Below are 72,089 nucleotides of genomic sequence, written 5' to 3'. Positions count from 1 at the left end.
GTTCGCTACAAGGCCAAGCTCATTGGGGTAGACCATGTCCCCGAGCCCCAGGGAGATAAAATGTGTCTGGATTCCATGATAAAATTCAAGGTAATTGTGTCGGGAAGATAACGTTGACCAGGCCCTCTAAACTAGGACTGGCAATAAACCTCTCTCTCTCTCTCTCTCTCTCTCTCTCTCTCTCTCTCTCTCTCTCTCTCTCTCTCTCTCTCTCTCTCTCTCTCTCTCTCTCTCTCTCTCTCTCTCTCTCTCTCTCTCTCTCTCTCTCTCTCTCTCTCTCTCTCTCTCTCTCTCTCTCTCTCTCTCTCTCTCTCTCTCTACCAGCCAGAGTATGTGCTCACCCTCTGCAAATGTAATCATTCATCAGACAGATTATTTTAAAAAAGCGGTATCTGTCTGTTATCAAATGATGCACAAGTTTTAACCCCTGTCATCAGTCGTCAGTATTATTGTCAGGGGCAGAGAGCTGGGACAAGGAACTCTGGGTGATGATTTTCCATGTTCAGCATTAAGAGTTTAAGCCACTTTGCTGTGCAAACCCAAACTGCTGTGTGGCTACATCCTCCAGAGACATCTGTCAAAGAATCAAACAGTCAATCAAGATTTGTTTTTTCAGCATATTTTGTGAATCAAAATGTGATGCAATACACATCATGTGTGAGTGATTCATTGCGTTCTATTTCAATTGAATTGTTTTATTGATACACAGCCGCCAAGAGAGAAATGTTCACGTCACTCAGGATCACTGTTAACAACCCCAATTAGTCCATGGGCCAGACGATATTTCGGTACACTCAAGGTGGCAAAACTTACTTATAATTTTTGAAAGGATCCATGTCTGTAGATGATATTTTGGTATGATAACCATTCCTGAGTGGCAGCTGTATCACAGTTATCAGCTCATGAAGTTAACCACCCACTAAACTAGATTGCATTTTAGACGCTGGTGCATATCCTGGTTTAGCCTCATGGTCAGGACATTTTTCAATGTTCTATAATATTGTCTTTGGTATCATTTTAAAGGGGACCTTCTTAGCTTTCATTCAAGCCCTGTTGTGGATATTTCTCACAAATATAGAGGTCACTTGAGCTCTTCAACCCGTCAATAACACACATCTTTCTGCAATTTTCGCCTAAACTATATACTTTCTTTTAGCCCTGTGGCATCTAGGAATATCAGGGACACAAAACACAAAAACTGGAATACTCACAGGACTGTAAAGATTCAGGAAATGTATAATATACCCATACTATTTCATTGTGTGAGGTGATTGTGAGCCTTAAATGAGAACTAGACCAAAGCCAGTTAGGTCACAAACTGGTCTCTATACATTTGTTTAAATACACAATCAAAATACATGATAAAAAGGAATACCATAGTGAGGTAATGAACTATTTTAATATTTTAAACAACATTGACATTTACATATACTTAGTCAATGATACATGTAATCCCATATCATTAGTGGGTATATGTAATGGTAATGGGTAGGGTAATGGGTATATGTGAATATGGTTACATTATTGTTATCAAGCTCTGGGTAACCAAGTCCAGAATCAACATCCTGTGCATCAATAGACTACTACCACAGTAATACCATCAGAATCATCACACTGTCATTCATCAAACTGCTCGTTTCTCTCATCATCTGACTCCCCAAGTTCAAAGTCCAGTTCTGGACCATCCTGCTGTTTTTGGTTACTGCAGGTCTGTAACCTGCACATGTCTGTGCATGGAAGTCCATTTGACAGGCACATGCAGCTTGGCATTTTGCATGAATGCACACACTTGCATGTTAGCATTTCCAAGACCACATCTGGTGCAGGTGGGGAGCGCATCCAGTAAATGGCCAGCTTGCCTTCATCGTCTGTCCATCCATACTCAGTAGGGCTTGGCACCACAGGGTTAGCCTGCAGACAGCACTTCCATATTGCGACCTGATAGTTGGCTCGTTGAACATGCATAAAGAGACAGTCTCTACATGGTGGCAGCTGGCTGGACTCAACCTCTCCCCTTTTGGTGCAGAAGAGCTGGTAACGCAGTTTGTTCACCTCAGCAGTGCTGCTATTAGCAACATACATCCGACAGGTGAACTGCTCAATTTTCTGGAACAGCTCATCACTCACATTCCATGTCTGTCCCAGTTGACTAAAAGTCTCTTGGCAGGAAGTGTGCTTTCTCACTATCTTCAGGGAATTCAGCTTCCCTCGACCAGCGAATGCACTGACAGTGTCGCAGCCTGTGAAGGCATGTAAGCCAATTAGGCTGTCACAGATGCTGTCTCCAAGTGAACTTGCCAGTTTGGTGATGTCGACAAACCGTGTGCGGTTCTGAGTCCCACACTTCTGGTAGATGGGACAGGTGATGTCCTTCTGGAAGCCAAGACAAAGCACCATGACATCAGTGTCCTCAGCTGTGATGATAACTGACTTTGAGCCCGCATTTGCTGCATGCAATGCATGCAGGAGCAGACGGGTGTCAGCTTCTTCATGTGTGGAGTGCAGTTCTGCTGCTTCCTCATACCCATCTTCTGTCAACTTGTAGCAGGTTTCCTCACAGGTCATGTACAACACCTTGCCATGCAGCATAGCTCTGTATCTCGGGAGTTTCTACTCTTCCACCAGAAACTTGATGAGACTGGTCTTGTTGGAGGAACTGCACAGACGTTTTCTCCACTGCTGGACGTGGTGTCCCCCTGCAAGATTCTTGTACTGGAGAGTGATGTCTCCACCCCGGTTCAGTCGTTCAGCATCTTTGATCGAAGTCTGGTGATAGACCTCAAAAACAACATCAATCCTCCCACTCTGTGCTCCCTCATGGAGGACCTGGGTCAAGGCTGACTCTGCCACCTGTGCAAAGGTTTTGTTGTTGCCATTCATTTTTTGGACCAGGCTCATCCCATCAATGATGGAAGTAGATGGGATTGGGATGTCTTCTGCAGGAGATACATTCTTTTCAAGCTCTCTGGCAAGTGCAGCCTTGTTTGTTTTTCGTAAGGACCCATCAGCATTTGCCAGTGCCCATGGTAGTGGGCCCAATGGGTAGGCAAGGACATCCTTCAGATTCACCTTCCTGCTTTCAGCCACCAGGATCATGTGACTGAAAAGGTTTCTATCTGCCTTCAGAACCACATCCTGTGCTTTCTTTCCATGAGCTTGTTTTGTGCTGACATTGGAGAATGTTTTCAGACTTTGCTTGGTCATCTTGTCGTGGAATTTCACAGGTGGTGGGTCTGCATCTAACCTTGTTTGCTGGAATGCTTGGTAGGCCTCTTCTCCTTTCTCAAGAGCTCTCAAGAGATCTATGGTCACATCAGGTGGAGCCATGTTGCCAGTGGAGAGGCTAACCAAATCAATCTCATCAGGGGACATAGGATTGAGCCAGTTATTCTCCATAAGGTCCATGAGAGACTGGACATCTGCTTCATCTCTCTTGATCCTTGGACTCTGTAGATCTGGATGAGACCATTTGCACCTGCCTTGACCTGTCAGGTCTCTCAGCTGTCTGAGGTACATGCTTCTATACTCAGCTGTGAGATAATATTTGGTCACAGCTCCTGGCTTCAAGCTGAATCCCTTTGTCCCTCCAGCTGTTTGGGTGTCTTTGTTCACCGTTTCTTCTATAGCTTGGTCAACAGGGATTCGGCCAAAGGGATTGGTGGAGCCCAGTTGGACTGAGAAGCCTCCTTCCATGAATTCTGTGTACACATCTGGGTGTGTGATGGGCAGCTCAGACATCTGGGCGTAGTAGTAGGGGAGGTAGCGTGCATAATTCATCCTGTCATAAGCAAAGCACCATGGGATCATTGCTCGAATGCTAGCCAAGTGTAGCATCCAGTCTCCCTCTCTGGATGCTCGGATGAGCCCCAACAAGATTTCAACCATGTCCAAATAGGACATCCAGAAGTTCGAGAGGCTGCCGTTTCCACCTCTAAGGAACTCACGGTAGACTTCAAATAGATCCATGATGCGTGTACAAGAGCTGTTCTCGAGGACCTCCTTCAAAGCATGTTGTGAGACTTCTTTCCCAAGGCTGTCAATGGTCTTCAGTGTCTCATTCAGGTGAACCATGTCATTCCTGTGAGTTTCTTCCAACCAGGACAGGAAACCATTCAAGGTCAGTCGCATGAGAGCCTCATACAGGAGCTTGTGTAGTCGCACTGCCCTGTTGTACTTGTGGCCATCCATAACACCAGCAATTGAGCCTTCTGCAATCATGCCAGACTCAATGCAGAGGTCTTTGAGTCCAGCATCTTGGAAACGCTTTCCTATTATTGCCAGCAGTGTGCAGATGGTGTGGAATACCCCAAGCCTAACGATGATATCATGGAACTTGTCATGGTGTTTCCATGTGATCTCGACAGCCTTCGCATACAGGGCTTGGTCAAAGACACAGACAATCTTCCTCAGGCCTAAGCACTGCATGATGCTCAGTGACTGGTTAAGCACCTCGTTGACAGTAGACATTTGTGTCGCTGGAGCATTGATGGTAGGCAGATAGCCTATATTGTCGGGGATGACCGTCATCTCTCCTCGAGTCAGGATGTTGAAGCCTGTCCAGCTGCTGACTGACTGTTCTTCTTGTTGTGACATGCGTGCTAGGACCCAAAGAAGGTTTTTCTCTCTGGCAAGCTTAGTATTGGCTGCAGTATCGGCATCTGACTTTTTGCTTTGTGGTGGCCCTACCCGTTGTCCAGCATTGTAAGTTGGTAACATTGGTGGGGGTCCATCAATGCTTCTCTTCTTTGTTTTGGGAACAGTGGGCATGGGTTGGACAGGAAGTGGGTTGACTGGCTTTGCTTGCACAGCAATCCCATTGACTCTGTGAGATGTTCCCTCACCACTGACAGTTTCTTCAAGACGGTCGATATTGTCCCAGGCTAAAGTTGTGAATATGCCAGGATGGATGTTAGCTGGAAGGGCAATGCCACTCCCTGATGATGAGAGTTTCTGGAGACACAGGGCAGTGTTGATCTCTTCCATCTGTGAATAGGACACACTGTGACCAAGTCGGTTGAGGATGTTTATCAACTCTACATTTCCTGTCAACGATTTGACACTGAATGGCAGAACAATGTGCTTGGAAGGCTTGGTATTTCCACATGTCACTGCATATACTATGTCATGGCCAAATGACTGCAGAAGGCACTGCACTCTCTGGGATGCATGATCAGGATCATTTGAGCCTGTGAGTAGAGAGTACAGGAAGATAATGAGCGACTCTGGAATGGTAGGACATTCTGCTTCTGGTTTGACTTCAGGCGGCCAGGTTTGAGGAACATCTTGACTTTTAATGTCTGCTCTCAATTTGATGGCTGCTTTGGCTATAACATCTTGTGCACTGACACTTTTCAGGATCTGCAGCTCCCTTTTGAGAGACTGATTTTCTTTGGCAAGTTCCCTCATGGACAAGTTATCGGGATAGAGGAGGAATTTTCCTTTCTCATCAGGGAATATCTGCAAGGCTCCAGCAAACTCACTCTCCAGGTTTCGCCTTATGTGCTTCTTGGTTGATTCCTTGACTTGGGCAGAGGTGGAAAGTAACGAAATACATTTACTCACGTTACTGTATTGAATACTTTTTTTGTGTATTTTGTATTTTTTAAGTACAATTTAAAATCGGTATTTTGTATTTTACTTGAGTACGTTTTGACTCAAGTATTGTACTTAGTTACTTTATAAATCCTATCCGTTACTGAGTAAAAATAACAATTCAACCTACAGGGGAAAAATACGCGCCAGAACCATAGACAGTAAACCAATGGCCAGAACCAACAGTGACAAATGATGATGTGATTAGCACTGGCGCGTGAACATAGAGGGCGCGCGCGGACAAGCTAGGTTAGTGGGGCGCGAAGTTTTTAGTTTCTAGTGCTAGAATGGAGGTCGACAAAGCAGGCACGGCCAGCGGTCGCGGTCCAGAAGACCCGGACCTAGAAATAATAGATGAAGCTCAAGCTGAAACATCGAAGTCTGTAGAACTAGATGCAGAAAAAATCCTTGGCCACATTTGGAAGATTTCTTTTTGTTCAAGCGTAGGAAAGGCAACAGCATCATCATGCAGTGCAAGATGTGCCTCCCAGCAGTGAAGTACCTGTCTGCTTTCAACAACTCCACTTCAAATCTGCAGAAGCATGTGTTGGTAAGTATTTCTGCTGTCTCATTAGTAGTTTTATTTAATATAGCCAACCCAGGCTCACCCCATTTCGTGGGCATTTTTATGCTAGCACCTGCAACCATTGACAGTAGAAGAAACCCACAGCTAGCCAGCACATTCTAATTAGCTGCTATGCTAACATAATCAAACGTGACACATCATTAAGTACCAAATGAACTCGCTCCAGCCGACAATCCGCATGTTTATTGTACTTCAAACAGATACAAAACGCGTAATGTATATTTGCAGTCTGTTTAAGTCTTTAGGACATTGGCTAAATTTGCATAACAGCTAGCCCCTGGTACTTGAATGTGTAAAGGCTAGCTGTTAGTTGCCAGTAGTCTTGAGTGGACTCGGGGAAATTAGCCTTGGTTAAATTTAGCTGCTATGAATAGTCGGTGTTACCCCGTCGAAATTGCCACGGGTTTCAATGTGATTGTGTCTTTGAATTTACAGTCAAATCAAATGTATCAACTGTGTTAACAGAGAGGGTTGTAGTGTGAGGCACTTTGCCTAACCAACATTACAGGGCACTCAGCGCTCCTCCACAATAGGCGGGGAGCTAAGGGGCCTTACCGTCTGACCATGCTGAACATGTTAACAAATGTTAACATTTAAAATTTTGGGTTGCTTTTCATGTTTCAGGTACTCAATGCATTTCAATGTAATTCCCTCCACTGGAAATGCGTTACAATTACAGGAACATGACTCTCCATGAGCAAGGGGAAAGTGTGACATCTGTCTTTGCAAGTTTAATCACATCTAGTGATAAATGTATGGTTTCAGTGGTATTATTGGCTTTCTCTTAATAATAAAGGCCAAAATGTAAAGTCTCTACTCGATTTACAAGGCAAATCAAGTAGAAAGACTTTAAATTTTGGTCTCTACTATTATGGAAAGCCAATAATACCACTGAAACCATACATTTTCCAAAAGCTTGTGTCCTCTAGATGTGATTAAACATGCAGAGACAGATGTCACACCTTCCCCTTGCTCGTGGAGAGCCAATGGAGGGAAATACATTGAAATGCATTGAGTACCTGAAACATGACGTGCAACCCAAAATTTTCAATGTTAACATTTATTAACATGTTCAGCATGGTCAGACCTTTCAAAAAAAGTTGGTTTCGTTCGATTGTAAGGAGGGTGCACGACTGCACGGTAAGGCCTCGTAGCTCCCCGCCTACTAGGCAGACCCAGAAAAGATTGTTTTGACTCCTTCATATCGACGACAAGGGATTAGATCACTAGTAGGCGATTGTTGCTCTGTGTGCATGCAAGCAGCTATGATGATTACACATGCATTGATATGTCTCCTTCCTCTGTATCATAATACTGGTAGGCTATAGAAACACATTGGCTTTTGATGTTGATTTGAAATCTCAATTTTAGCATTCAAATCCAAATCATTGATTTTGTTGGGAAGGGTGCAGCATTGTAATGCCCTCTGGATTGTGGCATATTGTGCTTAATACAATGTAATAGACAAAATGTGATGACTAAAGAAATAGAAAACTTTTATTTATCAAAGTTTTAATTTCAGTGTGTTTAATAAGCACCACATTGATTCCTCTACTGATAATACCCTTTTCTGTTTTTTCACAGAGGAAACATCCATCGAAACAGTTGGCTTTTAGCCGAGCAAAGCCAGGGAAGCGAACCCACCAAGCAAATCCACCAAGTCCAAGCAAGCAAACAAATATAAAAGATGCCATGACAGTGGGAGGCAACCGCCGTGTGCCACAAGGCAAGATCGACAAGATCATCATTAGGCTAATATGTGAGGGTCTTCATACATTTAGTTTGGTTGAACAACCTGCGTTCAAAGAACTTTTGACAACGCTAAATCCACAATGCAAGGTCATTTCCAGGCCCACTGTCCGGACAAGATTAGAGGCATCTGCCATTCAGATGAAGAAGAATGTCATGTCCCATCTCAGTAAAGTGAGCTACATTGCCACCACTACAGATTGTTGGACTGCACACCAGCAAAGTTTTATTGGGGTGACGGGTCATTGGGTGGATGAAGAAACCTTTGAGAGGAGATCAGCTGCGCTTGCATGTAAGAGGTTAAGTATAGAATTAGGGGCAAAGTGGTGAGAACCACAACAGATAGTGGCTCAAACTTCGTTAAAGCTTTTAGTGTCTTCGGAGAACAGAGCCAGTCTGAGGATGCAGAATCAGATGCTGAGTCGGACAGAGATTCAATTGATGATGAGCCCACAGCCAACTACCTGGACACATTCAGCATCCTGGAGCAAGATAATGGCCTGGAGTACCAACTTCCTACACACCAAAGGTGTGCATGCCATCTTCTCAACTTAGTTACCACAACAGATGCTGAGATAGCAGAAAAGAAGATGGACACATACAAGAGACTATCACGTGCAGCCTTTGGGAAATGTCAAGCCATGTGGAACAATACGGGTCGTTCATACATGGCAGCAGAAGTTGTGGAAGATCATTGCCGACTCCAGCTCATCCGACCAAATCAAACGCGGTGGAATTCAACATTCTTGGCTGTGGAGAGAATCATACGGATCATACAAGAGAAAGGGGAGGAGGCAATCAGGAATATTTGTGAAGAATTCAAATTGAAAACGTAAGTTTTAATTTGCATTTCAACAGTATGAAAGTGTGAATGTGTGTTTACATACTTGAAACTTAACTTTTCCTGCTTGATTTCCTGTCAATTCTTTGTATTCTATTTATGCCAGGCTGACTCAAGCAGAAATTGCTTTCCTGACTGATTACTGCTCGGTGATGAAACCTCTTGTAAAGGCCTTGAACATACTTCAGTCAGAGACCAACACACACTTAGGGTGGCTTCTTCCAGTGATATGTCAGCTACAAGCAAAACTCAAAAGGCAGGAGACCTCATCCAAGATGTGTCTACCACTCATCAAAGCCATTCAGGATGGTGTCCAAAAGCGTTTTGGTGAGATGATGATGGACCCAGAACTGATTGCGGCAGCAATACTTCTACCGAAGTTCAAGACCACCTGGACAGAGAGGCCGGATGTCATAGAAACAGGTATGATTGCATCTTACAATAAACTGCTTTTCAACAGTGTATTGGAGATCTACTTTGTTTTATACTCAATACAATGTGGTCAGTGCTATAAGGCATTATGCATTATGGTGCACTCTTGGTAAATTAATCAAGTCTTAATTGTCAGAAATGTGTTGTTTGTCACTCGACAGGTCTGGCTTATGTCAGACGAACACCTTGACCAGATGGCAGAGGTGGAAGTGGAGCAAGTTGGACAACATTCCTCAGATGAAGATGATTTCTTCTCCTCAATGAAGTCCAGAAGGTCAGAAGGTACAGGGGAGATGGAAGGGTACCTAGCCTGTATCCCAAACGATATGGATCTGCTAAACTCCTTTCCAAATTTAAAAAAACTCTCTCTGAAACTCAACACTGGCCTGCCTGCTTCAGCTGCCTGCGAACGGCTTTTCAGTTGTGCTGGATTACTGTTCACTGCAAAGCGAGCAAGGATGAGCTCAACTAACTTTGAAAATCAGCTGCTGCTTAAACTGAACAAGAAGTTTGTAGACTAGGTTATAGATGATTTAGGGTGTCACAAAACTAGTGGCCTTGATTTGCAATATTCCCCCCGATATTGCTGCTCTTTTATGTTAGTTCCTTTAATTTTGTAACACTTGTGAGCGTCATCATGTGGACATTACTTTGTAGTTTGTACCTCTCTGAGAGAGAGAGACAGAGAGAGAAAGTAGGCGTGCACAAGCCTGTTTAATGTTTTTTACCACTAAATGGATGAGCTCAATTAACTTTGAAAATCAGCAGCTGCTTAAACTGAACAAGAAGTTTGTAGACTAGGTTACAGGTGATTCAGGGTGTCACAAAACTAGCGGCCTTGATTTGCAGTATAACAGCTGTTGCTGTTGGTGTTGACATGTATGTTGTTGTAATTACACTTACATTTGTGTAGGTATTCTTTGTTGTTATCGCACTTACACACACATGCCCTCTATAGCGCTCTTGCAGCTGTGGAGATGGCATTAACACATTCTCATTCTCTGACGGTTAACAAACACACACACACACACACACACACACACACACACACACACACACACAAGCATGTCTCCTCTGGAATATTGCTGCTCCTTTATGTCAGTTTGACTTTGTAGCAACACTTATGAGCGTCATCATGTGGGCATTACTTTGTACTTTTTACCTGTGTGTGTGAGAGAGAGAGAGGGTGAGAGGGAGAGAGAGGGAGAGTGTGTGCGTGTGAGAGAGAGAGTGAGACAGAGAAAACGTGAGAGTAAGCATGTTTAATGTTGTACCACTAAATGGATGAGCTCAACTAACTTTAAGATGCTACTTAAACTGAACAAGAAGTTCAGTTGTTGTGAAGTTGTTGTTATTGCGCTTACATTTGTTACACTTGTTCTTTAATTAAAAACAAAATAGTTATGGATTTCTGACCCCTTGTCCTATTTTTACTACCCTCACACCCCACACAAAGAAAGTAACTAAGTAACTTTTACTTAAAGTACATTTCAAATGAACTACTTTTTACTTTTACTTGAGTACATTTTCAGATGAGTACTTTTACTTCTACTTGAGTAATATTTCATCAAAGTATTGGTACTTTTACTTGAGTACAATATTTTTGTACTTTTTCCACCTCTGGACTTGGGCAATGCCTTGGGAGTTCATTGAAGCTACCAGTCTAGAAGAGAGATCAGTCATTGTCATCACTTGAGGATTGCCAAAAAGCTCCATCCTGATGAAGAGGAACAGCTCATTGTATGCCTTATTCACAGCAGCTTCATACTGGGCTGCAGCATCATCATCTTCATTGCTGGCAACCTCTCCTTTGGAAACCTCTTCTTTGGTGTAAAGTCTATAGCATGACCTGTGGTAGTGCCCTTCAGCTGCTACAAGGTCTCTACTCACAATGGCAAGGATTCTGCTGTCCCTTTTCTTTGTGGCTGCACTCCTGATCTTTGCATCAGCTCGCAGTTCTCGACACTGCACCAGTACTTCTCTCGTATTCTGTCTCTTGGAATATTTGCTGTTTTTCTGACAAAATATGCATTCTGCATCATAAGTCCTAGATGTACTTGGAGCATGTCGAGCTACTCTCTTAGATTGTTTCTCTTCAGCAGAGACACAACTTTTCTTTTCTTTTGCAAGGAGGCCATCAAGAATTTGCTTCATAGTGAAGATACTGCGACACTTTCTGTGGTAGTAGATTGCTGGAATCTGTCCCTCAGGAATGTCTTTTGCCAGTTTCAAAACTGGTGCATGATTTCGTATCTGAGCTGCCCTGAGCAGAGTTCTCCATGAGTCGACACTTTGTAGTGAAACCAGCTTATCTGTATCATCAGAACAGTGGATAATGCACTCCACCCGTGGGCGCTTTGGTATTGGGTAAAAACTTGCTTGTTCACCAGTGGCCATATTCAGTCAGTTTTCACCTGCCACATACAAACAAATACATGTAACTTAGGTGTATGAACACTACTAAAACAAAGTTTACTTTGCTTCACCAGCGTCATATTACCATTATTTATCTTACATAGCCACAAATAGATACATTACCTAGTTGCTATGCAACAGCTGTATTTTGTCCACATGAGGCCGCTAAAATCAATACAAGATGAAAGTTCCTCGTAGCCACTTTAACTAATCATATTAACATATACATTAAAAGAACATGCTAACATTATGGGAAATTAGCTTACAATCTTCTCCAGAGTGAGACAAGAAGATAGATACCAGTTTCCTCTGTATGTGTTTAGTAGAAAGCTATCTGGCTGCACGTTAGCCTAGCTTAGTACAATGAATGGAAGTACACAGTACTGGTTATCCTTGGTTGTTGGCCAACTAAGAACTGTCCCAGAGTTTAAGCTAGGCTAATCAGTACCAGGGGTGTTGAAATGCTATATTTGTAAAAATCTGGGCAAATACACAATCGTGAGAGGCACAGAAACAGGTTTCCTGAAAGAAAAATGAAATAGCTGCTCATTTGTAAAGGTTATCATGTATTATTTTACTTCTGTTAGTGTACCAAATAAAATGGCACCAGTGAAGTTGTGTCACCTTGGGTGATATCGATATCTGGTCTGACCCATGGACTAACTGGCTTTGGTCTAGTTAGTTTCTTAGTAATAATGCCCTTCTAATTTAAGGTTCACAATCACCTCACACAATGAAATAGTATGGGTATATTATACATTTCCTGAATCTTTACAGTCCTGTGAGTATTCCAGTTTTTGTGTTTTGTGTCCCTGATATTCCTAGATGCCACAGGGCTAAAAGAAAGTATATAGTTTAGGCGAACATTGCAGAAAGATGTGTGTTATTGACGGGTTGAAGAGCTCAAGTGACCTCTATATTTGTGGGAAATATCCACAACAGGGCTTGAATGAAAGCTAAGAAGGTCCCCTTTAAAATGATACCAAAGACAATATTATAGAACATTGAAAAATGTCCTGACCATGAGGCTAAACCAGGATATGCACCAGCGTCTAAAATGCAATTTACTTTAGGGGGTGGTTAACTTCATGAGCTGATAACTGTGATACAGCTGCCACTCAGGAATGGTTATCATACCAAAATATCCTCTACAGACATGGATCCTTTCAAAAATTATAAGTAAGTTTTGCCACCTTGAGTGTACCGAAATAGGAAATTTTGGGCTCTGGCCCATGGACTAAATCTGGGCCTGACCCTGACACTATGGACCCTGTCCATGAAAACAATTGCTCTCAAAGTAAAGGGAATTTGTTTCTAAAATGAGAAAACCACCATTTGAAAAAGTGACAAACACTCAAAATGGCTAATAAACATAATACAATGGTTTACTTCATAAAATTGTGATGCATTTTTGTACTTTTGAAAGTTAGTTACTGAAAAATGTGTTAAGATGAATTGAACAGAAAGACTTAAGCAGGTGAAATAAGACTATCATATATTTGTATGAATTATTGATCAGTAAAACAAAGTAAAATTTTTCTCAACCTGAAATGGATAAACAGTGTTTTGAAATACCTGACTTTATCACTCTGAATGGGGTCTCTACTGGCATACCGGCGGGGGGGCATTTCTGACACTGGCACTTTGCCAGTGTCAGAAGGGAAGGGAAGAAGCACTTCTTCCCTACTCCTTATGCATCCTCTCACTCCACTGCCATCTCTCCTAAACACCTCCATGCCTCAACAGGTAGGTCATCTGGACCTTTTCCACTCTTCGTCCTCTTCATAGTTGCCCTCACTTCCTCCTTGCTGATCCTCCACACTTCTTAATTCACTATCCCAGATCATCCAACCTTTCTTTCTTTCTTTCTTTCTCTCTTTCTCTCTCTCTCTCTCTCTCTCTCTCTCTCTCTCTCTCTCTCTCTCTCTCTCTCTCTCTCTCTCTCTCTCTCTCTCTCTCATTTTCTTCATTCATCAGTCCCTCAAAGTACTCCTTCCACTTTCTCAACAAACTCTCCTCACTTGTGAGTACATTTCCATCTCTATCCTTCAACACCCTAACCTGCTTCAAATCATTCCCAGCTCAATCCCTTTGTCTAGCCAATCAGTACGTCCTTTTCTCCTTCCTTAGTATCCAGTATATACATACAATACTCATACAACTCACCATACACCTTTTCCTTTGCCTATGTCACCTCTCTCTTCACTTTGCACCACATCTCCTTGTACTCCTGTCTACTTTCTTCATCTCTCTGACTATCCGACTTGTTCTTCACCAACCTCATCCTCTATATACTATATTCCTGTACTTTCTCATTCCACCACCAAGTCTCCTAGTCTTCCTTCCTCTGTCCAGATGACACACCAAGTACCTTCATAGTGGTCTCACTCACCACTTCTGCAGTAGTTGCCCAGCCATCCGGTAAATCTTCACTATCGCCCAGTGCCTGTATTAACTCCTCCCTGAGCTCCACACAACAATCTTCCTTCTTCAACTTCCGCCATTTGATCCTTGGCTCTGCCTTCATTCTCTTCCTCTTTTTGATCTCCAAAGTCATCCTACAGACCACCTTCCGATGCGGCATAGCTACGTTCTCCCCTGTCACACCTTGCAGTTTCCAATCTCTTTCAGAATGCACCTCCAGCATAAGATATAGTCCACCTGTGTGCACTTTCCTCCACTCTTATAATTCTGTTTTCTTCCCTCTTCTTGAAATACATATTCACCACAGCCATTTTCATCCTTTTCACAAACTCCACCACCATCTGTCCTTCCACATTCTTCTCCTTGACACCATACCTACCCATCATCTCCTCATTACCTTCATTCCCTTCACCTTTTACGTCTGCTCCAATCACCACTTTCTCCTCATTGGGTACACTCTCCATCACTTCATCCAACTCACTCCAGAATTCTTCTTTTTCTTCCATCTCACGCCCAACTTGCATATGCGTTGATAACATTCGTCATCGCACCTTCAATTTCCAGCTTCATACTCATCATTCTGTCTGACACTCTCTCCACCTCCAACACACTCTTGACATACTCTTCCTTCAGGATCAGCCCAACCCCATTTCTCCTCCTATCCCACAATGGTAGAACAGTTTGAACACACTTCTGATGCTCATGGCCTTACTAATCCAGCCTTGGTGGAGACATTTTTTGAAAAAAAAAAAAACTTTACGAAACTACCCCTGCAGTCCCAGCTACACCAAGGTAGAAGAGTTTGAACCCACCTCCGATGCTCCTGGCCTTACTCCCCTTCCACCTGGACTCTTGCACACACAGTATATCGACATTCCTTCTCTCCATCGTATCAGCCACCTCTCCCCCTTTACCAGTCATAGTGCAAATATTCAAATTTCTGACTCTCATCTCCACACTCCTACCCTTCCTCCTCTTCCACTGCCTCTGGACATACCTTTCCCCTCTCCTTCTCCTTTGCCAAAGAGTAGCACAGTTTCCACCGGCACCAGTGGCAGTCGTTGGTAACCCGGGACTTGACCTTGAATGGTTTTACGCTGGATGCCCTACCTGATGCAACCCTCCCCATTTTTACGGGCTTGGGACCAGCACTAAGATTGCACTGGCTTATGCATCCCCAGTGAAAAGCAAACACAAAATTGTCCAGATCCATGGCACACCTGTACTGCACGTGTAGGTGCAGCAAGGCAGTGTTCAGTGAGAAAGGGGGCAACAGCAGACATCCCTCTCAGGTCGACCATGAGTGAGTGAGCGACCACAATTTGCCACACATAGCTCACAGCAGCAGTTGCGTGCATGTTGTCCTTACTAAGTGTCCCTACTAAACATCCTTCTCAGGTTGTCCATGAGTGAGTGAGTGACCACAATTTGCCACGCATAGCCAATGGTGGCAGCTGTGTACGCACAGTGGGAAAAAATAATATCCAGCTGTAAACACAAGCTATTGTTCAGGGTCAAAACCATGGGTCTTCGGTGGGACCCTGTTTATCTCACTAGGCCTCATGTTTTCACCGGAGACCAAAGTCTTCACATGTCCCTACTCTCTTTGTGCTCTTGCATGAATTCTTGTATGTGAATGTGTGCTCCTTTGCAAGTACGTACGTATGTGTATAAAGTGTGTGTGTGTGTGCGTGTGTGTGTAGACATACAGCAACAGCATGGTTGCTGCATAGAGAACTCTTAACTGAATGGTGTTTGTGTATGTGTGTGTGTGTGTATGTGTGTGTGTGTGTGTGTGTGTGTGTGTGTGTGTGTGTGTGTGTGTGTGTGTGTGTGTGTGTGTGTGTGTGTGTGTGTGTGTGTGGTCTCTAAGGGAATGGAAGTAGCTGCCACAATACATGGGAAGCACAAGCAGCGAGTGTGGCTGAAGATCTCAACATGTGGCCTAAAGATAGTGGATGAGAGGACAGGGGTAAGTCCTTCCTGCCTCCAAACAAATGCTCAAACCACACCATAGTTTCCTTAAGCAGGACTCTGAACCATTCATTCAGTGTGAGTCATCCTGAGTGAGAGCATCAACTTAGCTCAGAAGTTTTTGCACTCTATCCCTATTTTATACTCACAGCTCATATAGTACATAGGTAGGTTTCATTTCATGTTTCATCCATCATTTTCTTTATACTGGACATGCAACTTCCTTTTGCCAGCTACAGTTTCAATCCAGGAGAAGGACTGGAGGACAAATCCACAATCCTCATTCAGTGCAAAAAAAACAACCCTCCATGGTTCAAACAAAAGGTAACATGATGCTACAGCAGTATATAATAACAAATTCTTGTCATTTTTGTTGCTAAATTCTCTCATAGTGTTTGCTTTGCTGTGATATGGTAGAGTGACTCCTGTTTCCGATAACTTGTAAACTGTGCTACAGGATTTAGCACAGTAGGAAACAATCATTACTGATCATAAAAAATGACTGTAAAGTTTCAAAATGACCACTAAAATTCACTATGATTGACTGCTGTAGCATCATGTTAGCTTTGGCTGAACCGTGGAGGGTTTATCTGCATTGAGTAAGGACTCTGCTGAAGCTGCTTGTCCAATATAGAGAGTGGTGATGAAAAGCAGTACACAAGTGTTCAGTACAAAATAGAGTGGGACTGGGCGTCCGGGTGACATAGTGGTCTATTCCATTGCCTACCAACATGGGGATTGCCGGTTCAAATCCCCGTGTTAGCTCCAGCTTGGTCAGTCATCCCTACAGACACAATTCGCCATGTCTGCGGGTGGGAAGGCAGATGTGGGTATGTGTCCTGGTTGCTGCACTAGTGCCTCCTCTGGTCAGTCGGGGCACCTGTTCGGGGGGGGAGGGGGAACTGGGGGGAATAGCGTGATCCTCCCACATGCTAAGTCCCCCTGGCAAAACTCCTCACTGTCAGGTGAAAAGAAGCAGCAGGCGTCTCCACATGTATCAGAAGAGGCATGTGGTAGTCTGCAGCCCTCCTCGGATCAGCAGATGGGGTGGAGCAGTGAACGGGACAGCTCAGAAGAGTGGGGTACCGGATACAACTGGAGAGAAACAAGGGGGCAGTAGAGTTGGACTTCAAAAACTCCAAACTATTCCTTCAATGATTAAAATCTGATGTGAATCTCAATTTGTCAGGTTGTGGAGCACGAGCATGACAGCAGCACGATCAGCTCTCTGAGGAGGGACGAGTCTGATCCCAGAGCCCTGGCATATATCTACCACCACCAAGGCACCTACAGCCTCTTCTACATCAAGATGGCCAACCTGGTAACAACACACACGTTATCATTATTTGCACAGTTTCAATATTATTGGAAAAGGGGGAGAGAAATAAGTAATAAAAACAACAGGGCAGATAGAAATCACTCTGAGGAGCTGCCCTTGGTATCCTAAAGAGAGAGAGGACAATCAACATGGTTAACAGTGACATAAATTGCACATTACTTTACCTGCTAATACAGAAACAAAGAAAAACAACGAGCATTGAAAAATACCTTTCTGAAAGAAAGGTTGCCAGTTTGTATCCTGGGAAAATAGAGTTTGTGTTGCAAGTAAAGAAGAAATTGTTTCCTTTTCTTGCACCACAAACTTGTTGAGGTCTCATTGAACAAAAGCGCTTTCATGCCATTTTTTCCAGGTTATGAGATATTTCCTTCTATATTTTAGCTTGGTAGCGAAACAATAGAAGGACTGTATGTTTTTATGACTGTGTTCAAATGGGATAAACTGAAAGCAAGGTGATTTGAATGCTTCATCAGGCAGAACCCGCCCTAGATGACATCAAAGAGGTCTGTCAGAATCTGGACCAGGAGGCCCCACAGGAGCCCACACCAAAGCCAACAGAAGTAAAAGGGACCATTGCTTTCAGTGCCTTTTGTTTCCAATTTAATGACCTATGTTCAGTGTTTTTCACTGTCTGTTTGGTCAATATAGGGCTGGGCAATACTTCAATATTATTGTTTTTCAATGGTAATGTATCAGGATAAAATTTAGGTACTGTCATATCGTGACACACAATCATAACAAGAATCTATTACCTAAAACAGGGGTCGGGAACCTTTTTGACTGGGAGAGCCATAAAAGCCAAATATTTCTAAATATATTTCATTGAGAGCCATATAGTATTTTTAACGTATAATAAATTAAATATGTCTTACTTTTAATGCGACTTCTGGTGCTGCATGGTTTTGCTGATGGCCTTGTAGTCTGGTTCATACGTGGTGAGGTTGAGCTTCATGCAGGCGTTGAGGCTTCCATCAGTTAAACGTGAGCGTAGGTTGGTCTTAATGTTCCTCATATGCGAGAAAGACTGTTCACATGCATATGTAGAGCCAAACATGGTCAATACGGCAATACTCACACGCTGCATTGTGTGGTATGTCACAGGAAGCTCGTTCCAAGTTTTAAGAATCAGCTGGTCTTCAGGTTGAAGATTTTTAATTTCTGTCCACTTGTGTTCCCTCGCCAGCTCTGCTCGCTGTCGCGCAAGACTTTCCAACTCTCCATTAAGTGACTTGAACTTACTCATCCACATGTCTGATGCCTTCAGGTCAGCAACTTCCAGCTCAAAGTCTCCGATAGAGACCCCGGGGATGCATGTCAGGTCGATTTTGTCCACTGCACACGCATGTGGATGAGTGATGAACTTGAAAAGACCAGTGCGCGCACGAAATTCTCCAAAACGTGCTTTGAATGACTGCAGGAGATTGAACGTAAAGCCAGCTAGCTGCTGGAGATCCAGATGTTGAGTGGAGTCACTTGCTAAGCATGCATCTCTAAATTGTTGCAGTCTTTCAAAGTGCAGAAGACGACCTGTTTCAATGTCCCTGAGAAAGACTTCCAGCTTGCTTTCAAATGCAAACACTGCTTGTTGAAGGGATGAGATTGTATTTCCAATACCTTGCATTTTCACATTGAGCTGGTTCAGATGGCCAGTTATGTCCACGAGATAGTGAAACTGCAGGAGCCAGTCAGTGTTGTCTAGCTCAGGATGCTTGACGCCTTTCATTTCAAGAAAAGTCCGGATTTCACTCAGGCAAGCCGCAAAACGGCTGAGCACCTTCCCCCTTGACAACCAACGCACGTTGCTGTGTAAAAGCAGACCGGGATAATGATTCCCAACTTCTTCTAACAGAGCTTTAAACTGGCGATCATTTAAAGCTCGGGCAACAATAAAGTTGACCACTCGAATGACCAGAGACATCACCTCGCCAAGCTCCTGGCCACACGTCTGAGCGCAAAGCGCCTCCTGGTGCAGGATGCAATGAAAACTTAGGATGGCTCTCTTTTCATGTTCACGGAGAAGCGCTACAAATCCTTTGTTCTTCCCCAACATACAGGGTGCACCATCAGTACAGACAGAAATAAGTTTATCCATCGGTAGTTTTTTTTCTTTAGCAAACTCCATGAAAGACATGAATAAATCCTCTCCTCTTGTTGTCCCTTTCATTGGCAAAACAGCCAAGCTTTCCTCACGCAGTGTGTCACCTGCAGCATACCTGGCAATGATACTGCACTGAGATAGATGGCTAACGTCTGTTGACTCATCTAACGCGGGAGAAAAGTATGTCCCGGCGTTTATGTCCTTAATTTGTGTTTCCTCGACTTGATTTGCCATCATGATGCTACGATCGTGCACAGTTCTTGCTGACAGGGGCATGTCTTTTATTCGTTTGATTATCTTGTCTTTATTTGGGAAGTCATCAAACAGTTCATTGGCCACATCAAGCATGAATGTTTTGGCATACTCGCCATCTGTGAATGACTTTCCATTCCTTACTATTGCCAAAGCCCCCGCAAAGCTAGCGGAATTCCCGTCACCTTGCTTGGTCCACACACGTAGTTGCTGCTGACTCGTCTGCACTCTCCGCTGTAGCTCCTCGCATGCCCTTTTCCTGCTGTCCCCCGCTGGAGATTTCCATGCAAATGAAGCATGGTGCGTATCGAAGTGCCGCTTTATATTTGACCGTTTCATCGATGCAATTTTATCATTGCATATTAGATATACCGCAGATCCTGCTCTCTCCACAAATGCAAATTCCTCTGTCCACGCAGCCTGGAATGCACGGTAATCATCGTCTTTTTTTCTTTTCGCCATCTTTTCCGTTACAAGGGTTGAAGCGGATAAACTAGTTGGCTATCTGATAAAATTGATTTCTTCACCTTTACAATGACCCGGACATGCTCGCGAGCCATTGGTTCCCGACCCGACCCACGGGTGACCCGTGAAATTTATCTTCAAAACTAATTTCTGTTTACTTTAAAATGACACAGTATTATTAAGAAATATCACAAGTATTTTAAAATCAGTTCCAAACTGATTTTTTTGAAAAAAAAATAATTTTCAACTCAAAATTGTCTGGGAGCCATATGCCGTCACCGGAAGAGCCATATATGGCTCGCGAGCCATAGGTTCCCGACCGCTGTACTATAGTATCATGTGGGTATGCTAGTCATTCAGCAGCCCCAGTTGTAACTGTAAACCCAACCTTGGCTGTGCTTTAACCATTAAGATACACAGCACAGACTGTCAGGTATTGTTGGTCATGCTGGTGATAGATGAATAAACAGATAGACATGAGAACTTATATGATCCTGTGGGGAAACTGAGCTGTAACAGCTGCAAAAAGGAGTCTAGGGTGGAAACAGACAGAAAAAAAGAAGAGCATAAAACTAATTATATTAAAAAGTTCAAAATAAATTTAAAGCTATTATACACTGATTTAAAGCAGAATGAGCAAGTATCTAGTAAGCTCTTGCTATTGTTTTAAAGCAAAAGATGTAAATTACGTCTAAAGTTTTTTGTGTTTTTTTTTTCTTTTTGCATTGCTCTGAGTGAAGGCCTCATCAAAGGATGACTTGATGGACATTTTTTCCATTCAGCTGGATGAGCCACAGATAAACAACCAAACAATCAACACCAGTCAGCCAGGTCTCTTTCTATATCAAATGAACTGCATTTTATATAGCGCTTTTCTAGTCTACCGACCGACCACTCAAAGTGCTTTACAGTGTATGCCTCATATTCACACACACATTCACACACTGATGGCGGAGGCTGACATGTAAAGCGACAACCTGCTAGTCAACAAATCAATCAATCAATCAATCAATCAATCAATCAATCAATTTTATTGAATATGTTAAAGAAAACATATAAGCAATAAAAACAAATAAACAAACAAAATCATCAGCAACATATAAGCGACAAATAACTGAACCCAAGTGCTCATCAGGAGCAGTTAGGGGTTCCTTGTCTTGCTCAATAACACTTTGACACACTCTCTGGAGGAGGGGGGGATCAAGTCAGCGACCCTCTGATTATGAGATGACTACCAATTACTAGGGTTTGGTTTTTTTTGCACATTTTTTTTAATGTGGATTAGTCTCAAAGATTGCCTTAAGCAAAGTATTTTATGCAGAGCACACACAGTCTTGTAGGGGCTGAATGGAATACACTAATAGGAGGTTATGTATACAGGAAGAAGTGAGTAAAGGGCTATGTATATATAAGAGGCAGTTTATACAGTTACCAGAAGGCAAGGAAAATAACATGTTCTCTTAATTTCACCAGTAGAAATATGTGATATTTATTGAACAAAAATATATTACAGAGTAAACCTAGGGTAGGGGCTTATTTTGATGTATAGATCAGGGCTATTTTACTTAAAAAATTGCAGAAAAAAAAGGTGGAAAAGAAGCCCGACTTATCTGCCAAAAAACCCCAGCACAATCTTACCAGCAACAAAGACAAGCAGCTAGCATTTGGCTTGTAAACTTTTCCACATGCTCTCCTGATGAGCACTTCACCTGGTTGGCACAGCGTCCCAGTACAATCATACTTAATTCATGTGACGTGTTCAGGTTCAATGCTTGCTACCATGCATCCACCCTCCTTAAGTGCTCTTGAGCAAGATTCAACATTTCCACAAGCTCCAGGGACATGTTTAAAGCCCACTTTAACATGAGGTCATCCAGTGTTTTAACATAACTACACACACATTTCATATTCCCAAGACAACACCGGCTAAGACTGTAGTATCATATACTAAGTACATGGAATGTGTAGTGTTTACTGGGTGTCAACGCGGAAACAAGGGTCCCACGTTTTATCCCTCCTCCTCTAAACATATGCCTTCAGTTCCCACGTTGAAAGGTTAATTTTCACAGAGTTCATCTCTTCACCCAGAATAGAAACATAGGAAACGTGGAGCTGTTATAAGAGCATTTATTTACTTATATTTATTTTACAGCTTTTCTAATCCAAAGTGTTTCAGATGGTAATGCAGCGTCTTGTTTAAAGACAGGTAATGTGGCCATACGTGGCTATTGATGCTGACTGGGTGTTACTAGAGTTTAAATAGATGACCTTTCACTTATAAAACAGCCTTTCTGTCTAATTCACCAGGCCATCGCCTTGTTGTTTCAGCGTGGCTCTGAGTCAGCTAACATGTCAAAGGTTACTGTCTGTAAAATCCTCTTATAAAGTGCATTGAACTTCTGTAATAACTCTCAATTTCTCCCAAGGATCCCCACAACAAATCCTGTGCAAGTCTCAAATCATTTCCAACTACTGCGGGCAGCCAGTAGGGGGCTCTCCTTACCCATCTCCTACCACCATGCCATGGGGACGGCAGGGACCTTTGGCCAGCCTGTCGCCCAGCTCCGCAGACCAGTGGGTGCCCCCCGCGCCCTGGCCCACCCTGATGGGGGATATGACAGCATGGGCACCTGCCGCTGGTGTAACGGCCCTGCCGGGTCCTCACATCCAGGCTCACAGCGTGAAGCTGCAGCCCGGGGTCATGTGGGGTCAGAGTAAAGTGGACTATCCCACAAACGAGGGAAATCCCACCTCTGTAAACACCATGTATGTCACCTCTGGAGGAAGAGGAGCACAGCAGCCCATGTGCCCCCACCATGGCCTACAAACACCCCCCAGGATGAACCGCTGAGGGCACTGAAATGGCTGTTGGCTAATTCTTCGTGTCATCGCTCTCTCTAATTCTTTTCTTCCTTCATGTGGATTAAAATTGTTTACACAAGCGTCTAAAGAAGACATAATGATGCCTAGCACGATTGAGATGCTCTGTTTTCAGAGCGGAGAAGTTTAAGAATGCTTTCTGACTTTTGTTTACAGTCTTTTATGCATGAGTAAATTGAAAGGTTATGAAAGTAAAGGAGTCGGTCTGTGATTCACTGCAGCAGATGCGAAGTGTCTGTGGACATTATGTTTTTGCACTTTGCGGGCACCTTTGAGAGCTTGGGCTGTACACAAGGAATTGCTTTACGTTTAAAATGGAAAACCATTTCATTTCACACGGATAATTTCGACGGTTTTGCTTTGATAGCAGCAATGGATAGTTGGTGTTGTTTGGTTGGATTTCATGAATATTTGAAATATTTTACAATTTGTTTTTGAGATCAGCAGGGTCACCATGCTCAGCAACATCAATACTTAAGCCGTCATTTGATCACAATAACATTTCTTGCAAACCTGCACGGAGGCTTCGTAGTCTAGTAGGAATCCATATCGTCTGTTTTCACATGTTAACCTGTCTGTAAGTTTGGTTTGGTTTAATCACACACAGATATAATAGAGAACAGAAAGGGGGAGGAAATAAAAAAATATAACTTTTTGTGAATATGAGGCAAAGAAATTCCAAAAACTTATCCGATAAGATGAAAAATAATTGACCTGATAAACCAGGACCCAATACGGTAACAGAAAGCAACGTGTCTTCACATTTTGTCTGATTTTGTTCCCTCCCAAATCTGAATGTCATGTAGTCACACCGCAGCTCACTGTCAGGTTATTTCCTTGTGCGCAGCTCATGTAGTTAGACAGCTCACATGCAGCATCGGTCTATTGGGATGCAGAATGACGGCTGAACATGGACCTCTTTGCTGTCAGCTAGTGTTGGAATAATAACCCATTTTTAAGGCAAACATGGTAAGAAATGTCACCAAAAATTTGCTTTTTCTATCACTTCTTTCATGATCGGCTAATGCAAAAGTTGATATTTCTTCCTTTGGTGCTCTATGTGTCTCCCCTGTGTATGTCTTTTTTCCTGCACCTATCCATCCTCTCTTTAAGGTCTAGTCTAGCTTATTTAGAGGAAAATTACTTCGCTCTGATGGTCCAGGATCTCTGTGAATAATCTAACTTGAGACAATAAGTCTATTTCCATCAGTCATTGACCAACATACTCACTTAAGAGCCTTGTATATTCTCCATGCTCAGGGTCACATTCATTTTCCACACCTGCAAGATGTGCAGTTTGTACACAGAATAAGAAGAGCATTTTGCTGTGGTTTGACTATTTCCCTCTCTCTGGGCAGTTCCAGGTGAGGTGTAATTGGGGCCTGGGCCGCTGTATGAGGGGGTGCTGATGAAAGGAACTATTATTACAGTGCTATGACCAGTCAATTATTGACTGACTCACTGCCTCTCAAAGTGACCCTGCTGTGTTTCAGTCTTTAACAGAATCCATCCTGAACTGATAGATACGTCCTACGGGACGTCGTCAAAATCTCATGCTCCCCGCTGCATGTCTTTTTCACTGGCAAGCAGTCATATCATCACATTTCATAAATCAAACCTTTAATGCTGACAAGAATATGTCAGAGCAAGCTTTACTTTCACAAAAACAACATTTATGAGAGGAAGGGACATAAGGTGAGTCGTGGGCTTCTTATTTTTTGTCAATAGCATTTCCTTAAAAAATACTTTCAGTTATAAAGAGCTGATGTCCAAGTGTGCTCAGTAATTTAGCCACATTTCCTGAAAGCTACAATTTTATATGGGGATGGTCCTTAGGTAAATGCACACACACACACACACACATGCACACGCACACATGCACACAAACACAGTTTCACAGGTAACTAGATCAAAGACTGTGTGCTGTGGTACATGGTCTTTTTCTCTATTTCCTCAGTCTGTGTTTGTGAGGGAGGCAGTTGTTTGCAGGGCGTGCAGCCCATTGGTGCGAGTGTGAGCAAGGTTTGTCACCAAGGTGAGCTGCTTAGCTGTGTGGTTGCACTCAACTTCCTGCTCTCTGCGGCTGCAAGTTCACTTGTTACTTTTTTTTTCAAAGTCCAAGCGTCGTGTCATGTCAAGGATTTCACTCACAAAACCACCTCCATAGCTACAATTTGTAAAAGTAAATTTAATTTGATTTTGAGGTACTTTATTAATCCCCATGGGGCAATTCTTTTTCTGCATTTAACCCATCCTAGCTGTGTAGCTAGGAGCAGTGGGCAGCCGCCGTGCAGCACCCGGGGACCAACTCCAGTTCATCTCTCTCCATTGCCTTGGTCAGGGGCACAGACAAGAGTATTAACCCTAACATGCATGTCCTTTTGATGGTGGGGGAAACTGGAGCACCCAGAGAAAACCCACGCAGACACGGAGAGAACATGCAAACTCCACAAAGAGGATGGCCTGGGATGTCCCTCAAGGTTGGACAACCTCGGGGTTCGAACCCAGGACCTTCTTGCTGTGAGGTGACAGCACTAACCATTGGGCCCCCATGCTGCCAAATATCACTCACAGTAAGAATATCACTCAGGGTCTAACTTGAGTTGATATTCAAATAGTGAGCTGAATTTATGTTTTTGGGGCACCAAACAATTAAATTCCTTAGGCTCCTTTAAGTTCAGACTTTTTATACTTTAAAGAGAAAAGGGTCGACATTTGTATTGTGCTTTTTACACACTACACATACCAATGGCAGATGCTGCCATGCAAGGCAGCAAACCTTGGGAGCAGTTAGAAGATAGTCAAGGACACTTTAACACGAGGAGCCCAGATTGAATCAGCAACCTTTCAATTGCTGAACAACAACCTCCTGAGCCACTGCCGCAAGTAAACCCTACGTCACTTTTGTGAATATGCTACCAATCGAAGGGTGAAAAAACATCTGTGAATGCAGAATAAGCACAGCTGCAGATAATACCATTAATGGTGGGTCCGATGAGCAACCGCTCACATCACTTGGTTCCACAATAAGCCCAACACATATAAATAGTTTTTCACCTTTACATGCTAGCAAACTTACAAGAGTGGCACAGGGTTTAATTGCTCTTTGACATCTTAGGTTGTATGTTTTGAACTTCTGAAATGAACACATAAAAACTGAAAATGCACTTAACATTCACAGACATGCGTGCCAGGTCCCTTGGAGAATTTTAATTGCCAGTGGCCATTGGTATTGTATTGTATTTCTCTCCAGTCTGTCATATCACACTAACCATCAGCTCCACAAAGACAAGGTAGAGGGCTCTGCAAGCTGGCCAAAGGGTTTGGAGACCACAGACCGTCCCTGGAAGGTCAAGGTTCAACTCCGGCATGAGCCCCTGTGTTCTGTCATAGTGTCCCTGAATTACCTTTACCTGCTTCCCGTCATTGTCTGAATAAGAGCTGTGTGGTTGTGTTTGATAATGCGCAGGATGATAATTGTTATTTCCTGGTTCATAACTGTAAGCACAATTGTAATATATAATATAAAGCAGCATTTGAGATAAACGTTAGAGTAACATGTCATGACTCCTTCATTCTTTATCTATGGAGGAGCCCCAATGTGTACACTGGCAAAACAACATGGTAGAAGCTAAAATATTTCATACCAATTTGTACCAATTCATTTACCTAATTCATTCTTAAAATCTTTTTTCATAAAAAAGAAAAAACATCACTGGTGTGAGATGTATCCACTTGTTCCTAACCAGATAACCAAGTTCCAGATAATTCATTCATGAAGTTTGGGACATTGTGTGATGTCTGAATGGGTGAAGCTGTATTGTAAAATAGCATACAATCTTTAGCATCTAAAACATCTGTAAAGACACAATTGGTAAGTCTGCGGGTGGGAAGCCAGATGTGGGTATGTGTCCTGGTAGTTTTACTAGCGCCTACCCTGGTCGGTCGGGGTACCTGTTCAGGGGGGAGAGGGAACTGGGGGGAATAGCGTGATCCTCTCACGTGCTACGTCCCCCTGGTGAAACTCCTCACTGTCAGGTGAAAAGAAACGGCTGGTGACTCCACATGTATTAGAGGAGGCATGTGGTAGTCTGCAGCCCTCCCCGGATCAGCAGAGGGGCTGGAGCAGCGACCAGGATGGCTCGGAAGAGTGGGGCAATTGGATGGGTACAATTGACAATTGGGGAGAAAAAAATAATAAAAATAAATAAATAAATAAATAAAAAATCTGTAAAGCATCTCACCCCATGGTCAGATTCATTAAAAAACATTTTTTTCTTTTTTTACAAATTAGGATTTAAAACACATTTCATTTCATTTTTAGATTGATTTGTTCACAGTAAAATGATCTTTCTGTTCATTTTTCATGGGCTTTTATTTTGAGCACTTCACATTTCACCTTGGTAAAGGGCTCAATTTATTTTTAGTCGCTGTTTATAACTGCAGCTCAAGATAGATGAGACGCTGCAAAGTCACAGCATGCAGCTTATCGTTTTCCTCATAGAGCATGCTCTTTAGCCCGTCTTTGCTTTTGAAGCCACTGTACAAGCTGTCTTTGATATTTCGTTTCGGGAGAGGAAACTCTTCTGTTGCACTGTGCATTTGTGTTTTGCAAAGACACCTGCAGCATGGGGGTGTAAGATTAAAGCGAGTGCATCAGTTTGTGCGTGTGATTGTGTGTGATTGTGTGTGTTTCTGGGTAAAGAGGGGGTTGACCTGCTTTGGAGCTGTGTTGCTAACTTCCTACCCTTCAAGCAGACAGCTGCAGTTGAGTTTCACCTCCTGTGTCATCATCAGGGTGAGAGCGTCGACGTCAAGTCACTTATGGCCAAGTTTCACAACCAGGCCAACATGGTTGACAGCAGAAGCCGTGACAATGGATTCCCTCCAGCTCCCCTCAGAATTGGGAGAGAGATCCCATCACGGGCCGAGACATGCACCATCGATGTCACTGAAAATGAGTCAGCCCGCCACAAACTGTCGTCCACTGTTTCACCCAGCCGTGTTAGACCAGGTTTCTCCCCCAGCCCTACACAGTTCCCAGTACCTCCAAGGGCAGAGCCGGTCACATGTTCTGCTTCCAGACCTCAGCTGCCTCTGGGTGCCTTCCCCCGACCACCTCCTACTGCTAGTGTTAGAGCCGCCTCCCCGCCGGCAGACACCAGGATCAAGCAGACAGGAGAAATTTTACAAAATGTGATGCTAATGCACAAGAGGCCTCCAAACACCAAGCCAGTCCCTAGCCCCCAGGCTCCAGCCTGCCAGTTACCAAGCCGGGGAACTGCAGGGGAGGTGATACCTCTGAGAAGGCCCCTGCCTCCTGAAGGCCCCCGGCCAATGAAGCCCAAACGACCCCCGAAAGTAAACCTGGAAGCCTACATTAAGACCACCAGAAGGCTGCCACTACCATCAGAAGAAGCACATCCCAACTGGAAGAAAAGTGATGGTAAGACTCTTTCTAAAGCCAACTTCCCTGCCTTTGGTTGACTAAGTAACACAGCCATTTGCTGCATTGTGTTAAAGCTGCTATGCTGCTGAGTTTTTCACTGATTGTCCATCAGTCTTAATTCAGTTTTTATGCCCCCACTTGACTGACATAAGCAAATGAGACCACCCACTGCTACTGGTGAGATGAAAGTTTATTTCCCACCCTGGACCTCTTGTCTTTTGTCCTGAGATGTGACCATTTGCTTTTTCATGTAGGAAAATTATCGATATGTTCCAAGACTTAGTAATATATTTTTCAAAAATATTGGGTCAATAGGGGGCGGCATGGTGGTGCAGTGGTTAACGCAGTCGCCTCACAGCAAGAAGGTCCTGGGTTCCAGCCCCGGGGTAGTCCAACCTTGGTGGTTGTCCCGGGTCGTACTCTGTGTTGAGTTTGCATGTTCGCCCCGTGTCTGTGTGGGTTTCCCTCCGGTTTCCTCCTACAGTCCAAAGACATGTAGGTCAGGTGAATCAGCCATACTAAATTGTCAGGCCCTGTGATGGACTGGCAGCCTGTCCAGGGTGTCTCCCTGCCTGCCGCCCAATGACTGCTGGGATAGGCTCCAGCATCCCCACGACCCTGAGAGCAGGATAAGCGGTTTGGATAATGGATGGATATATTTTGTGAATACAGTGTCTTGTTTCAGTGCAAGCCCCTGTAGTTTGATGAAACCAGCCACTGAGAAATCCCTCACCCCATATCACATGCAGTTCCTGTGTTTGTGTGTCCTCACCGCAGCAGACGACTTGCTTCAAATGGCACCTAATCTGCACTATAATCCCATAATGACAAAAAACAAAACATTACTGCCTAAAATTCATCTTTCAGTCTCTCTACACATACATTTTTTTTTAATTTTCCTTCTCAATAATGATGAGAATGTTTTCTTTCTTTTTTTTGGTGAGATTTAAAGAAGATTCATAACACAAAGTAAGCCTAATAATACCGAGTCGTTCTAAACGGTTCTGATTTCGTGACCTTGATGCAGGAATTAAACTCCTTTAAATTGAATGTTCACAATCATGTGTGTTTTCCACAGGTTTTCCCTCTTCGAGAGGCAGTAGCTTTCCCCCATCTGGATTATCCACGCCACCGCGACCCCCCAACAAACCCAGAGGCCCGTCACACCCACCCACCGCTGTGTGAGTCTTCTCCTGTAATGATGCACACGATGTGATGCAACTCCCATTCAGTTGCACTCAATCAACCTGGAGGGTGAAGGGAGGAAAAGTTTGATTTGACTTTTCGAGTATATAAGACATTTTGTAAGAGTTTATAAGATTACAGGGCATCTGGGTGGCGTGGCGGTCTATTCCGTTGCCTACCAACATGGGGATCGCTGGTTCGAATCCCCGTGTTACCTCTGTCTTGGTCGGGTGTCCCAACAGACAGGCCGTGTCTGCGGGTGGGAAGCCGGATGTGGGTATGTGTCCTGGTCACTGCACTAGCCCCTCCTCTGGTCAGTCGGGGCGCCTGTTTGGGGGGGGGAGGGGATAGCGTGATCCTCCCACGCGCTACATCCCCCTAATGAAACTCCTCACTGTCAGATAAAAAGAAATGGCTGGTGACTCCACATGTATTGGAGGGGGCATGTGGTAGTCTGCAGCCCTCCCCGGATCGGCAGACGGGGTGGAGCAGCGACCGGGATGGCTTGGAAGAGTGAGGTAATTGGCCGGATACAATTGGGGAGAAAAAAGGGGGGGGAGTAGATGAGAATTTTTGAAGTCTCCCTCTATTTTATACTCACAGCTCATGTAATATGTAGGTAGGTTTCATTTTTACAATCATCCATCGTTTTCTTCATACTAGACACGCAGCTCCAGTTTGCCATCTACTGTTCAATGCAATTAATGGGGGTGGAGCAGCGACCGGGACGGCTTGGAAGAGTGGGGTAGTTGGCTGGGTACAATTGGCAAGAAAAAGGGGGGGAAATAATAATAATGAAAATAATAATAATAATCGTAATAGCAGCAACATCTGCACATAAAACAACTTTAACTGACGCAATGAGAAAAAATCCCGGACGTTCTGGCCCTTGGCTTGGTATGCATGTCACAATTTGGCCCTTGGGGAAAACTAATCGGGGAACCCTGCCTTAGACTATATGATGATCTATATGGAATTAAAAACTGTTTTAAGTGAGAATGATATCTAAAGAAGATACATTTAAAAATAAATTGTTTTCATTTTCTTTATTTCTTTACTTTTCATTCACACATTACCATTTCCCCTCTTAGATAGAACATATAGTATGTATGTTGAAATGAGATCATTTGAATTTAAACTTGATTTTCTTCCCTTTATATTCCCTCTGCAGAGATGTTGAGGATAACCAAGAAACTTACGATGACATTGGAAACTTCGAGACGAGCGGTAAGAAGGCCTTGATCTTCTAGTCCCTAGGTTCCCAAATGGTGTGCCGCGGCACACTGGTGTGCCGTGAGGCAAGTCCAGATGTGCCGTGGGATTTTGTGAAACCATACATTATTATTGCAATATAAAACTAAAAAGTTATTAATGAATTTTTAATTTTCTGTCAGTATTTTGTACACACTCATTTCCCAATATAGAGACAAATTATCCGTCTAAAAAACAATTTCTTTAAAAACCTTCTGTCAAAGGGAACCCCAGTGTTTCACAGTTTGCGCAGTAGATGTGGGAATACTCTATGGCATACTCTGATATGAATTTGGTGTTTATATACGAATTGGTTTTTGTTCTTAATGCATTTATTTTTTCTTTAGAATTTTAGACTACAGTTCTGTTTTCAAATCAATGCATACACTGTTGATATGGACTTACTGTTTATATGCAAATTAGTTTTCGTTCTCAGTGCATCTCACTTCGCTTGTTGAGTGATTGTTGAGTGATTTCATCTCACTCGACCAGGGATGCTGCTCCCCCCTCTTTCTCTCTCTCTCTCTCATACACACACACACACACACTTTTCTGTCTCTCCCTCTTTTCAGTTCTAATTGTGTGACCTGTCTAGTTTAAATGGTTGTGTTGCAGCTCTTTTTGATTAAATTTTACAAAGTTTAAAATTAATTATTGAATTATTTTATTAATAATTATTTCATGAGTAATGTAGTTGTTTGTCAAATGTTATTTGGCATTAGTAAATAAAAATAAACGTTTACAGAGTGATAAGAGTGATAACGGGTTATAGAGGCTATTTTGCACGGACATGAATACAGATGTGATTTGAGATTGTGGCTTGCCCTTTGGTGTGCCTTGGGCAGAAAAAGTGAAACCACTGCTCAAGTCTAGTGGGTGAGGATCGTGTCAAAAGAGCTTTACCACTCTCACACATTCACACATTTGAATTTAGACCATGTGTTTGAGGTTAGAGATAGTTTTGACATGAAAGGGTCATATGTCATTATTGGGGGTGGGTGGGGAGGGATTCTTACCTCTCATTTCATGCAGTTACTTTGAAACAGAGCAAACAGTTTGTGAGCTGAAGACGAACATTACCCATTATACTTTAGTAGTTAAGTGATGTATTTTGTTATTAATCACTTTGTAAGACAAGGTGAGAATTTTTTTATACCTGACTGTAGTTAACGACCACTCCTTTTAATCATAGATAGATTTAATTTTCATCACAGCACAATAAGAAAGACATCCCCAGAAAGGAATTGATCCAGAGAGTAACATATTTCAGTCTCGACCACGAAGGTGGCTCCTGCAAAGCGTCATTGACATTTGAACCTTGGCCCAGGGCCACGTTTGATGGTGTGTAACTCAGCAACAAAAGGGGCTTTAGGCCTGGGGCTAATGCTTCTGTAAAGCATGTGGGAAGTGTCAACAACAAGGGGTGTCACTGAATATGGTCAAATTACAAGTTCACTCATTTCCCTGTCAGATAGCTCACATCTATCAAAACAGATGTGTTTCTCATCCCCTAAAACCTAATAACACACTTGCACATTCACACCTTCCATTAATTATGGAGCCCCTGAGTGGTCACATCATATTTTTTTTCTACTTTGTGCACTCATTTTACTCAATCATGTGCACTCCTGTTGGTCATACTACAACACTTAGTTTGGAAAAATGTGCTTTTGCATAATTCTGTTGTATGAGAGTAGTTATTGAATATTTTTCCAATAAAAATTCCCCCAAATTATGCAAAAGCGCATTTTTCCAAACGAAGTGTTGTAGTATAACGAACATGAGACTATTGATGTGTGAAGTGATTTGGGGGACACTACACTGTATAAGAGTGAAGTTATTGAATGTTTTTGTAGTATCTCTTGTCAGTGCGGCACTTTTTAGACGGTCCCTGAGCTGTGGTCTCACAGCCAGCTGTACACGAGATCAGTGTTATTTGTCCAACTCTCGTTTTGGTGGAACTCATATTGCAGCCCGTTGTCTACCTTACTATGGTATTAAAGAGGCATTGTTTGTGTTTAACAACATTTCGCTTATGAGTTTATTGATCCGGAAAGTTCAAATCTGTGAATATATTTACAACTTTACTGAACTCCAAGGACAAGTGATTTCGAAAAACGAGCGCAGGATTTAGTAAAAGGTGCACACAATTTAGTAAAACAAACGCACGAAGTAGGAAAAAAACATGATGTGAAAGCACATTGAGCTTACGTCTTGTAAAGTTTTGAAATAATAACTCAAATACCATGAAGCTGCGTTTTGGAATCTTTAGTGAAACATTTGCATAACGACAGCAGTACACCATCTAGTGCATCTGCTAGCCATGGCATACTAATAAGCCTCTCACTATGCTACTTCCGGGCTTAACGCTTAACTCAGAGCGCCTCCTTGTGACCAGAATAAACATTAAAACTAACACCAGAAACATTACTAAACATGTTACAAAGCATAGACATTACAAGCCTCCTTTCCTTACATTTCTTTCTTTTTTTCCCTTAACAATAACTATTAGCCAGTCCAACTCAAACTTTCTCTTGCGTTATACCTTTTAGTCAGTTCACTTTAAAGTCAGTGAGGTATGACGGGGGTCTTCTGTTTACCCTGACTGGGTATCTCTGAACAGGTGACTGTGGTCGAGGGGGTTTAGGGGCTAAAGACTCTGGGATTTGTTCAGGGTGGATTTCGGTCCAGTCCATGCCTTTCAAACCACATTGCTGAGAGTGGTGATTTTCAGCCACCGGGAGGATCTTGAAGTGGGATGAGTTTCTGGTGATGACATGGTCATTGTGTTTGGCTGTCACCATGGAGCCTTTGATGGCAATGATACTGTATGAGTGGGGATTGTAAGCAGAGCATAGCTTCCCTTCCTTCTTTTGATGACGCAGGACCCTGTTGCCTACTTTCACAGCCGAAGGAGCAGCATGGCGCATCCTGTCAGCATTGTGTTTCATCCTGTTCTTTGCCTCTGCATCTGCTTGTCGTAGCTTTGCATCAGCCTGAGACTGGAAGGGAAGAGGAGATTCAGGCAGCTTGATTCTGAGGGGCCTATCGAACAGCACATCTGCAGGCGCCATCCCAGTTGAGCAGTGAGGCGTGGCACAGTAGTTGCGGAGGAATGCGTACAGAGTCTGTTTCCATGGGCGTCCTTAAACGTGAGCAGCACGTACGGTCTTTTCAAGGGTACGCATGAAGCGTTCAGCCTCAGCATTGGCCTGAGGCCACATCGGAGTTATCTTCCTATGCCTGAAACCCAAGTATGTAGTGAAGTCTGCATATTCCGAGCTTTGGAAGGGTGGGCCGTTGTCAGTTTTGACCTCCAGTGTAATTCTCAGTGTAGAAAAAGTTTTTGGGGATCGTGGCTCTGGCTGACGTGGACTGCAGAAGCTGTACCTCTGGATACCTGGAGTATTCATCTATGACCACCAAAAGGTAATCACCAGAAGGGAATGGACCACAGAAATCCACACGAACTTTTTCCCATGGTGACAATGGTAACTCAGACATGCGGAGAGGTTCTTGCGTGTGATTATGCACAACAGCCTGGCATGGGATGCAGCCAGCTATCACGGTTTCTACTTGTCTGTCAATGCCAGGGAACCAGACTTTCTCTCTGATCAACTTCTTAGTTTTGACCACCCCCTGATGGCCTTCGTGTGCCAGTGACAAGGCCCTGATTTGTAACGAATGAGGGACAACGATCCTCGTGCCTCGTAGCACAGTGTTATCCGTAGTGGTCACAGTTAGTTCATCTTTGATTTTCTTGAATGACATTAGAGCTGCAAAATCCACTCCGTCAGCAACATCTTGTTTTTCAGACAGTGACTCCCATGAGCCTTCTTTGATGAGTTGAATGACTTTGCACAGAGTGGGGTCAGTTTTGATCGCCTCTTGAATTTCACTCAGTGTCATTGCCTTAGGGACAGCATTTGCTGTAACAAAGTTGACATATTCTTCTGCTCGTCTTTCATTGTCTGAAATGTCATGAGAGATATGTGATACTCGTGCAGGGTGGCGTGACATATATCTGCCGGGTTGTCCTTACCAGACTTGTAGCGGACTATATATTTTTAAGGCTGCAGACGTAGACTCCAGCATTCTATACGAGCAGGTGGCTTGGATTTGGGGTTGTTGAAAATCCATTCCAACAGTTTGTGATCACTGATAAATGTAAAGGGTGCTCCGTAAAAGTATATGTGAAAATGTTCACAGCCCGACACAATTGCAAGTGCTTCCCGTTCTGTTTGTGAGTATTTTTGTTCAATGGAGGACAGGGCTCTACTTGCATAGATTATCACTCTAGCTGGTTCATTTGGGCCATTCCTTTGTGCAAACACAGCCCCAAGACCTATTGGACTTGCGTCAACTACCAGTTCAGTTAGTCTGTGTGGGTCAAAGTAGGCCATCACTGCATCACTTGTTAGAGTTCGTTTCATCTCATCGAGAGACCTCTGGTGCTTTTCTGCCCAGGTCCAACGAACAGTCTTTTTTGTAAGTTCACTTAGAGGTTGGGTTATTGTGGTAAAATCCTTGATGAAACGGGCACTGTGATTTGCCATGCCCAGAAGACTGCGGACCTCACTGGCATTAGTCGGAGCAGCAGCATCATGAAGCACCTGAACCTTCTTGGGATCTGGAAAGAATCCTACATCCTAGAATGTGTATCCAAAGAAGTCCAGAGTGGTTTGTGTGTATGAGCACTTGGCCTTGTTGAGAGTTAGGTTCTTCTCTCTCAGTCGCTGAAACGTTTCTCCCAAGAGCTTGGTCATGGGCAGCTCTTGTTTTCCCAAACAGTAATATGTCATCACTTAGGTTGATTATTTCTGGGACAACATCCAGGGCTTGTTGAATGGCATTTTGGAACACCTCTGCAGCTGATGAAACCCCACTTTTGTAACATTGCAGCCCTACATGGGTGGAGAATGTTGTGATATATCAAGAGGATGACTCTAGTTCTATCTGATGATATCCACTATTCAAATCTAGCTTTGAGAAGAACCTGGCTACATTGAGTGATTGTATCACATCATCTACTGTAGGCAGTGGCGGATCTAGAGAATTTTTCCTGGGGTGGCAAAGGGGTGGCAAGACTGTGTCCCAGAGGTGGCAGCTGCCACCCCTTGCCACCCCATAGATTCGCACCTGACTGTAGGTGTGAGATGTCGTTCCCATTCGATGGTCTGATTTGCAGTAGCGGACAGTGCATTTCAGACCTAGGGCGAAATGCCGTTGGTTTTTTGGATGTCCGCGGATTGGCTGGGACTTTGTAATGACGTAGGTGTGCATTCCCCTCCGGCGCGCGGATTTCCTGCACGCTTATGGACTGTTGGTGGACGCTGAAAACCGCCGCTTGATTTCTGCTCCTACCCATGTACGCTGGGGGAGGCGGGTCCCATCGCCTCCCCCAGCTGTTTCGGTTTTTTTTGTTTTCAAACAGTGACTGTCTCAATTTCAAAATAAGATTCATTTAAACCAAATTGTGATGTGTCGTCATTGTATTTCTCCACAGACTCCTTCGATGACAACAGCTCACAGCATGTGGAGGGGGTGAGAATCAAACGGTTCATAATCCAAGTTTACACACTGATTAAAGGCTTCCCCATGTTGTTCATCATACATTTTGATGTTTAATGTTGTCTTTCTTGCAGATGAGCGATGGTAGCGACGTGTATGATTGTATCGACGAGTAAGTGTACACCACTCTCTTGCAGCCTAATTTGATATATTTCATTGCATTTCATTTTTCATTCTATGATCTTTTATATGAGGAAAAATCTGCTTTAAACAGCTGCTCCAGCAGCACTTCCTAGTTGATAGTGTAACCCACACAGGATCTCAACACACTGAGATGTTGGCGCGTTGAGATCCTGTGTGGGTTACATGAGGTTGTGGTTGTTCTGGTAATAAATGTGAAGCAGTAGGCTGCTGGTAAGGAGCTTTTATCATCAGTGACTATTTCCTGGGCAAAATATATGTCTGTTTTCTGTTTAATTTATCAATTTGAGTCAGAATCATAAATTATTTTGTTATTTCAAAATAAACAGGGCAGGTACATTGACTCACTGTTGACTTGCAACCCACAGATTTGCAATCACCCACACACAACTTGTCCTTCATTAAGGCAATAATACCTGTGGAATAATTTTCTGAGACAGGCTTTACATTTACATTATTGGTTTGTTTTACAAAACATGTAGTGCATTAGACCACACGTCACCCCTTTTCAGCCAAAGCCAATGGCAAGCCTTTTCAGTGGCTTCCAAGATGTTCCTAATGGCTCTTCTTTGCAGCCTACAAATCCCCAAGAGTCCCAGGACCTGGTGTAGAGACTGGCCTGCAAAACCCCTGCAGCCCATTTCAACACAGTGGGCCTTCCACCCCTTCCTCTGACACTCAGCTACCAGATCTGCATACCTGACTCACTTCCTTTCTTGCACCTCCTCCATCCGATCTTCCCAGGAGACAGTTAGCTCTAGCAAAACCACTTGCTTGGTTGCCATGGACATCAGCACCATATCTGGCCTGAGTGTGGTAGCTGCAATGGTGTCCAGCAACCTCAATTGTCTCCCCAGGTCAACCAGGAACTGCCAGTCCCTTGCTGTTGCGAGCAGCCCACTCTGGGCCTTTGGCTGGGGCTGGGGCTTCTCTCCTGCCTGAACAAAGGCGATGGTGTGTTTTGTTGGGTGTTGCTGTTTGTTGTAGCTGATCGCAGTGCAGATGGTGTCTGCTACTGCCTGCAGACCTTGGTCATGGTGCCAATGATATCACCCCTCTCCCAAGACCTTTGGACAGCAGCTCAGGATGTGCTCCAAGGATTCCCTTTTCTGGCAGAGTTGGCAAGTAAGTGAGTCCGCTGGGCCCCAGCTGAAACAGTTGGAAGGACAGGGGAGGACATCATACACTCACTGGACCAAAAACAAATCAGTTTGATTCCACCTTCCAAAGTTCTGCCCAGTTGATCTTTCGGCTGGTTGTATGCTCACACTTAGTCCAGGTCCCCTGCTTGCATATGCCTACCATTCTGCTGTAGCAAGCTTTCTCCACCTCTGTGCGCACATCCTCCTGGATCAGCTTTCACCTCTCCTTTCCTCTGGCTTTATCAAACAAGGTTTTGAGTTACTCCCAAGCCTGGCCCAACCAACTGCCACAGTGCCCATCACAATGTTGTGCTGCAACCTTGACAATGAGCCGTTCAAGTCCTTGAAAGAGCCACTTGCATCCAGGCACTGATGTAATTGTTACCATTAGGTCATCCATGAACGCTCTGATCGGGGGTTGTCGGGTGCCAGATTTGGACCGGAGACCTCTGCACTCCACTTCCGCAGACTTCACAAGCATGTTCATGGCCACTGCACAGAAATTGTGCAGCCCGTGATCATACCCTTTTCTAGCCGATGCCACACTGATGTCGAGGATGAGGTTTTGGATCTTCTCTGGGACATGGTGTTTGATCTGGACCAATTTTACCAGCTTGTGTGGGGTCGATCCATATGCATTAGCAAGGTCCAGCCACAGCACTGCCAGGTCTCCCCTGCTTTCCCGCACCTCTCTGATCAGTTGGGTTACCACACCTGTGTGCTCTATGCATACTGGAACACCAGGGACTCCTCCCTTCTGTACCGAGGTGTCTATTTAGGGAGTTCTTCAGGAGAAATCCCGCAAGACAATTGGCAATAATCTTGAAGAAGATCTTATATTCTACACCGAGGAGTGAGATCATCCTAAATTGCTCGATGTTGCTTGCGTTCTCCTCCGTAGGAATCCACACACCTTCTGAATATCTCCACTGCTGCAGCACTTTCCCCCTCCCCCAGATCACCCTGTAGATCTTCCAAAGGTATTCCAGAGGCCTGGGACACCTTCTGTAGACCTTCTACGGCACTCCATTCGGGCCTGGGGCTGAAGATGTTCTGGCTGACTTGATGACCTCCTTGATCTCTTTCAGTGTGGGTTTGTTGATGTTGAACAGGGTGCTGGGTTTGCGTGGGGATATAAGGGCTGTGCAGTCGCCAAGGTCTTGCTCCCACATGTTGTTACTGTAGGTGTTGCAAATGTGGCAGTTGATCTCTTCCTCAGGACATGATAGGTGACCACTGCGTTTCTGCCCCAGCAGCTTCTTTGTAAATCCAAATGGATTTGCAATAAAGACACTGTGCTTGCGGGCCTTTTTCTTGCCCCTTTTCCTGTGCCATTCAGTGCCCCAAAGGGTGATTAGCCTTTCCCTTACCATGCCTCAAAGTTCTGACAAGGCTGCCTTCTTTTCCTCACTTGCCTTCCTGTACTGGCTCTTGTGTCCTCAGCTCTTGTCCAAGTTGGGTGATCTTAACTTCCTGTCGGTTTGGATGTGCAGTAGTCTTGGTGGCCCATTGTTCCTTGATGCCAAACCTCTCCGAACCGACATTCATTATTAGTGCTCATTGTCTGGAACCTCTGGTCTGCACCATCCTTGGCTGTTGCTTCAAGGGCTGCATCCACATCTTTGTCAAACTGGTGCCAGTCTGACTCTCTGTTTGAAGCAGACCACAAAACCCAACAATGTTCTGATGGTCTACTTTGGGGTGTAGCTCGTGGTGCTTGGAGGTTCTGGGCACTGTGGGGTGTCTCCGGGCCTAGCTCCTTCTCCATCTCACCAGGTGCTGTATCAGGTACTTGCACTGTGTGTTGCACCACTTGCTCCTTTCTCAAGCAGACCATCTTGTTCTGGTGGCTCTTTAGACCTCATGGATTTTTTGCAGACCTTGCCACATCTGCAGACTGCACTCATAGTCATTTGCTCATTAGCTTGGGCCATTACCAGTATATCCGTCCATTTGCATTTGGGGTGCTCACCCCCCCTCTCTTGGGCACCCCTGGGGGTGTTTCTCTGAAAGGCTGTTTGTAGCATATTTTGTGGGTTCTCCATCTAGAGAGCTGCAGCTTGGGGTGCTAACCCTCCCTGCCCCCGTTTAGAGTTAACGATCTTATCAAAATTTTATGAAGAAGTTGTTATCCAAAGGGAAGCATAAGACACTTCTGAAGAAAAAGTCAGTGGTTTGAAACCTCACATTTACAGACCATTTTCGACCAGTATAACCAGTACTCTGTCAATAATAGCAGATATCTGTGATTGTAGTCGGCAGCTCCCAGATGTGAATGTGAAGCAAAGGTATGTGTACAGACTGCACCACATGATAAAGGTTGAACAAAACTATTATAACTTCCTCACACTAACAATGGACCTCATTCATCAATTGTTCATGCATATAAATTTGTTCTTACACACCCATGGAATTTTTTAGCCCCGAACTTTGTCTCAGAGGCCAGTGTTAAATCTGGGTAACCTTTGAATTTAGACACCAATTGGCTAACACTGATGTCTTCGCAAGCCTGAGTGATTGCTCATTGCAAGAGGTAAACGAGGTGTTAGGGGGAAGGAATTACACATAACCATCAAGGCTTTGCATCTGCCTGTCAGAAAATCTTGAGAGCTAAAAAATTCCATGGGTGTGTAAGAACACATTTCAATGCAAAGTAGGTTGAATATTCTTCTACCAAAACCATGATACTTTTACACCCCATTTTTAAAGAAAGCAATTTGAGGAGGACCGAGATTTTTCATACAAGAAAACAAAGGAGGTGAAGAAACAATGGCAGCAGGATAAGATTGGTCAGAAGGAACACCAGAAGAGGATGAATACATTGCGAAAAAAATTTCAGGTAAAATATCCATCCAGTCCATAGTTAAAACTGAAATTCACCCCCTGCCATATGTAGCACTTGCACACCAGGCAACATATGAATACAGCTCATCTGTTGGTGCCTTGGTTTGGTGGTTTAGGGAAATGGGCTAGCTCACAGAACAGTAATGTCATTGATATTTTTTGTAAGCAGTCCTGGTAACTTACAGCCCCTCCAATTTGTTTTCCGCCTATCTTCAGCTGCAGGGCGAGGTGGAGGTCCTCCATGTGGCCAAGGTCCGACATGACTGGCACGGAGGGAAACTGGACCTCAGTGTGCGACAAGGAGACAGTGTTGAGATCCTCCGGGTGAAGAATAACCCACAGGGGAGGTGGTTAGTCCGCACATTCACCGGTGACTGTGAGTTCTTCTGTACAGTTGAATTGAGCATGTGTACACAAACAAACAAATGTTATAGCTGAGCGCCTCAACAGTAGTAAGCTTGTGAATTTGTAGTCACATATTCTCACATAGGCTTGCCATCAGAGGTATTCACAGCGTGGCATATTTAGTGTTCACAGAATATTACCGCTAGGTGGTGTGTTTTAAGATTTATTTTGGACAAATGAGCTGTGGTCTAAAGTTAAAATACAAAATATTTAAATGTCTAATAGTGTTTTTATTAAAAAGTGCTTTGTGGGGGGAGGGGTCAAAGTACATAAAGACTAATCAAAACACAAGATCAACAAAAAAGCTTGAGCAGCAATGCTGATTTTAAGATTATGTAGCCACACAGGCATGTTTCTCTCTCTCTCTGTCTCTCTCTCTGTCTCTCTCTCTCTCTCTCTCTCTGTCTCTGTCTCTCTCTCTCTCTCTCTCTCTCTCTCTCTCTCTCTCTCTCTCTCTCTCTCTCTCTCTCTCTCTCTCTCTCTCATATATATATAGTCCAGTCTTTGTGGACTTACACACTGAAGCACTTACTGAAAAGCCATCAAAGCATCTCCTGTCCTCGTGTTATCTCACAGATGGTTACATCAGTAACACGTGTGTGGACATTGATTATGAGGAGGTGAAGCGTAAAGTGCTCCAGGCCAGAGGGATGGACTTGCCTTCGCTACCCCCTCCACCGCCAGACCCCCCCCGAACCGGCCTCTGTTATAATGTGAACTCCTGTAACCAGGTCAATAGGTGAGTCGCATACGCCCATGTGTCCATACACAGCTACACACACTAAAACCCACACACAAACAACAACTCAGTCCCACACACACACACACACACACACACACACACACACACACATACACAACCATAGCCCACACATATAACACCTATTCACACAAATTTACACAGGCACATATACACACACAAAGAAACACAGAGGCTCTAACAACAAGACTCACATGGTTATATACACACACATTTACAAACACACATAATAACTAACACAGTAACACATGTGCATGCACACACGCGCGCACACGTGCACGCACACACACACAAGCACAGGAAGTCCCATTAACTCATATAAGAACAGATATTCCTTCTCTCCTTTTCTGTCACACACAAACTTTCACACACACTTGCATACACACTGTAACAGTTCAAATAAATGTTATTAGTGTTATTTCCTTTGCTTTTGAGAGACCCTTTGTTATAGTGTATATTGTGTGTGATGTACACACATTGACAAGATGGCCTACCCCTGAGCGACAGGCGTCATTTGTGTTGACTGATTATTCTTTGTCAAACTCACTTTTACATGATATGAATAAGACTCGCAGCGTGCTCTAGCTCCTTCCATACATGTAACTCGGAAGCATGTGATGCATGCACAGGCTAGCACACAACTCCTGGGGAAATACTATCTTAGTCAAAACCAGGAAAAAAATAAATTTTTTAATGCACAGTGTTAAACACATGTATCCGTACACACTGAAGATGCACACACATGTGCATACACAAACACAGATAGCCACACACACGCTTGGATGCATATACAGGTAGTCCCCGGGCTATGGACAAGTTACGTTTTTGAGTGTGTTCTTATGTCGAATTTTTAAGTCGAAGCAGTTACAAATAGTTCACATCTAGCGTCAATTGGTCAAATGTTTGTCTTAGTATATAGTGCATGTAGTATATATTTTACCTAAAACATCATGAATATAATAATGCAGTAATAATAATAAATGTAACTACAGTACAGTATTTATAACTGACAGAGAAAATGTGTGTCTCGGTATAAAAAACATCAATTAGTCAAATGTTGGTCTTAGTATATATTGTAGCGTTCCCCGCTATTAAAAAAGCACACACTTCAGAAACAACGGCGCGATGCTTTATTCACGGCTGTTATCGGCCACAGCCACGCCGTGCACACCGCCGTTAAACCCCACTCACAGATTGTGTGTGCGTGTGTGTGTGTGTCTCTCTGTCTCTGTCTCTGTCTCCAAAGACCCGGCCCACTTGAAGTAATACTTGGGGTAGTATTGGTCGAGGATCAATGACCACACCGGGTTATAGAACTCAGGTTTAATTGTGGCTCAGTAGGCAGACGTAATAACCATACTGGTAGTGGTGTAACCATAATAACAGTCCGGGTAGTACATAACACCTAGTGTAGTTCCAGTGTATATACATGGCGTTGTATCACTACATCCCCCCTGTTTAGTTTTCAATTTTTACAGTATCAAAATATAAACATATTCAGAGCCCTCCTTTTGTGTGTGATTGTCTCTACTCATAGTCCTTGTAGTGAGCTGGTTTAGAAACAGCTCTTCCATATCTTGTGCGTACTGTCTTGTGTGTTTCACAGGTTTGGCTGGAAGAAGTTCCAGCTGCATGAGTGTCCCGTTGAGGTTCTGTGAAGCGGGTTCTTGCGCTCCTCAGTGCATGGGGGTGGTGAATTTCCCGCAGGTGGCTCCTGCCACGTCTGAGTTTGTTCCCATTTGATGTTTGCACAATGTAGCTCCTTGGCTCATCGCACTTTTGTACGACGGTGGCTGGATACCAAGTCCCTTTTTCCTTGTTTAGGACAGATACGTGCTGTCCGGGACCGAGTGGAGGTAGTTCTCTGCCGCTGCTGCGGTCATGATGTTCCTTCATGTTTGCTGTTCTCTGCTCCAGGTGGAGTCGGTTTTCCTCCTTGCCTGGGTCCCCTCGACTCGGCAGCAGGGTGGTGACTGGCCTTCCGAAGATCAGTTCTGCTGGTGATGGTAGTTTACTGTCGATGGGTGTTGCTCTGACCTGTAGTAAGGCAACTTGTATGTTACCTCCTTGTCTCATGGTTTTCTTCACAATGGATTTGATGTGTCGCACATGCCTCTCAATGAATCCATTGCTTTTTGGATAGTGGGGTGAGCTTGTCACGTGCCTGATTCCCCAGTCAGCCGTGAATTTCTGGAACGCGTGCCCTGTGTACTGGGGTCCATTATCTGTAAGTATCTCGTCAGGCCTTCCAAAAAGAGACATGTGCATTTCCATTTTTTGTGCAACTGCCCGGCTGGACACAGGCATGGGCATTTCATCCACTAGAGGGAACTTAGAATATCTGTCCACAATCAGTAAATACTGATGTCCATCGATCTCGAATAGATCAGAAGCTAGGGATTGCCATGGTGTTGACGGTGTGTTGTGTGGGTTGAGAGGTTGCTTTGGATTTGCATCCTGATGTTCCATGCATACGCTACATGACCTGCAGACTCTTTCGATGTCATCGTTCATTCTGATCCAATAGACACTTTCTCTCGCCAGTCGCCGTGTCTTTTCGATGCCCTGGTGTCCTACATGCAGCTGTTCGAGTATAGAATCAGTCATGGAGTCTGGGATGAGCACCTGTCTGCCTTTGAATGTGACTCCTGCTTCAACTGCGAGCTCATCTCTGAATGACCAGTACTCACGTAGTTGTCTTGGTAGAGCTTTGATGTTGTCTGGCCATCCCTGGTGGATCAGCTCTCTCAGTGCATTGAGTCTGGGGTCGCTGGTGGTTTCCGTGCGGAGTGCGTCCTGTTTCTCGGGAGAGAAGTTTATCATTGCAACAGTGAGCATCTCTGGATCCTCGACTTCTGCCTCTATTCCGTCAATGCGCTCGTCCAGCTCGATGTTGCTGTTGTTCTCAGGGTTGGGTAGTCGGCTGAGTGTGTCTGCCAGGACCATCTGGTTTCCTGGTTGATATGTGACCTCGTAGTTGTATCCTTGTGTTTTTATCAGCATTCACTGAAGCCGTGGCGGGGCGGCATGCAGTGGCTTTGTGCATATGGTAACGAGGGGTTTGTGGTCTGTAACTACAATGAATGACTTCCCATACAGGTAGGTATGGTATCGCTGCATTCCATAGACTATGGCCAGCATTTCTTGCTCTATGTTGCTGTACCTGGATTGGCAGTCGTCCAGTGTCTTTGAGCCAAAAGCTATGGGTCTTTTGTTCTGCACTAATGCCACGCCCAGTCCTTTCTGTGATGCATCGACCTCAAGTGTCAGAGGTGTGCTTGGATCATAGTACTTCAGGCAGTCATGTTCATTGACAACTGATTTCAGGTCCTCAAAGCTCTTTTGGTGGTCAGTGTCCCATGTCCAAGGCATGTCACTTTTCAGCAGCACCCTCAGTGTGTGTGCTTTGTCTGCGAACTTTGAGATGTAGGGTGACAGGTAGGTCAGCATCCCCAAGAATCTGCTCAGTTCATCTTTGTTCTGGGGTGTCGGCATTTTCTGGATGTTGTGGAGTTAGAAAACAACGAGACAGGAGACGTGAGAGTAGACGTAGTCGAGGTAGTTTACTAGCTCCAACTTTACATGTCATATATTCGACAACGACACTGAACTCTCTGGACCGGAAGCGGAAGTGCATTCTCTCTTAGGTGAATGTCTCTAGTTATATAGATGTGGGTCACCACACAGGCCCCCCCAGAATTCACCTACACAAAACAATGCAAAACAGCAAAAGCGCAACTCATGAACATAAAAATAGACTCTACAACAGAACAGTCAATGACATAGTGCAAAGTCACGGGGAAAACAAGTGACGAGTCGGGGGGTGGACCCTGCGGCCATAACGGCTGCGCTTCACAGGAGGGGAAACAGATGGGGCCGAAACCCGGGCCATAGGCGGGGCCGAAGCAGGAACAGAGGCAGGTGCCGGGGCCGACCTAGGAGGGCGTCCCCGCCGCGGGGGTAGGGCCAATTGCATTGGCTCCCCAATGTCCAAGTGAGCAGGCTTGAGACGGTCTATAGCGACCCGCTCCGGCCTGCCCCCCATGTCCACCACAAAGTTCTTATCCCCCGCCTCCAGGACGCGGAAGGGCCCGTCGTATGGGGGCTGCAGCGGGGACCGATGGCTGTCGTGCCTAATGAAGACGTACCTCGCCGATGGCAGATCCTTGGGGACGTAGGACCGGGGGAGGCAGTGTTGAGACATCGGAACGGGAGCGAAGGCACCGGCAGCGCTCCGGGACGCACTGAGGTGAGAGGCGGCCGACCAGGGAGTCGTAGCATCCGGAAGAAACTCCCCCGGAACTCGCAGGGGCTGGCCATACACCAGCTCAGCGGAGGAGGTCTGGAGGTCTTCCTTCGGGGCCGAACGCAGGCCGAGCATGACCCATGGGAGCCGGTCCATCCAGTCGCAGCCAGTGAGGCTTGCCCGCAGAGCGGCTTTCATGTCCCGATGGAACCGCTCACAAAGTCCGTTGCTCTGCGGGTTGTACGCCGTAGTGCGGTGGATCTTCATCCCCAGGTGCTCAGCGACCGCCGTCCAGAGCTCCGAGGTAAACTGGGAGCCCCGGTCGCTCGTGATGTCACCCGGTGTGCCGAAACGGGCCACCCAGCAGCCGATGAACGCCCGTGCTACCTCTGCTGCCGTCGTGGAGGACAAGGGAATAGCCTCTGGCCACCTGGTGGCCCTGTCCACAATAGTGAGGAGGAACGTATAACCACGGGAGGGGGGCAGGGGACCCACCAGGTCAACATTGACGTGTTCAAACCGCCTCTCTGGAACCACAAACGGCGCCAAAGGGGCCTTGGTATGGCGGTGCACCTTGGCGCGTTGGCACGCCACACAAGAGCCGGCCCAGGCTCTAACATCCTTACGGAGCCCAGGCCAAACAAACTTGACGCTCACCAATTTGGTCGAGGCCTTCACTCCCGGGTGGGAAAGGCCGTGGACGGTGTCGAGAACTCGGCGCCGCCAGGAATTAGGCACCAGGGGGCGCGGTTGACCGGTGGAGATGTCACAGAGGAGGGTGGTGTTGGCCGCGTCGAACGTCACGTCCTCCAGCCGTAGCGCCGTAGGGGTCGACCGGTAGTCTTGAACGGTCGCGTCCTTGGCTTGGTCCGCTGCCATAGCGGCGTAGTCGAGTCCCAAGTGAACGGCGTTAACAACCGCCCGTGAAAGGCAGTCGGCGACGGAGTTATCCTTGCCCGACACGTGTTGTATGTCCGTGGTAAACTCGGAAACCGCCGCGAGATGACGCTGCTGACGCCCAGACCACGGTTCTGAGGTTTTGGCCATACAGAACGTCAGCGGTTTGTGGTCCACGAAAGCGGTGAACTGTCGGCCCTCCAATAGGAACCTAAAGTGTCTGGTTGCGAGGAAGAGACCCAGTAGTTCCCTATCAAAGGTGCTGTATTTGCGCTCGCTCTCACGGAGTTGTTTACTGAAGAACGCCAACGGCTGCCAGCCCCCCCCCACCCACTGCTCACACACGGCCCCCACGGCGTAGTCGGAGGCATCCGTTGTAAGGGCTATGGGGGCGGCAGGCGACGGGTGAGCTAGCAGCGCAGCGTTGGCCAGCGCGGTCTTGGCGGCCACAAAAGCCTCGTCCATCCCCGAAGACCAGTCCAGCTCGTCCTTAGACTTCTTACCCCGCAGGGCCTCATACAGGGGACGCATGATGTGGGCGGCACGGGGCAGGAAACGGTTATAAAAGTTCACCATGCCCAGGAATTCCTGCAGCGACTGTACAGTGCGGGGGCGGGGGAACATGGTGACAGCCTCAACCCTGGCAGGGAGGGGAACGGCCCCCTGTGGAGTGATGTGGTGCCCGAGGAAGGTGATGGACGACTCCCCGAACTGACACTTAGCTGGGTTGATGATGAGGCCGTGTTCGCTGAGCCTGTCAAACAGCTGTCTGAGGTGCGTCATGTGTTCCTCCGCCGACGCGCTGGCCACGAGGATGTCGTCTAAGTACACAAACAAAAATGGCATGTCACGGAGCACAGAATCCATAAGGCGCTGAAACGTCTGCGCCGCCCCTTTAAGGCCGAAAGGCATACGTAAAAACTCAAAGAGCCCAAAGGGTGTGATGACAGCCGTTTTTGGGACATCCAGTGGGTGGACCGGCACTTGGTGATACCCCCGCACTAAGTCGATTTTGGAATAGATGGCAGCGCCCGCCAGGTGGGTAGAGAAATCTTGTATGTGCGGTATGGGGTACCGGTCGGGGGTCGTGGCATTGTTTAGGCGACGGTAGTCCCCGCACGGGCGCCAACCCCCGTTGGCCTTAGTAACCATGTGAAGAGGGGAAGCCCACGGGCTGTCAGAACGGCGGACAATGCCGAGGCGCTCCATAGTCGAAAACTCCTCCCTGGCTATTGCGAGCTTGGCCGAGTCGAGGCGTCGGGCCCGAGCGTAAACTGGGGGCCCCACTGTGGTGATATGATGTTCCACGCCGTGCTTGGCCACCGCCGAGGAGAAGGTGGGTGTGGTCAGCTCGGGGAAATTTGTGAGCAGGCGTTGGTATGGATCCCCGGTGGAGAGTGTGTTAGCGAGGCACAGCGCTCCAGCGCCCCCAAGCGTGCAGGGGTATGACGCAAAAGAGACGGCATCAATCACGCGACAGTTTTTAACATCCACCAGCAGGTTGAAAGCACAGAGGAAATCCGCACCTAGGAGCGGGGTGGATACAGCAGCCATCACAAAGTCCCAGCCGAAACGTCGGCCGCCAAAACACACGTCCACATGTCTGATACCGTACGTCCGAATGGACGTGCCGTTGGCGGCGTCCATCTGGGGGCCGTGACTGTCGGTCATCGTGTCCACAGCTTGTGCTGGTAGTATGCTGCGTTGAGCGCCAGAGTCAACCAGCAGCCGCCGGCCCGACAAGGAGTCTCTGATGAACAACAGCTTGCAGTCACGGCCGGCGCCCATAGCCGTTAACAAGCGCCGGCCTTGGCGTTTCCCTGAACCCTGTAACTGCAGGGTTTGCGACACCGTTTTGCTTTTGCCCCAAACCTGGCATGGTAATAACAGAGCCCGTCGTCAGGTTGGCGGCGGGCTGTCACCGCAGCCGCGGTGTCCATATAGTCGTACACAGGTGGTGGTGGGGCGGTCTAGTGGGGTAGCAGGGCATGCACAAACTGTTGCCGGTTGGCCAGGAAAACCCTGTCTGCTTCAGCAGCCAGAGAACGGTAGTCCTTGGAGGCGGCGAGAGGAGAACTGGCCAGTGCTGTGCGTACAGGTGCGGGGAGCTGCCTCAGAAAAATGTGTGTGAAAAGAAAGGCCGGATCAGCCGATCCCAGCACAGACAGCATTTTTTCCATTAAATCAGACGGTTTGCCGTCGCCGAGGCCATTCGGGGACAGTAAACGGTCTGCCTTCTCCAGCTCCGACAGTTCAAATAGTTTCAGGAGGAATGTCTTTATAGCATCGTACTTGCCAGCAGCTGGTGGAGCTTCCAACAGTGTCATTGCTCGCGCCGTTGTCGATGCGTCTAACGCCGCCACTACGTGGAAGTACTGCGTTGCATCCTGCGTTATCCCTCTCAGCTGGAACTGGGCTTCCACATGTTGAAACCACGGCCGTGGATTATGCTGCCAAAAGTCGGGTAGCTTCACAGTAGCGGTGTAAATGCTAGCGTTAGCAATAGCCATGTTGTTAGCACCGGCGTCGTCGTTGTCAAACATACTCGTATTAGTTGTTCGATCACGTCGGGGTCACCAATGTGGAGTTAGAAAACAACGAGACAGGAGACGTGAGAGTAGACGTAGTCGAGGTAGTTTACTAGCTCCAACTTTACATGTCATATATTCGACAACGACACTGAACTCTCTGGACCGGAAGCGGAAGTGCATTCTCTCTTAGGTGAATGTCTCTAGTTATATAGATGTGGGTCACCACACAGTCCCTGATTTTGGCTGGGTCAGGTTTGATACCTTTGTCTGTGTACAGGTTGCCAAAAATGAGATGCTTGTCTGTTTGATTGTGCACTTGTCACTGTTGAACACAATACCTGTCTTGGCTGCTCTCTCCATCAGGTTGGTCAGGTTCCTGTCATGCTCCTCTTCGCTTGCTCCGTAGACTGCGATATCATCGGCTATGCTGACGACACCATCGAGCCCCTCCAGGATTTGGTCCATCTTTGCCTGGAAGAGATCTTGAGAGACACTGAGACCAAATGGCAAACGTTTCCAGCAGTATCTACCAAATGGAGTTCGGAATGTGGTTAGCAGTTGTGACTCTTCCTCTAGGTGTATTGACCAATATCCAGCTTTTGCGTCAAGATTGCTGAATATTTTTGCATTTGCAAACTTCGGGTTCAGTTCCTCCACAGTAGGAATCTTGTGTGGGCATCTCCTAAGGCTGGCATTAAGCTTTTGGGGGTCTAAGCATATGCGAAGGGAACCGTCTTTCTTTGTGCTGTATGCCAGACTCGAGCACCAGTCTGTGTGCTGTTCTACTTTTCTTAACACATCTTGTTCGACTAGGTTATTCAGTTCATCTTTCAGTTTGTCTTTGATGTGAATGCTGCACTTACGTGGTGGGTCTATGAATGGTTCAGCATCCTTTTTCAGGAAGAGCTTGGCCTTTCCACTGAAGTTGCCAATTTTGTCAAACTGGTCTGGGTATGCTCTCTTTAGGTCTGCACTGTTAGATATGGTCATTTTGGGTTTTGTCTGTCTTGTGTTAACTTTTTTTCTGGTTTGCATGTCCTTTCTCGGTCACTGCATCTACATTGACAGTCACTAGGTTTAACAGTTCACATGTTGGCAGCCCAACTATGGCTGGCCCTGGTACGTCTACAACATAGAACTTTGCATTGATCCATTTGGATTCTTTGTACTGGCATGGAACGTCAATGGTGCCTAGGCAGGGGATGGCGTGACCACTGTATGCAGATAGCCTCCTGTTGGTTTTTTTCAGTCGTTTCTGGGTGCATGCATTTTCACCGTACATCTGCTTGAAGGTACGCAATGGGAGTGTGTTGTCTGACGCACCTGTGTCTATCTTCAGACGTAGTGTGTATCCACAACCAGGTAGGTCAGGTGGTGTCACCTTCAGGACTGTGTACGCCTCCTCTCTGGCCGGCTTGCTGTCTATGCTATGCATGCACTTTTCACTGATAGTTATGGAGTGGAACTGTTTCTGGTAAGTACTTTCGTTCTCACTGTCTGTTTCACTGCTACTCTCTACAGCATGTATGCGAGTCCTGCTCTGTTGCTTTTTGTCTATATAGGTTTTGCGCTTGTGCTGTTTGTCTTGTGGTGTGTGGGACTTACTTCCCCCGCTCCTGCTCTGGCTGGAGTGTTCCTGGCACTCTCGTTTGGCCTTCCTGCAGCACCGCTCCCAGTGACCTTTTGCACCACACGCATTGCATTCATCATCATATGCAGGACATCGACGTGGTTTGTGGCTTCTCCCACAGTTACGACATATGCGGTCCCTGTCCACAGCGTGGATTCTCTCATTGTGTGACAGGCTAAGTTTGTCTAACTGTTCATTGCCTGCTGTCAGGGCTTCATATTTTTGTCCCTCAGCCAGATCCTCTGCTAAGGAATATCCTTTTGGTTTGCTGTATAGATCATTCCTCAGGGCATCATGGGGAGTGCTCGCAATAATAAGCTCAATCATACGCTCGTTAAGCTCTTCGTCTGAAAACTGACATTTCTGTGCTAGTGTTCTGGCTCTGGTCACAAAATCATCAATATTCTCATCTGGTTTCTGTCTGTGTTGCATCAGTTGCAGTCTATGGATTCTGAAATTTACATTCAACTTCAGCTGTTTTTCAAATAAGTCCCATAGTTTGGCAGGCTTTTTCTTTTCATCATCGGTGAGACCACTGGCGTCCAGTATTTTTAATCCTTCATCTCCGATTCCACGACATATTTTCCTAGCTTGTTTAGCTGCGCCATTTATTTCTTCATCTTCTAAATACAGAGTCATTTTCTGTTTATACAGTGAAATTGCCTCACCCAGGTCCGGGTCTGACCAATTCATCGTCGGTAGATGCGATGCCATGACGTCTCCTGTCGCTAGCTAGCTAGTTAGCTTTGCGGCTAGCTCAGCTCCGGCGCACTCTTGCTTGAATGATGACAGAAATTATCCACGGACAATTTTATCAGTCTATCTTGATTCTTCATAGAGAGTACTTTACCGCTGCCACCATGAAGTAATACTTGGGGTAGTATTGGTCGAGGATCAATGACCACACCGGGTTATAGAACTCAGGTTTAATTGTGGCTCAGAAGGCAGACGTAATAACCATACATGGTAGTGGTGTAACCATAATAACAGTCCGGGTAGTACATAACACCTAGTGTAGTTCCAGTGTATATACATGGCGTTATATCACTACACCACTAACCCTTGACCCGGTAACAGTGTACCACCCTCCAGAACATCTTCCTCAACTATGTACAACTAACATTTATACCCCCCCCCCGTGAACCTGAACACACTACAATATTTCACTTAAAAGATCAAGAATATGATAATGCAGCAATAATAGTAAATGTAACTACAGTAAGTACAGTATTTATAATTGAGAGAATGTGTGTATAGGTATAAAACACATTCATTAAAGAAGCATGTCTTTATGCATGCTCAATAATCCAGGTAAGAAAATCCACATACAATGTTGTAGCCAGATGAACTGCTTCAACTTTCTTTGATTAAAGAAACATTTCTTACGTTTCAAACTCCCCACTTGCCACTGTCCCGCCGGAGGCCGGCCGTTTAACGCCAGAAATGAAAGCCCGCTTGGGGCTCGCCCCCCCCCCCCCCACCTCACCGGGTAAGTGAAAAAACGGTAAGAGCCTTTTCACTTTCGTTGCAATCGTGGTCGTTTTGCTTTTCTTCTATACGTCACCATCACTTGCATCAGATTTACGCTTTGTAGCCATGACTACGAGAGTAAACACACGAAAAAAATTAAGTCATACACAACGCCCGCAGGCGTCCGGGTGGCGTAGCGGTCTGTTCCGTTGCCCACCAAAACGGGGATCAGCGGTTTGAATCCCCGTCTTACCTCCGGCTTGGTCGGGTGTCCCTACAGACACAATTGGCCGTGTCTCCGGGTGGGAAGCCGGATATGGGTATGTGTCCTGGTCGCTGCACTAGAGCCTCCTCTGGTCGGTCGGACTCGGGGCGCCTGTTCGGGGTGGAGGGGGAACTGGGGGGAATAGCATGATCTTCCCACGTGCTATGTCCCCCTGGCGAAACTCCCCAATGTCTGGTGAAAAGAAGCGGCTGGCGACTCCACATGTATAGTATGCAGCCCTCCCCGGATTGGCAGAGGGGGTGGAGCAGCGACCGGGACAGCTCGGAAGAGTGGAGTAATTGGCAAAAGTACAATTGAGGAGAAAATGGGGAGGGGGGGGAAATCCCCCCAGGAAAAAAAACACAACACACACAACCCACAACAATGTTTACGCGACCTGGCTTAAAATGGCGACGACAGCGTGCGTGGCTTTGTTCTCCCTCGGGCCAATGAACCGCCTAAAACGCGCAGTGTTTTGAGCGTCACGCAAAGTAGTCCGTCCGTTCGTTCGTTCGTTCGAACGAACTATTGTGTGCAACTCGATTTTTTAAAAATAATAGGCTTTACGGAGGTCGGTTCATAAGTACGGGAGTTCGTAAGTCGGTCGTTTGTAACCCGGTGACTACTACTACAGAGGTGCATGTTCAAAATAAACATATTCTCATACTCACAAAGTATGAAAAAAGGAGTTCTCCACTCAGTGTTTTCACAAATTTTACTGTTTTTTTGTTTTTGTTTTTTGTTTTGCCGATTTAGAGAATATACATACCTTAAATTTTGGTTCATGTGTTTCATCACACCTAAATTTGGGTATCAGTTGTCATTTCTTTGGTTACATCGCTCAGTCCAAAACAGTGTCCATATACAGCTTCATGTCCCATGTTGGCTAATATGTTACTTTCTGTTTCCTCTCTAGAGGGATGCCTCAGGAGGAGGGTGAGTGATCCTGCTGCTTTGCTTCATTGAATTGCACTGTCATGGTCACTTATACAACATGTTTAATCTCGTTTTCAGATGCAACCACATTCACTGGACTTCATTTCGATGACTGTTCAAGTGACGCATATCTAAGCATTGTAAAGTGTTGTATGTAGCATGTGACAGCAGTTTAGAATAGAATATTTTGATTGTCTAACATACAATTAATGCTTCTTTACACTCATCGTAATGGTTTTGGAGATTCGTGTGCAATTATTTTAAAGCGAAAAGATATAAAATATAGTAGTTTCAGATAGAACAATCTCACTGCTGCTCTCTCTTCCTGGTTCTCCTCCATTCAGATGACTATGATGATGTTCAACCAATACCTGAGGATTTCCCCCCTCCACCTCCTGAGATCAGGTATCCACTGAAGATTTAGCTTACTGGGGAAAAAAGTTGACCTAAGAATGAATGAATAGGTAGACATGCATAAGGTGTTAAGTGTGGGTGCAGTGTCGATGCAAAATTAGGTTAGCATAGGTTTGGTAATGTCTTTGCTAGGGCAGGTTATGATAGCTAGATAAGTTGGCGATGGGTAGATGGATGGATGGATGGATGAATGGATAGATAGGTGATAGATGGATAGAAAACTGGGTAACACTTTAGTATGGGGAACGTAGTTACCATTAATTAGGTGCTTATTAGCATGCAAATTAGCAACATATTGGCTCTTAATTGGTCATTATGACGTACTCATTAATGCCTTATTCTGCATGGCCTTATTATACAACCAGTAAGCCATTAACTATGAGTTTTCCCTCTATAACCTCAGAATTATTGCTTATTAGTAGCACCATCTCAATATGCTTTGCTTAGTATGGACTTTATAAGGTGGTAGTACCACAAGAAGAGTTATTCTCCCTTACTAACACTTAATGAATATGGTCTGTTCTTACATAACAAAACACAAAACTACAAGTGTTAATAGTGTTAAATTACTGTAAATTAAGTTTTTGTTACTTAGAATATGTTCCCCATACTAAAGTGACATCTTGATCATTACTAATTCACTAGTAATTAAGTTTTTTTATGTTCCCCATACTAAAGTGTTACCGAAAACTGTAAATGAATATATTATCCTTTAGTTGCTTGGTAATTTTACTAATAAAAACTAAGGCTCAATAATGAATAAAAGCCATCTATATTTTTGTTACAGCTTGGATCGTAAGACGGAAAAGGAACTGAGAAAAAAGTTCAAGGTAAATATATGCCCTTCATCTACCAAGTACTAACGCAGCCCTTTGTTAGACCCTCAGAGTGCTTTTGGTCGAGAAAGACTATCTTAGATACTGATACTTGATTATATGACAATGTTTTGTTTTGGTCTCTTTTTTTTCTTTCACCAATGAGGGTTTCAGGCTTAAGTAAGTGAGTATTTAGTATTTATATAGCACCTTCTTAAAATCAAATTACAAGGTGCTGTACAAGATACAGATACAGAAAAACAAACAACATGCATATACAATTATATATACAGAAAAGTATAAATTACAGCTGTTCACAGATTCAGCTGATCTAACGGGGGGGGGGGCTGTTCCAGAGGGATGGGGCCCTGACGGCAAAAGCACAGCCATCCTTGGATTTGCGGAGGGACCGGAGAATAGATAAGACATCCTGTTTGGAAGAACTGAGTGGCCTAGAGGTGGAGTAAGGTTGCAAAAGTTTGGAAATGTATAAAGGGGCAGGACCATGTAGGGCCTTATATGTGATAAGCAGTATCTCGAAGTTGGGGAGCCAATGAAGGGATGCAAGGATTGGTGTGATGTGGGATCTGAGATTGGTTAGCAACCTGGCTGCAGCATTTTGCACAAGTTAATGGTGGGGCAGGGCTGCTTGGCTGAGACAGGAGAAAAGAACAAGTAGTCAGGGCGTGAGATTTTTTTTTATGACCCCCCCCCCTCCCTTTTTCTCCCCAATTATATCCGGCCAATTATCCCACTCTTCCGAGCTGTCCCAGTTGCTGCTCCACCCCCTCTGCCGATCTGGGGAGGGCTGCAGACTACCACATCCCTCCTCCGATATACACTCACTGGCCACTTTATTAGGTACACCTTGCTAGTACCGGGTTGGACCCCCTTTTGCCTTCAGAACTGCCTTAATCCTTCGTGGCATAGATTCAACAAGGTACTGGAAACATTCCTCAGAGAGTTTGGTCCATATTGACATGATAGCATCACGCAGTTGCTGCAGATTTGTCGGCTGCACATCCATGATGCGAATCTCCCGGTCCACCACATCCCAAAGGTGCTCTATTGGATTGAGATCTGGTGACTGTGGAGGCCATTTGAGTACAGTGAACTCATTGTCATGTTCAAGAAACCAGTCTGAGATGATTCGAGCTTTATGACATGGCGCGTTATCCTGCTGGAAGTAGCCATCAGAAGATGGGAACACTGTGGTCATAAAGGGATGGACATGGTCAGCAACAATACTCAGGTAGGCTGTGGCGTTGACACGATGCTCAATTGGTACTAAGGGGCCCAAAGTGTGCCAAGAAAATATCCCCCACACCATTACACCACCACCACCAGTCTGAACCGTTGATACAAGGCAGGATGGATCCATGCTTTCATGTTGTTGACGCCAAATTCTGACCCTACCATCCGAATGTCGCAGCAGAAATCGAGACTCATCAGAACAGGCAACGTTTTTCCAATCTTCTATTGTCCAATTTTGGTGAGCCTGTGCGAGTTGTAGCCTCAGTTTCCTGTTCTTAGCTGACAGGAGTGGCACCCGGTGTGGTCTTCTGCTGCTGTAGCCCATCTGCCTCAAGGTTCGACGTGTTGTGCGTTCAGAGATGCTCTTCTGCATACCTCGGTTGTAATGAGTGGTTATTTGAGTTACTGTTGCCTTTCTATCAGCTCGAACCAGTCTGGCCATTCTCCTCTGACCTCTGGCATCAACAAGACATTTTCGCCCACAGAACTGCCGCTCACTGGATATTTTCTCTTTTTTGGACCATTCTCTGTAAACCCTAGAGATGGTTGTGCATGAAAATCCCAGTAGATCAGCAGTTTCTGAAATATTCAGACCAGCCCGTCTGGCACCAACAACCATGCCACATTCAAAGTCACTTAAATCACCTTTCTTCCCCATTCTGATGCTCGGTTTGAACTGCAGCAGATCGTCTTGACCATATCTACATGCCTAAATGCATTGAGTTGCTGCCATGTGATTGGCTGATTAGAAATTTGCGTTAACGAGCAGTTGGACAGGTGTGCCTAATAAAGTGGCCGGTGAGTGTATGTGGAGTTGCCAACTGCTTCTTTTCACCTGACAATGAGGCGTTTCGCCAGGGGGACATAGCGCGTGGGAGGATCACGCTATTTCCCCCAGTTCCTCCTTCGAACAGGCGCCCCGACTGATCAGAGGAGGCGCTAGTGCAGTGACCAACACACACGTCCACATCCGGCTTCCCACCTGCAGACACGGCCAGTTGTGTCTGTAGGGACGCCCGACCAAGCCGGAGGTAACGCGGGGATTCGAATCAGCAATCCCCTTGTTGGTAGGCAATGGAATAGACTGCCGTGCCACCCAGATACCCAAGGTGTGAGATAATTAGGGCATGAATTAGTAATGAAAGATCTCTGGTTGATAGCATTGATTTGATTTTTACGATGTTCCAGAGTTGGAAAAAGCAGAATTGTTTCTTTCTATGAAGGTTCAATGCATCTATATATTTAGAAAATGAAAACATGGTTTTCATTGTTGAAGCTACAGACTTGAAGATTATTGTATTTGATGAACTTACTGACACCTTCTGAAATCATGGTAATTGCATTGGTACTGGAACTCTCCATATCCCAGAGTCACCAGTGCTATTCAAAGCCAAACAAATAAAACATGTTAGAACTTGAGTTTCAGCTAGTCAAGCCAAGTCCATTTTATTTGCATAGCCCATTATTACAAATCGCAAATTTGCCTCAGGGGGCTTTACAGCAATAAAACATCCTGTCCTTAAACCCTTGCATCGAATAAGGAACAACTCCCTAAAAAAACCTTTTAACAGGGAGAAAAAATACGAAGAAACCTCAAGGAGAGCAACCGAGGAGGACTCTTTGACCCAAGATGGACAGACGTGCAATGGATGTTGTGTGCGCAGAACAAAACACAATTTATAGTATACAACATTGAAAGAGGATAACAGAATTATAATGGAATTAAAAGAAGTATGAAGAATATGATGAAGAGAATGCCAAGAAGAGTCCAGATGCCATCAGAACAGCCTAGGACCAGGGCCATGCAACCACCATCACCATGTAGACCTGACGGGGACAGACTACACATACACACAGGGGAAACTCACATATGCAGGAGAAGAGACAAGAAAAAACATTAGTCACACATCAGAGAGAGAGAAGGATATTACATTGAAACTGGATAACAACATTATATGGATTTATAAGATATATATAAAGAATTTGATGAGGGGGATGCCAAGCAGTGTCCAGGTGACAACCATCGTCATCATGGAGACCTGGGAGGAGGACAGGCTACATGTGCACACAGGGGAGACTCGCATCACACCATTCACATATATGGAGAAGAGACAGGAGAAGACATCATTAAGAGAGACAAAAGACATGTGAGAGAGAAAAGAACAGCTGAAATCATCTATAATCTATACTATATAATCTCGTCGGCAGAACAGTGCTTGGTAAATTCATTGAGACAGAAACCGACCCACCATTCAGCACAGGTCGTGAAGTACTCAATTTAAAGGAAGCTAATTGTAGGTTAAGGCAAAAAAGATGAATTTTAAGTTTGGATGTAAAGGACTCAACAGACTCTGATTGTCTGACAGCAGCAGGCAGGTTATTCCACAAGAACGGGGCCCAATAGGAAAAGGCCCTGCCACCTGCTGACTTCTTTTTAACTTTGGGTACACACAGGAGCCCTGTATTTTGAGAGCGGAGAACTTGAGATGGAATATACAATTTAAGGAGATCAGATTGAGATGGTTTGGATATGTGTGGAGGAGAGATGCTGGGTATGCTGGAAGAAGGATGCTGAATATGGAGCTGCCAGGGAAGAGGAAAAGAGGAAGGCCAAAGAGGAGGTTTATGGATGTGGTGAGAGAGGACATGCAGGTAGTTAGTGTGACAGAGGAAGATGCAGAAGACAGGAAGAGATGGAAACAGATGATCTGCTGTGGCAACCCCTAACAGGAACAGCTGAAAGTAGTAATAGTAGACAGATACAGTGCATCCGGAAAGTATTCACACCCCTTCACTTTCCCCACATTTTCTTATGTTACAGCCTTATTCCAAAATGGATTAAATTCCCTTTTTTCTCATCAATCTACATACAATACCCCATAATGACAAAGCGAAAAAGGTTTTGTAGAAATTCTTGCAAATTTATTAAAAATAAAAAACTGAAATATTGCATGTACATTTGTGTTCACACCCTTTACTCAGTACTTGGTTGAAGCACCCTTGGCAGTGATTACAGCTTCAAGTCTTCTTGGGTATGAAGCTACAAGCTTGGCACACCTATATTTGGGGTATTTCTCCCATTCTTCTCTGCAGATCCTCTCGAGCTCTGTAAGGTTAGATGGGGAGCATCGCTGCACAGCTATTTTCAGGTCTTTCCAGAGATGTTCAATGGGGTTCAAGTCTGGGCTCTGGCTGGGCCCCTCAAAGACATTCACAGACTTGTCCCGAAGCCACTCCTTCATTGTCTTGGCTGTGTGCTTAGGGTCGTTGTCATGTTGAAAGGTAAACCTTCACCCCAGTCTGAGGTCCTGAGCGCTCTGGAGCAGGTTTTCATCAAGGATCTCTCTGTACTTTGCTCCATTCATCTTTCCCTCGATCCTGACTAGTCTCCCAGTTCCTGCCGCTGAAAAACATCCCCAAAGCATGATGCTGCCACCACCATGCTTCACTGTAGGGATGGTATTAGCAAGGTGATGAGAGGTGCCTGGTTTCCTCTAGACGTGACCTTTGGCATTCAGGCAAAAGAGTTCAATCTTGGTTTCATCAGACCAGAGAATCTTTTTTCTCATGGTCTGAGAGTCCTTTAGGTTCTTTCTGGCAAACTCCAAGCGGGCTGTCATGTGCCTTTTACTGAGCAGAGGCTTCCGTCTGGCCACTCTACCATAAAGGCCTAATTGGTGGAGTGCTGCACAGATGGTTATCCTTCTGGAAGGTTCTCCCATCTCCACAGAGGAATGCTGGAGCTCTGTCAGAGTGACCATCAAGTTCTTGGTCACCTCCCTGACCAAGGCCCTTCTCCCCCGATTGCTCAGTTTGGCTGGGCGGCCAGCTCTAGGAAGAGTCCTGGTGGATCCTAACTTCTTCCATTTACGAATGATGGAGACCACTGTGCTCTTTGGGACCTTTAAAGCTGTTGAATTTTTTTTTGTACCCTTCCCCAGATCTGTGCCTCAATACAATCCTGTCTCGGAGGTCCACAGACAATTCCTTTGACTTCATGGCTTGGTTTCTGCTCTGACATGCACTGTCAACAGTGGGACCTTATATAGACAGGTGTGTGCCTTTCCAAGTCATGTCCAATCAATTGAATTTACTACAGGTGGACTCCAATCAAGATGTAGAAACATCTCAAGGATGGTCAGTGGAAACAGGATGAACCTGAGCTCAATTTTGAGTGTCATAGCAAAGGGTGTGAATACTTATGTACATGCAATATTTCAGTTTTTTATTTTTAATAAATTTGCAAAAATTTCTACAAAACCTTTTTCACTTTGTCATTATGGGGTATTGTGTGTAGATTGAAGAGAAAAAAAAGGAATTTAATCCATTTTGGAGTCAGGCTGTAACATAAGAAAATGTGGGGAAAGTGAAGGGGTGTGAATACTTTCCGGATGCGCTGTATGATGGGGCAAGCCCATTTACGTTTTATAAGTCTGCAGGAACACCCTGAAGTCTGATCTAACTTGGATAGGAAGCCAATGAAGGGAGGCAAGAATTGGTGTAATATGGTCAAATTTTCTAGCTTAAGTTAGGATTCTAGCTGTAGTGACAGGCATGGGCGTAAGTCCATGAGTACTAGGATGGCATCCAGCGCTCTACCTGTTGCCCCATCGATAGGGTTAGTTTGCCATGTCAGGAAGGGCATCCGACATAAAATTTTGCCAAATCAGTATGTGGATTGACAAGACCATACTGGATTGGTGGAGGCTCCATACCAGATCGGTCAAGGCCTGGGTTAACAACAGGCACCATTGGTGCTGTGCCCTCACAGGTTATCAATGGAAACTGTAAAATTCATTGTGGCGACCCGTGACAAACAGGGAATAAACTGAAAGAAGAAGTTAGGATTCTAGCTGCAGCATTTTGAACCATCTGAAGACTTGGTGCTAGCATGTGGCAGACCTGAAAAAATAACATTACAATAATTAAGTCTGGATGAAACAAATGTATGTATTAGCATCTCTGCGTCAGCCATTGTCAAGAAAGACCAAATTTTAGCTATGTTACATGAGTGAAAAAAAGGCAGTTTGGTGATTTCTTTAATGTGCTTATCAAAGGAAGACTAGGATCAAATGTAGCACCAAGATTTTTGGCTGCCACACTTTGTGAAATCACAGATTTGTAAGCGTTACCGTTACTTGATCAAATTGGTGTCTATGTCTAGCAGAGCCAACGACCAGCATCTCAGTTTTATCTGAATTTAAAAGCAGGACATTTAGTGGCATCCAGTTTTTTACAGCAGCCATGTGGGTCTCTAAATTAGTCATTTGAGTATGATCATCAGCCCTTAAAGGCACATACAGCTGAGTATCATCCATGTAGCAATGGAAATTTATTCCATGGCTGTGTATAATTTGGCCAAGAGGTGAAATATAAAGAGAAAAAAGTAGAGGGCCAAGAACCGAGCCCTGAAGTACTCCATATTTAACATCAGAGTTTTTCGATGTAATATTATAGCAGACACAATGTTTTCTTCCAGATAAGTAGGACTTAAGCCAGGAGAGACCTAGAACAGGGACACCAAAATTACAATTTATTCTGTCCAATATTATACGGTGATCAGTGGTGTCAAAGGCTGCACTGAGGTCCAGTAGTAGAAGCACAGAAGTGGAATCAGAGTCCAAAGCAAGTAAAGGAACCTTTACCACTCAGTTTGGAGCAGTTTCAGAGGAGTGCCAGTCCTTGACAGCCAATTGAAAAAGTTCATATAGATGGTTTTCTTCTATATGGGTCGAAAGTTGTTAATACACAATTCTCTCTAGTACTTCAGAAAAGAATGGAAGATTAGAGACTGGTCGATAGTTATTAAGAGACCCTGGATTGAAGTGCGGTTTCTAAAGAAGAGGTTTGACCATAGCTGTCTTAAACTGCCGGGAACAATACCAGTACAAAGTAATAAATTAACAATGTCTAGCATTGTAGGTCCCTGGAAAGGACAGAGGTCTATGCAAAGTTTTGCTGGTAAGGGGTCAAGTAGGCAAGCAGTTGGTTTAGAAGCTGACATGAGCTTAGTCAAAGTATCAAGTTAGATCGTCTCAAAAGCTGTAATAACAAGGACTATCAGTGACTCATTGCATAGATATGAATTTGGTAAGACAGGATCTGCTGAAGTAGCTGGAGTTTAAGAATTAATTTTGTTTCTTATCTCATCAACCTTATTGCAGAAAAAGTCTAGAAACTCATGGGTTGTGAATGGTGAGCAGCTAATAGATAGCTGCTTTTTAGTAATTTTAGCTACGGTGTCGAAGAGAAATCTGGGATTATGTTTATTAGTATTGATTGAGAGCGATATGCACTGCGTCTGATATTACTGTCATTGTTGCTCCTGATATTATACTATCTGTTAAAAAGGTCTTCTGCAAGCTTGTTCTGCCATATCTGCCTATTAGCCACAACAACTTTGCTTTGTCTTCATCTCACTGTTATCTTTCTTCCTCAGCAAGCCACTTGACTGCTGCAGTGAAAATGTAAAACTGTATGCGTTGTATCTCTTTCCCCAAGAAGAGTACTACCTTACTGTAACCATTACAATAAGCCACTACATACATGTGATATGAATAGTCATTGAATAGTGATTGCCTTGAATACAGTGATTACAGGTCATTTCAAAAAGTGAAGGCGTGAAAAAAAGAAAATGAGTTTAGAAAGGGCATTAACTTTGATTTTTTTTTTGTAGATCAATTTTTGCCAAATGTAGCCAACTATTTTTTTCCTCAGAAAGATCACTATTTCTTAGATAGCTGCTAGCTTCCATTATTTAAAGTGAAATATTTTGTCTGTGTTCCTTATTGGAAAGGTCACCAATGTATGTCCATCAGCAGCAGCGTGTTCTGTGGAAGTAACCTTAAGATGGACAGCGCCCCCACCCTTTCCGCGGTGTATCTGATATTGCCGTGTTTGTGCCTTTGCGACTCAGGGAAAAAGACAGTTGTAGGATTAAGTTGTGGGTGAGCATGGGTTGGCTATCGGTTAGGTGAAGGTTAGCTATCGGTTAAGGTTAGGGTAAGGTAAGTGTTAGGTTAAGGCTAGGGTTAGGTTGAGGTTATGTTAGGTTAGCTTTGGTAATATTCCGATCTGTTGCACAGGCATGACATCACAGCACTGTGATTGCTCCATTGCAATGATAGTCCTGGAGCAACATTAATTATGATGTTAAAGCAACAACACCAACGCAGCGATATCAGATCGTGCGAGCCTCCCCACTGACTCCACTACCCACTGGTAAAATGTTTCACATATTACTCCTGTTTTTCCAGTTTGATGGCCCTTTGAGGGTGCTTCACACCATGATGGTGGATCCAAATTGCAGCATCAAGAGGCCAGGGGGGAAGCATTTGGCTGTGGTACAGGGGGAGATCCTGGATGTCGTTCATCTCGTCAGTGAAAATAAAGCTCTATGCCGCAACCAGTTTGGCAAATGTACGTTGTATGATATCTTCCATCACTAAGAAAACCCTACTGTTTTTACCATACGATTTTAGTGAAGCCTTGAAGCAGAATAATGTTCAATATGTTAACCTGAAGCAAGAATGTATTGAAAAGATTAGATATATGTTAGCCATTTCAAATTTCATTGATGATCTAATACTTACAATCCAACCAAATCTTCTTCCCAGTCGTTACACAACCTGAATCCTAGATTAGGAAACACTTGCATGAATAATCTCAACATGATACACAGTTTAGGAGCCATCTTCCTACATACAGACTGATTTTTTTTTGTTACATCTGAGGATGCTGCACATTGTTGACATTTAACTATTCTTACTGTTGTGGTTGTGTGTAGCTAAGGTTTGCAGATCAGCACATGGCACTAACACTGCTAGAGTTAGCTGTTCCACTCCTGGTGAAGCTAAATGGGTAGATAATGATACCAGCCCTGGAATTCCAACTTCCACGGTCATCAAAGTTAATCCTAAAATCTGATTCTTATCTTTTAACTAGAACCAGGAAGGAAGCACACATAACTCCCATTTTAAAAGCACGATACTGACTGCCTGTTCTTTTTAGTATTGATTTTTCTTTTAGTTTTTAATTTGTCCATGGCTTATAGCATCTGCTTACTCAAGTTTATTTTTCACCCATGACCCAAAGAGTCTCTGGCTGTACTGACAATACTCAAATACTGCCAGAGACTCTGACAGCTGCTGAATTCTTAGACATCTTTAAAAAAAACACCTAAAGAAGGAAAAACCTTTACCTGATCTGTTGTATTAGTGATTTTACTATTTCTTTTGTGGTTATTTTACTTTCTCGCTGTTTAACTAGGCCTTCTAATACATCTTTCATTACAGATTTTCTCTTTTTTATTCATTCTCTGAAGCCCTTTTTGTGTCACACAAAGTTTATGAAATTGTGCTTCAACATAATACAAGTAAATAAGTATACTGTAAAGATAAAGTTTGATTTATTGATCCTTTGATAAAGATGTATGGTTCAAATCCTGTTGGGGCCCATCTATAATTACTAAGTACACTTTTATTACATGATAAGCTGTTATAGATAAAAGCATCAAAAATTGTCATATTTTGGGTTACAATTGATTAGTATTTTTAGATTAATGCTGAGACTAATCTATAGATCCTTCAAAACTTCAGCTAGATTTATTTTAGCATCAAGGTTTTTTTTTCAACTTTTAAGTTGTTTTAATTACTTGTCATGTCTGACTTCTTACAGATGGCTATGTGTCGCGATCGCTTCTTCTTCAGATGTAAGTGACAACTTCTTAGTGTTTGCGCAAGGTTGGCATCTGACTAAACAGCTGTTAGCATCTGTTGAATTCACTATCTTTTATCTTTGTGTGGTAGATCAATGAAATATCTGCTTCTATATTATTTCACAGGGAAGGGGAAATCTATGACGACATTGAGCATTCCAATGGTATGTTATCTTCGGAATTTAATGTTCAAACAAAAGAACATTTGTGCAAAAAGGCTTGTGTTATTGTCACAGAATACAAATGCAATTAATTGCATGTTGTTTTGTTGTTGTCTTGTGAAACCCCATTTTCAACTTTTGTCATTTCTTTAAATGAGGGATTTTTGCTGTTTTATTTCTCATTCCAGATATCTATGACAATGACTCTATCAACTGAACACACACGAGCCGTCCCATGTCAAACTGACTGTTGCTCAAACTATCGTCTTCGATTGGACAATATGTGCACACACATACTATACTCAAACTAGTCATGAGGAGAGAGAGCGAGAGATTTGAATTTAAAAGCATATTTATGTAGTTTACATTCCAGTCCAACAGCTGATATTCAAACTTGTTCGTCTTATTGTAATTCAGCTCATAAAACAAAAAACATTTTCAGAAAATGTCTCATTAAGTAGTTGCTCAACCAGTCTTCAGTTGGACAACATGCACACACATACCATACTCAAACTAGTCATGAGGAGAGAGAGACAGAGAAAGAGAGATAGATAGATTTGATTTTCAGAAGGACATTTAGTTTACATTCCAGTCCAACAGCTGATATTCAAACTTGTTTGTCTTATTGTAATTCAGCTCATAAAACAAAAAACATTTTCAGAAATTGTCTCATTAAGTAGTTGCTCAACCACCGTCTTCAGTTGGACAACATGCACACACACCATACTCAAACTAGTCATGAGGAGAAAGAGAAAGAGAGAGAGATAGATTTGATTTTCAGAAGCACATTTATTTAGTTTACATTCCAGTCCAACAGCTGATATTCAAACTTATTCGACTTATTGTAATTCAGCTCATAAACCAAAAAACATTTTCAGAAAATGTCTCATTAAGTAGTTGCTCAACCACCGTCGTCAGTTAGACAATGTGCACACACATACCATACTCAAACTAGTCATGAGGAGAGAGAGAGAGAGAGAGTGAAAGAGAGATTTGATTTTCAAAAGCACATTTATTTAGTTTACATTTCAGTCCAATAGCTGATATTCAAACTTATTCATCTTATTGTAATTCAGCTCATAAAACAAAAAACATTTTCAGAAAATGTCTCATTAAGTAGTTGCTCAACCACCGTCTTCAGTTGGACAACATGCACGCACACACCATACTCAAACTAGTCATGAGGAGAAAGAGAGAGAGAGTGAAAGAGTGAAAGAGAGATTTGATTTTCAAAAGCACATTTATGTAGTTTACATTCCAGTCCAACAGCTGATATTCAAACTTATTCATCTTATTGTAATTCAGCTCATAAACCAAAAAAGTCTCATCAAGTAGTTGCTACCATACTCAAACTAGTCATGAAGAGAGAGAGAGAGAGAGAGAGAGAGAGAGAGAGAGAGAGAGAGAGAGAGAGAGAGAGATTTAATTGGCTGATATGAGCCTTATGAAAATAATAACCAAGTTACCATTGCATTGCTGTTTAACAAACTGCTTGTAGATAAACTCGATACACTATTTGCTTTGTTGGTTTATTTCTTGAAACAATTTGAAGAAATAAAATCATTATTTTATTTGTGTCTCATATCAATTTGAAAATGTCACGTTGATAAGCTGGATCAAGATGAAAATCCACTATCTAGTTACTTTTTGGTGTGGTTGAAATGTTTTCTTCCTGGTACTTTTAGCGGGGAATCCCCATTATGCATGTGTAACTCCCTTCCTTACACATGGAAGAAACATGGTTATTATCCATTCCATCCATCCATTATCCAAACCGCTTATCCTGCTTGTGTTTGGAGTTAGTGGCGTGCTCAGTCCTCTCTGTAGTTAAGTAATATATTTTTGTTGGGTGCTCTTTGGTCCAAGGTTAGTAGTTTCAGATGAGAAAAAGAGAACAAATCTCTCTGACCAAGGCACTCCGTGTAATTAAAATGTCTTTATTGGAACTAGGACATATCCAAAAAGGACCTAAAAATGCCCACGCGTAGCGGCTCGGGCCTTCTTCAGGGCATAGTGAGACAAAACAGGGGTGAATGGTTTTTGTGCAGGCACAGAGCACAGGTGGTAGTTGCTTGATTGGATCTGAAGCAGCCAATTGCTAAGACCCGCTCCTCACACAGATCCTAGAGCACAGTCACGTGCCAAACACAGTTCTTTGTAAAAAGAAAACAAAAACGCAGATTAAATGTACACACACCCACAACTATAGCACAATAAAGGTGCATGTTCACAGTGACTCGGAAAGACAGTAGACTATAAATTAGACATTTTTATAAAAAAGGCCTATAGTCTATCTCCTCGTTCAAACCGGGATATTCCATTGCCTTAAAATTCCAGATCCAAAAAGTTTCCTGCTGCAGGAACTTTTTCAATCTATCCCCCCCACGTACAGATTTCTTTATCATCTCAATACCCTGGACTCTTAAGGATGAAGGGTCGCTATGGTGTATTTATCTATAGTGTTTGATCATTGGATAATCTTCATTGTTGATCCTTATTGCATATTTGTGTTCAGAAAAACGTTCTTTTAATTTCCTCTTTGTCCTACCTACGTAAAAGCACCCACATGGGCACTGTAGGCGATATACAACAAACTCAGAATTACAATTAATAAAGCCATTGGTTTTGTATTCTTTTTGGGTTTTCAGGTCAAGGAATGTCTTGCACTGAATGACACCCACACAGTGTTTACATGACCCGCACTTATAAGTTCCCCAAAGGTCTTTATGCAACCATGTTTTTTCTTTTGAGCCTGGCAGGTAACTCCTGACAAGTTTGTCTTTTATAGAAGGTGCTTTTCTGAACACTGTCATAGATGGATTTGGGAAAATTTCCTTTAGAAGTGGATCACTATTAATCATTTTCCAATTGGACCTGATTATTTGTTTCATCCTGGAGGCACAGCGGCTGTATTGTGTGATGAAGCATGGTCTGGGATTGTTTTTAACCATATTAGTTTTTTTATTTTTCGTTAAGAGGTCAGACCGATTTTGGAACTGGGCTTTTTTTACTGCATCATCAATCAAAATTGGGGAATAACCCTTTTCACAAAATCTCAATTTCATGTCTTTGGCCTGTTTTTCAAAATCTGAATCATTGTTGCAAATGCGTTTCAAACGCTGAAACTGTCCAAAGGGAACGTTGTCTTTAAGTCCCTTGGCATGGAAACTGAAAATCCATTATCCAAACCACTTATCCTGCTCTCAGGGTCGCGGGGATGCTGGAGCCTATCCCAGCAGTCATTGGGCGGCAGGCAGGGAGACACCCTGGACAGGCCGCCAGGCCATCACAGGGCCAAAATGAGGAACGCTTCACGAATTAGCGTGTCATCCTTGCGCAAGGGCCATGCTAATCTTGTTGTAATACAGTAATTTGACAATGGATGTCGCTAATGCGCTGTACTGTCCTCTAGTGTCTGCTTGTAGTTCCGGTTTGACTTTCTGAATAAACACGTGAAAGAGCAATAGGTTATGGGCCCAGAGCGTCGCTAAAAAGCTGTTTTACACGGAGTTTTGCGTGAGATAAACGGTGTTGTGGAATTCACAATGGAAGATAAGCCGTTTATTGATGTAAACTACTAATAAGACACGTTAGCCCCTAGCTAACGGGTCTGACCCTTTAGCCGAGCGGTTAGTGATGTCGCCTTGTGGTGCAGCACACCCCATGTCGAATCCCGCACCGGGCAAGAACATAACCGGTTACATTGGTGGCAGCGGTAGGGTCTGGTAGTGTTGTAGTCAAGACCGCACCAACCGAGACCAAGTCATTATCGAGAGTATCAAGACATTTGGAGGTCGAGACCAAGAGAAGACCAAGACATTTGGAGGTCGAGACCGAGACAAGACCAAGACTGTATATATTAAAACAGAACAAATGACCAGTATCTTTTTTTTTAATCAAGTTTGCTTTTACATAAATGCAACAGGAACATTTCTTTTCAGCAAGGTATTTTTTAATAATTTTCTTTAACATTTTGCATTTTGGTGCTTTGCCAGCTATTTTGACTCATTTTCAAGCAATTAAGTCTTTTTTGTTTATATCTTGCAAGATGATGTTAATCTGGATTTGTTGAATTATCGTGCCTAAGTGTAAACAGATAAATACATCATCTGAAATAAGATACACTTTCTTTTAGTTTTTGCACGAGTCTTATAAAAGACATGTAGATTTCCAAAGATGCAAAAAAGTGAGCACACTCACATAGAAAAAGAAAAAACAACTTAGGTGCAGGGCTATGAAGAACTTTCACAACAACAGAGTGTAAATGACCCATATAATTTTGTCATAATATTTTTTATTATTATTGATTTGTATGGTGCTCATTATTGATTTGTATTTGGTGCCTAAAGTACAGTCCTGATTGATATATTAACAGCGAATTACACTTCCTTTTGTTATGTGATCTTTATTTTGAAAAACTCTGGTCTCCCATGATACTGTGCGCTGCTGCGAGAAAACGGCAGAACAAAACTGAAAGTTGAACACGATGGTCATGTTCGCTATGCACTGAACGAATTCACAACTTATAATTCATTGATCATCATCATTTATTTAGCACCTAGCTGGAAGGCGAACAGCTCTTACGGTGGTTCTATGGTGTGTCTACGGTGTGACTAGTAAAATGCTGCAATAAATGGTCTGATACCGCACCACGGACCCATCAGTCGTTATTGGAGTGCATCGTCTGAATAAAGTCCGGCTGGAATGCTACAGTAAGAGCTAGCCTCTTCATCAACCCCGCCACCACGCTGCCAGAGGAGGTCTATGAGGACGAGCTACGGAGCTAAGTCGCTACTAGTCTACAAGGGACAATTCATCGGGCGTCTTGTCGCCATTTCATCGGGCAACTCGGCGCCATTTTACGGGTCTTCTAGACAAAGGAACTCTACTCTCATCAGGCAGCTGGCTTGAAGGTTTGGTGTGACGGTCAGACTCTAAAGGTATGGAACATTTCATTGATTGATAAGGAACAATTCATCTTCACTGAGAACATTGATAAACATATGGTTTGAGAAGAAAAGGTTTAAGAAGAAAAAGACATCAACAACAATGGACATTTATTGAATTTGATGTTTCTCAATGTGAAGCTGATGGGACTTTATAGAACAAATAAGTTAACACAAAGTAACAAGTGAATCAAGTGACTTTGTTTATTAACTGTTATTATTACTATCCATTACTGATCATCCTTCCTGTTGACTGTAAAAAAAGGGGAAAATGTTTAATGCATGATTTATACAGTCTGAATGGTAACTGAATGTTGTATTCAGTGGAGAGATTGATATTATAACCTTGCAGTCAGTAATATAACAGTCAGCCTACAGTAATAGGCTCTAGTCCTCTAAGCAGTCTGTAGCTATACCAGGTTCTCTGCTCCTCTCTTCGGGTAGTCTATGGGCTATAGTAAAGGCAAACAATTCATTACATCACATTTATCATGGCAGAATTGAATATGACCGAAACAGAGAATCCTGCCCCACAGTCAGAGCTAGAGAATCAGATAAATAGACTACAGCTTAAAATTAGTAAGCTACAAGAGGCTCTCAACGAAACGCTAGAGACTACCGATATAGAACACTTAGAGAAGGAAATTCAAACTAAGGAGGAAACACTAAGTAGCCTCCAAAGTCAACTTGAAGAACAAAATGGGGATAGCCTCCGACGCTCGACTCGAGTGAAGATCTCGACTCCTAAAATGCTTGAACTGCAACGACAGGAGGTGAGGAAGAAGGAGAGAAAGCTCCTCTCAGCGTACGAAAAATGGAAGAGTCGAGCTCGTGAGTCAAGAGAGCGGCTAAAGAAAGACCTCAATGAAACTGAGCTGGCATCTCTGCTTGATACTTTGGAGAAGGATAAAGAGGCTGTGTTGAACACCTATAATGACATACGAGGTCACTTCACACCCTCAGCCGAAATGAGAAGCCGTGTTGATGCATGTGAGGCAGCTACAACAGAGATTAAGAAAATCGCCTACGAGAGGATTGTAGACATCGATTTAGATTTTGATGCAGAACAAGCACAACGACGTCTCAAGGAGCTACTCAAGGGCGGCTATGCGCGCTCAATCTATGGATCCACTGTCTCAAGAGTGTCAAAGTCAGTCCACAGCCACGAAGGCAGCACTTTAACAGTCAAACGTGTGGACGCGGCAGCAGAGCTTGCAGCAAAGGAAGCGGAGTTCGAAGGGTTGCTTGAAGAAGATAAGCAAAGGGAGAAGATACAACGTTTGGAGGAGCAACAAAGGACACTAGAGGAGCAACGAAGGACGCTAGAGGAGCAACAAAGGTGGCAGCTTGAAGTTGAAAAATGCGCTCTTGAACGTCTACAGACAGAAAAGGACTTAAGGGCTGCGCGGGCCAGACTTCAAGTCTATAACCAGGGAACATCACAGGGCGGCAGTGTCCACTCTAATGATCCTGAAAGAAATCTTCACGGCTCCCCAGCTACCAGCAACCAAACCCTCAATATAACGGCATCGTCACCTGACATAAACGTGTCGTCCCTCGCCCGGGCCCTCCAAGATAGTATAGCCCTGAATAGACTTCCAGTGCCAGAGCCATCGGTATTTAATGGCGACCTCATTCAGTTCATTGAGTGGAGAACTTCATTCATGTCACTCGTTGACTCAAAGGCCATCTCCTCAGCAGACAAGCTTTACTACTTGAGGAAATATGTAGGCGGCCCAGCTCGTAAGACACTGGAAGGGACCTTCTACAGAAACGACGGCGAGTCTTACAAGGACGCATGGAGCAAACTGAATCACCGATACGGACAGGCCTTCATCATACAGAGAGCCTTCAGAGACAGGCTCACAAAGTGGCCAAAAATCCAACTAAGGGATGCAGAGGGACTTAGAGACTTTTCCAACTTCTTGAACGCCTGCCAAGACGCAATGTCTCATGTGAGGAGCCTCGAAATATTGAACGACTGTGAAGAGAACATGAAGCTGGTCCACAAAC

The 72,089-nt window shown here is 44.2% G+C and overlaps 2 protein-coding genes and 1 pseudogene across 2 annotated transcripts; 2 read left to right on the top strand and 1 right to left on the bottom strand.

The window, feature by feature from the left end:
• Positions 1 to 5,931: 5,931 nt before the first annotated feature.
• On the top strand, positions 5,932 to 15,346 carry LOC130109862 (E3 SUMO-protein ligase ZBED1-like). The gene is made up of 3 exons (XM_056276834.1): positions 5,932 to 6,142; positions 7,763 to 8,085; positions 15,277 to 15,346. The coding sequence occupies exons 1-3, from the start codon at positions 6,059 to 6,061 to the stop codon at positions 15,344 to 15,346; spliced, it is 477 nt and encodes a 158-aa protein (XP_056132809.1). The 5' UTR covers positions 5,932 to 6,058.
• Positions 15,347 to 23,894: 8,548 nt separating this feature from the next.
• si:ch73-40i7.2 (FYN-binding protein 1) lies at positions 23,895 to 66,637 on the top strand. Its single transcript, XM_056277235.1, has 16 exons — positions 23,895 to 24,016; positions 27,845 to 28,493; positions 29,575 to 29,677; positions 30,853 to 30,908; positions 36,439 to 36,476; positions 36,578 to 36,615; positions 40,496 to 40,625; positions 40,847 to 41,006; positions 41,612 to 41,774; positions 53,751 to 53,770; positions 54,115 to 54,175; positions 54,972 to 55,014; positions 63,510 to 63,672; positions 64,930 to 64,963; positions 65,096 to 65,133; positions 65,319 to 66,637. Exons 1-16 carry the CDS (start codon positions 24,014 to 24,016, stop codon positions 65,345 to 65,347), a joined length of 1,728 nt encoding a protein of 575 aa, XP_056133210.1. The 5' UTR covers positions 23,895 to 24,013; the 3' UTR covers positions 65,348 to 66,637.
• A 1,788-nt stretch (positions 66,638 to 68,425) lies between these two features.
• Positions 68,426 to 68,518, bottom strand: LOC130110938 (U6 spliceosomal RNA; annotated as a pseudogene).
• Positions 68,519 to 72,089: the final 3,571 nt, after the last annotated feature.

This window comes from Lampris incognitus, chromosome 3 (assembly GCF_029633865.1).
Source record: "Lampris incognitus isolate fLamInc1 chromosome 3, fLamInc1.hap2, whole genome shotgun sequence".
NCBI classification, from domain to species: domain Eukaryota; kingdom Metazoa; phylum Chordata; class Actinopteri; order Lampriformes; family Lampridae; genus Lampris; species Lampris incognitus.
This window is presented reverse-complemented; position numbering and strand designations above follow the sequence as displayed.

Bases quoted from the DNA above. Each gene is read 5' to 3' on its own strand.
- LOC130109862 (XM_056276834.1), top strand. From the start codon at position 6,059: ATGCAGTGCAAGATGTGCCTCCCAGCAGTGAAGTACCTGTCTGCTTTC. The intron at 6,143-7,762 runs GTAAGTATTTCT...GTTTTTTCACAG, and splicing joins ATCTGCAGAAGCATGTGTTG to AGGAAACATCCATCGAAACA. The intron at 8,086-15,276 runs GTCCCATCTCAG...CTGCACGTGTAG, and splicing joins CAGATGAAGAAGAATGTCAT to GTGCAGCAAGGCAGTGTTCA.
- si:ch73-40i7.2 (XM_056277235.1), top strand. The intron at 28,494-29,574 runs GTAAGACTCTTT...TGTTTTCCACAG, and splicing joins CAACTGGAAGAAAAGTGATG to GTTTTCCCTCTTCGAGAGGC. The intron at 41,007-41,611 runs GTGAGTTCTTCT...GTTATCTCACAG, and splicing joins CCGCACATTCACCGGTGACT to ATGGTTACATCAGTAACACG.